This window comes from Suricata suricatta, chromosome 2 (genome assembly GCF_006229205.1).
Source record: "Suricata suricatta isolate VVHF042 chromosome 2, meerkat_22Aug2017_6uvM2_HiC, whole genome shotgun sequence".
NCBI lineage: Eukaryota > Metazoa > Chordata > Mammalia > Carnivora > Herpestidae > Suricata > Suricata suricatta.
In genome coordinates this window covers 45,052,976-45,125,064 of record NC_043701.1, presented here as the reverse complement: position 1 = coordinate 45,125,064, position 72,089 = coordinate 45,052,976, and the positions used below count along the sequence as shown (strand labels likewise).

Below are 72,089 nucleotides of genomic sequence, written 5' to 3'. Positions count from 1 at the left end.
CCAATAAAATATTTTTAAACGTTTTAAGTGGAGAAGGTCTACATAAAGCATGCCGATTATATACAAAGTGTTGATTCACACGAAAATACATACGGTCACATGACCAACATGTGCATGAATATTTAAGTTCCCATCAAAAGGCTGCCTTCTGAGAACATTATGTTCATAATTCAAAAGTAAAACTTTGCAGCGGCGCCTGGGTGGCTCAGTGGGTTGGGCCTCCAACCTGGCCTGAGATCATGATTTTCCAGTTGGTAAGCTGGGCCCCCAGACGGCTCTGTGCTGACAGCTCAGAGCCTGGAGCCTGCTTGGGGTTCTGTGTCTCCCTCTCTCTCTGCCCTTTCCCCACACATACTCTGTCTCTCAAAAATGAATAAATGTTAAAAAAAAAAAAAAAGTAAAACTTTGCAAATGGAGAATTGGTGGGATACAAAGTGCAACTTGTAAGGACCAACATGAAGACAATAAGATCCTAATTCTTTCAGTTTACCCTTATATTAACCTCTGGTAGAAAATTTTAAAATTCTCTTTTCTTGGATTCTGATATTTATCCTCCATGGCTTATAAACTCTCGTATTTCTCATATACTGCTTCTCTGGCTGCATTCTGAGTAACTTTTTCATTTCTGTCTTTCCATGCACCGATTATTTTGCAGATATTTTGCAGAAGTGTGCAGACCTCACAGTGGCTGGGAACCCCTTGGCTCTTTAACCCATCTGTGGAAGGCAGAATACTGCAGGTCCCCTGCCCCATACTGTCCATGTCCTACACTTGGAAACTGTGACTATAAAAAGCAGAATTAAGGTAGCAGATGGAATTTAGGCTGCTAATCAGCTAACCCTGAGCTAGGAAATTATGGTGGATTATCTAGGTGAGGCAGCATACTCATAGGGGTCCACAAAAATGGAAGAGGGAGGCAGAAAAAGGAGACGTAGAGAGATGGTAACCAGAGAAGGATTTGCCTGTGGCTGGCTTTGAAGATGGGGGAATAGGCTCCTGAGTCAAGGACGATGGTGGTTTCTAGAAGCTGTGAAGGCAACAAAATGGATTCTCCCACTGAGCCTCTAAAGGAACAGTCTTGCTGACACTTCGATTTTGGCACAATGAGACCCATTTCAGACTTCTGACCTCCAGACTAAAAAAATAAATTTGTGTTGTTTTAAGCCACTAAAACTGTGGTAACTTGTTCCAGCAGCAATAGAAGACCAATAAACCATTCACTTAAGTTCTTAATTTTAACAGCATATTTACTTTCTAAACATTATGTTTCTGTTCCTAGAATTCTTGGTCAGTTTTTAAACTTTTTATTTTTTTAACATTTATTCATTTTTGAGAGACAGAGCCTGAGCAGGGGAGGGGCAGAGAGCGAGGGAGACGCATAATCTGAAACAGGCTTCAGGCTCCAAGTTGTCAGCACAGAGCCCAATTACAGGGCTTGAACTCATGAACCCTGGGATCATGACCTAAGCAGAAGTCAGATGCTTGACAGACTGAGCCACCTAGGCACCCCTCTTGTTTTTAATAGTCTCCTGTTCTTTGCTAATTCCATCAATTTTTTTCTCCTTCCTTCCCTCTCTCTCTTTCCTTCCTTCCTTCCTTCCTTTTCCCTCCCTCCACCCTCCCTCCCTCCCTCCTTCCTTCCTTCCTTTCTTTCTCTCTCTCTCTCTCTCTCTCTCTTTCTCTCTCTCTCTCTTTCTCTCTCTCTTTCTCTTTCTTTCTCTCTTTCTCTTTTCTTTCTCTCTTTCGAAAGAGAGTGGTGGGTTAGGCAGAGGGAAAGAGTCCCAAGCAGGCTCCATGCTCAGCACAGAACCTGATGTGGTTCTCCATCGCTCAACTGTGAGATCTGAGATCATGACCTGGGCAGAGATCAGAAGTTGGGTACTTAACTGACTGAACCACCCAGGTGCCCCAAATGTCAATCTTTAAAAAAATACATAGTTGTTGGGCATCTGGGTGGCTCAGTCAGTTGAGCGTCCAACTTCGGCTCAGGTCATCTCATGGTTGACAAGTTTGGGCCATGTGTTGGGCTCTGTGCTGACAGCTCAGAGCCTGAAGCCGCTTTGGATTTTGTGTCTCCCTCTCTCTCTGCCCCTTCCCACTCATGCTCTGTCTCCCTCTGTCTCAACAATAAATATAAACATTAAAAAAATAAAAATACTTTGCTGGTTTTTGTTTGTTTTTCATTAAACTCTTTGAGATAATTAAAAATTCACATGCGGCTAGAAGAAATAAGGCAGAGAGATCCATTTACCCTTAACCCAATTTCTCCCAGTGGTAGTATATTCCCGAATTACAGTGCAAGATCACAACCAGGGCATTGGCACTGATGCAGTCAAGATACAGAATGTTTCCATCGTTACAATGCCTCATGTTGCCCTTTTATACCACACCACTTCCTCTTTAGCCACTGGCAACCACTAATGTGTTCTCCATTCTATAATTTGTCATTTCAAGCATGTTGTATAAATAAAAGCATACAGCATGTAACATTTGGGGACTGGTTTTGTTTACTCAGGGCAAGTGTCTGGAGATTAATTGCATGTATCAATAGTTCTTTCCCTTCTATCTTTGGGTAGAATTCCATTGTACCATCACACAGATTACTGCACTTTGTTTAACCATTCACATGCTGAATGACAATCTGGGTTATTTCCAGTTTGGGGCTATTCAGAAGAAAGCTGCTATAGACATTGACACATAAGTTTACATGTGAACATAATGCCCAAGAGTGCAGCTCTTGGGTTGTAGGATAGTTACACGTTTAGTTTCTTAAGAAACTGCCAAATTGTTTTCCAGAGTGCCTGTATCATTTTACATTCCCAGCAGCAATGTATAAATGATCTAGGTCATAGCATCCTCATCAGCATTTAATGCTGTCACAATATTTTATTTCAGCCATTCTGATACATGTGCAGTGATAGTGATAGTTTATTGTGGTTTTAATGTGCTAATAATGCTGGACATTTTTTCATGTCTTTTCTGCCATCTGTATCTCCTCTTGGGTGAAATGTCTCTTCATATCTCTTGTTGATTTTCTGAGTGGATTGTTTGCTTTTTTTACTATTGAATTTTGAGAGTTCTTTATATATTCTCGATACTAGTCCTTTGTTAAATATGTGGTTTGCAAACAGTGGCTTCCGTTCCTATCCTGTCTTTCCTTTCTTTTAATAGCATCTTTCACAGAGCAAAGGGTTTTAGATTTTATGAAGTCCAATTTATCAAATTTTCCTTGTATGAATCATGCCTTTTATATTAAGTCTAAGAACTCTTTGACAAGCCCTAGATTTCAAAGACTTTTCTCCTTTTTCCCCATAAAAGTTTTATAGGTTTATATCACATTTTAAGCCCATGATCTATTTCAAGTTAAATTTTGTATGAGACTTGAGTTAAGGTCCTCTTTCTTTCTTTCCTTCTTTCTTTCCCTCATTGTCAGCCTGTAGATGTCCAGATGCTGTTCCAGCACCATTTGTTAAAGGTAATTTTCCCTTTGTTCTTCCACTGAATCACCTTTGCACCTTTGTGTGGGTCTGTTTCTGGGTTCTGGGTTCTGTTCCTCTGATCTATGTGTCTATACCTTTGCCAGTACCATATAGTTTTGAAATTGGGTAGATTCTTCCCATTTTATTCTTCTTTTTCAAAATTACTTTACCGAGGCTAGTTCCTTTGACTTTTAACATAAAATTTTCTTTTCTTTTCTTTTCTTTTTAATTTTAGAGAGTGGGGAGGGACAGAGGGAGAGAGGGTCTCAAGCAGGCTCCATGCCCATCACAGAGCCTGACACAGGGCTTGACCCCACGACAATGAAATCATGGACCTGAGCCAAAATCCAGAGTCAGACACTTAATTTACTGAGCCAGATGCTTCATAAAAAATTTTGGAAAAATAATCTGGCTGGTACCTTTATGGGAAATGTTTTATAAATTTATTTTTGAAAGACAGAGAGAGACAGCATGAGCAGGGGAGGGTCAGAGAGAGGGAGATACAGAATCTGAAGCAGGCCCCAGGCTCTGAGCTAGCTGTCAGCACAGAGCCCAATGCAGGGCTTGAACCCATGAACCATGAGATCATGACCTGAGCCGAAGCTAGATCCTTAACCAACTGAGCCACTCAGGCGCCCCTATGGGAAGTGTTTTAAACTTGTACCAGAGAGAATTAACATCTTTACTGTGTTGAGCCTTCCAATCCATGAATACGGTATGTCACTCCATTTATTTAGATCTTTGATTTCTTTCATCAGTGTTTTATTGTCTTCAGCATATGAGGCTTACATATGCTTTGTAAGATTTATACTTAGGTATTTCATTTAAAAAAAGCAATTGTATATGTTGCAGGGAGGAATGTAAAACAGTTCAGCCAATGTGGGAAATAGTTTGGTGGTTCCTCAAAAAGTTAAACACAGAATTACATATGATCCAGCAATTCCACTCCCAGGAATAAACCCCAAAAAACTGAAAAGAGATACTCAAGTTCCTGGAAAATTGTGGACTAAGTGAGATCCTAAGCTCACCTTGTCCCATGGACACACCCAGATAACAGCCACGTCAGTGCATCCCAGCCAGAAAATGACTTGAAGACCAGGAGAACAGACATTCCACAGTTAATTGTAGAGATGATGCATCAAAAAGGATAGGAGGGGCAGAGATGGGGTTAAGAACCAAAGTCCCAGGGAAATTAACCATAAATAGGAGGGATACCACAAGCATGAAGAAGGGAAAGAAGCAGACTCTACCTCAGGTACCTTAGATATGGGGGACTTGCACTTAGAAGATGAGTCCCCATAATATTTGGCTTTGAAAACTAGGGGTGCTTAACTTCATGAGTTTTTATAACCAGACGGGCTTAATTCCAAGTACTTTAAAAATCAACATGCTGGAGGGTGATAGGAAACAGGAGCACTCATTTTTAAAGAGACAGCATAACAAAGAACCCCAATGAGACACTGCATAGAGACAGCAATTTGAAAAGCACCTGGAGTGTGCCTGAAGGAGGTTGGTTTACTAATCCCAGAATGTGTGCTGGGGGAGCAGGGATCTTCAGGAGACTTCTCTAAGAACCAAAGAACTAGCAGAAACCATTTCTCTCCCCTTCCCTTTAGTCTAGATAGCCAGACACCAGCAGGAAGCAGCGCCAACACTCTCCAACTACCTTGCTCACACCACATGACCCATCCCCACATTCTCCTGCAGATCTGCCCCATCCAACCTGCCCCAGTGGGTAGGAGTCTCTCCAAAGCAGCTCCTGCTACATCTCATCCTGAAAGCAGCCCTGCTAGACCACTGTCACTCTAAAGTGACTCCTGCCCAGGGAGAAGGGAAGATAACAACATACACCAGAACACTCACAATCCCAGCAGCCCAACATTATAACTGGCAGTATAGAGAGAGTGCCCTGCTGATCAGTGCATCTGCAGCTCCAGCAGGCATCTGGCCTGATGCCAGGCCCACCCACCAACAAAAGCCTCTGGTGGGAGGAGGTGAGAAGAGCACCACACAGTTCAGGGCTACTGCAGCCCCAGAAAATGGGCTGGACAGGCATCTGGTCTGATTATTGCCACCAACCTGCTATAAGCCCATGACAATCTCAGAACAGTGATCAAACCTGGCCCACAAAAGACAAAGTGAGCCATTGCAGCCAACTGGACTGAAGGCAAACAAGGCTCAGCCACAATGGTAGAGCACACAAAAGCCACACAGGAAACAGCCTGAAGTGCTTGGTTCTGGTGCAGAGGAGACATTGTGCTATAGGGCACTACAGGAACTCTTCTTCATAAGGTCACGACTTTTAAGATCAGGAGATGTCATTGACTTTCCTAACATGAAAACAAACATGGGAGTTAGACAAAATGAAGATACAGAGGAACATGTCCCAAAGGAAAAAGACAAAACCACAGCAAAAGAGCTAAATGAAATGGAGATAAGCAATATGCCTGATTAAGGATTCAAAGTAATGGTCATAAAGATACTTTTTGGACTTGGGGCTCCTGGGTGGCTAAGTTGGTTAAGCGTCAACTTTGGCTCAGGTCATGATCATATGGTTCGTGGGTTCAAGCCCTGCATTGGGTTTTGTGCTGACAACTCAGAGGTTGGAGCCTGCTTTAGATTCTGTCTCCCACTCTCTGCCCCTACACACCCCCAACACTCTGTCTCCCAAAAATGAATAAAAAAATATTTTTAAAAAGACACTTACTGGACTTGAGAAAAGAGTGGAGAAACTCAGTGAGACCCTCAACAAAGAGATAAAAAATATTAAAACCAATTGGAGATGAAGAACTCAATAACTGAAATTAAAAACATACAAGATTGAATCAATAGTAGAGGAAGCAGAAGAATGGATCAGCAACCAGGAGGACAAAGTAATGGAAAATAATCAAGATGAAAAGCAAAAACAAAAAAGAATAATAAAAAGTGACAATAGGTTAAGGGAATTCAGAGACATCATCAAGTGTAATAACATTCCCATTATAGGGGTCCCAGAAGGAGAAGAGAGAGAAAAGGAGGCAGAAAATTTATGTGAATACATAATAGCTAAAAATTTTCCAACAAAATCAATCCAACAAGGCCCTCCCCAAAAAACGCAATAATGAAAATGGCAAAATGTAGTGATTAAGAGAAAATTGTAAAGGCAGGAAAACAGTTATATACAAGAGGAACCCCATAAGTCTATCAGCCAACTTTTCAGCATAAGTTTTGCAGGCCAGAAGGAAGTGACATGACATATTCAAAGTGCTTGGCACTGATAGCAAGGTTATCATTCAGGATATAAGGAGAGAAAAAGAGTTTCCCAGAAAAATAAAAGTAAAAGGAATTCATCACCACTAAATCAGCCATACAAGAAACATTAAATGGAATTCTATTTTTTAAAAGTTTATTTATTTTAATTTTTAAAAAATGTTTTTATTTATTTTTGAGAGAGAGAGAGACAGACAGCATGAGCAGGGGAGGGTCAGAGAGAGAAGGAGTCACAGGATCCGAAGACAGGCTCCAGGCTCTGAGCTAGTGGTCATCACAGAGCCTGATGCAGGGCTCAAACCCACGAACTGTGAGATCATGACCTGAGCTGAAGTTGGACACTTAACCAACTGTGCCACCCAGGTGCCCCTAAAAGTTTATTTATTTATTTTGAGATAGAGATTGAGAGCAAATTTTTAAAAATAATCTCTATACTCAACCTGGGGCTCAAACTCACTACCCTGAGATCAAGGGTTGCATACTCTACTGACTGAGCCACCAGGCACCCCTAAATGAATTCTTTGGAAAGAAAAGGCCATAATGAGGAGTAAGAAAATCATGAAAGGAAAGCATTCCACAGGAAACTACATACATAATAAAAGTAGTAGGTCAATCATGTATAAAACCACTACAGAGGTAAAAGGACAAAAGCAATAAAATCAATTATATCTATAAAAATTAGTCAAGGGATTCACAGAATAAAAGGCTATAAAGTGTGGTATCACATACATAAAATGGGTGAGGGGAGTAAAAATTCAGTTCTTTTAGAATATGTTCAATTTTCAGTGACCATCAACTTAATATACACTGCTATATATATAAGATGTTATATATGATCCTAATGGTAACTACAAATCAAAGAAATAAAGAAATCCAAGCACATCACTAAAAAAAGCCATCAAACCACAAGTGAAGAGAGCAAGAATAGAAAAGAATAAAGAAGAACTGTAAAAATGACCATAAGACAAGTAACAAAATGGCAACCAATACATACCTATTAATAACTACTTTGAATATAAATGGACTAAATGCTCCAATCAAAGACATAGGGTGATGGAATGGATAAAAATGTAAGGCCCATCTATATCCTGCCTATAAGAGACTTGCTTCAAACCTAGAGAGACATACAGTTTGAAAGTGAAGGGATGGAGGGGCACCTGGGTGGCTCAGTCGGTTAAGTGTCTGACTGGCTCAGGCCATGGTCTCATGGTTGGTGAGTTTGAGCCCTATATCAGGCTCTGCACTATCGGTCAGTGCAGACTCCTTGGGATTCTTTCTCTCCTCTCTCTGTCCCTTCCTGCTCTCTCTCAATCTCTCTCTCTCTCTCTCTCAAAAATAAATAAATAAATAAACATTTAGGAAAAAAGAAGAAAGTGAAGGGATGGCAAAATATTTACCATGCAGATGGAAGTGAAAAGAAAGCTGGGTTAGCAATATTTACATCGGACAAAACAAAGCCTGTAACAAAAGACAAAGAAGGAGTGATAAAGGGAACAATCCCTAAGAGAATACAATTGTAAATATTTATGCACTCAACATGAAGCACCTAAATACATAAAACAGCTATTAGCAGACATAAAGGAAGAAACTGACCATAATACAATAACACTAAGGGACCTTAACACCCTAGTTACACCAACAGATAGGTTATCCGGATAGAAAATCAACAAGGAAACAGTGGCTTTGAATGGCATTTTAGACCACATGGACCTAACAGATACTTTCAGAACATTCCATCCCAAAATAGCAGAATACACATTCTTTTCAAGTGTACCTGGAACATTCTCCAGAATAGATCACTTTTTAACAAATCTCAATAAATTTTAAAAGATCGAAATCATATCATACATCTTTTCCGACCACAATGATATTTAACTAGAAATCAATCACAAGGGGCCACCTGAGTGGCTCAGTCTACTAAACGTCTGACTTTTTTTTTTATGTTTTTTATTTATTTTTGAGAGACAGAGAGAGACAGCATGAGCAGGGAGGGTCAGAGAGAGAGGGAGATACAGAATCTGAAGCAGGCTCCAGGCTGTGAGCTAGCTGTCAGCACAGAGCCTGACGCGGGGCTTGAAACCACAAACTGTGAGATCATGACCTGAGCCAAAGCCAGACACTTAACCGACTGAGCCACCCAGGTGCCCCTAAACGTCTGACTCTTGATCTTAGCTCAGGTCTTGAACTCAGGATTGTGATCGAACTCTGTTTTAGGCTCCACAGTGGGCATGAAGCCTACTTTTTAAAAAATCAATCACAATAAAAATGCTGGAAAGAACACAAATACATGGAGACTAAATAACATGCTACTAAATAGTCAATCAAGAAATCAAAGAGGAAATAAAAAAGTCATGGAGACAAATGAAAGTAAGAAGATGACGATCCAAAATCTTTGAGATGCAGCAAAAGCTAAGAAGGAAGACTACAGCAATACAGGCCTACATCAAGAAGCAAGAAAAATATCATATAAACAACCTAACCTTATACCTAAAGGAGTTAGAAAAATAAGAATAAACAAGGCCCAAACTCATTAGAATGAAGGAAATAATAAAGATTAAAGCAGAAATAAATGAAATAAAGATTAAAAAAAAATAGAATAGACCAATGAAACCAGGAGCTGGTTCTTTGTGTTGTTGTTTTTAAGTAAGTTCTAGGCTCATTGTGGGGTTTGAACACATGACCCTGAGATCAAGAGTCGCATGCTCTCCTGACTGAGCCTGCCAGGCATCCCAGGAACTGGTTCTTTAAAAGATCAACAAAATTGATAAGCCTTTAGCCAGACTCATCAAAAAGAAGAGAGAGGAATCAAATAAATAAAATCAGAAATAAAGGAGGAGAAATAACAACCAGCACCACAGAAGTATATTTATTTATTACTTACAATATTCTCTTACAAAGGATTATAAGAGAATATTATTAAAAAATTATATGCCAATAAGTTAGACAACCTAGATGAAATGGATCAGTTCCTAGAAACATATAACCTTCCAAAACTGATTCAGGAGGAAATAGATAGTTTGAACAGACCAATTATTAGTAATGAAATTGAATCAGTAATCAAAAAACTCCCAAAACACAAAAGTCCAGAACCAGGTGGCTTCTCAGATGAATTCTACCAAATATTTTAAGAGGAGTGAAAACCAATTATTCTCAAACTGTTCCAAAACATAGAGAAGGAAGGAAAACTCCTATATTCATTCTATAAGGTCAGCATTACCCTGATACCAAAACCACATAGATATTACAAAAAAAGAAAACTACAGCAAATATCCCTAATGAACATATGTACAAAAATCCTCAACAAATATTAGCAAATGGAATCCAACAATATACTAAAAATATCATTTGCCATAATCAAGTGGGATTTCTTCGAGGGATGCAGGACTAGTTCAATATTTACAAACTAAAAGATGTGATATATCCCATTAACAAGAGAAAGGATAAAACCATATGATCATCTCAATAGATGCAGAAAAAGCATTTGACACAGTACGACATCCATTCATGATAAAAGCTCTCAACAAAGTAGGGTTAGAGGGAATGTACCTCAATCTAATAAAGGCCATATATGAAAATCCCATAGCAAACATCACACTCAATGGTGAAAACTAAGAGTTTTTCTCTAAGATCAGGAACATGACAAGGATGTCCAGTCTCACCACTTTTATTCAACTTAGAAATGGAAGTCCAAGCTACAGTAATAGGACAAAAATAAATAAATAAATAAAAGCCACCCAAATTCATGACGCCACTGTTTACAAATGAGATGATACTATACATACAGGAAACCCAAAGACTCTACTAAAAAAAAACTACTCAAACTGACAAATGGATTCAGTCAAGTTGCAAAAAACAAAATAAATATGCAAAAGTCAGTTGCCTTTCTATGCCCTGAAAATGAAGCAGCAGAAAGTGAAACTAAGAAAGTAATCCCAATTACAATTGCACCAAAATGACAAGAAGAATAAACCTAACCAAAGAGATGAAAGAACTATACTCTAAAAACTATAAAACATTGATGAAAGAAAGTGAACATGACACAAATAAATGGAAAGACATTCCATGCTCATGGATTGAAAGAACATATATTGTTAAAATGTCCATACTACCCAGAGCAAAATATACATTTAATGCAATCCCTATCAAAATAACAACAGCCTCCTTCACAGAACTAGAATAAATAATTCTAAAATTTGTATGAAACCACAAAAGACCCCAAATACCCAAAGCAATCTTTATAAAGAAAAGCAAAGCTGGGGGCATCACAATTCCAGACTTCAAGTTATATTACAAACTGATAGTAATCAAAACTGTATGGTACTGGCATAAAAACTCTTGATTTCAGTTTAGCATTGTGGGATAGAGCCCTGCATTGAGCTTGCTTAAGATTCTCTCTCCCCCTCAGTGTCTCTCCCCTGCTCATGCTAAATAAATAAATAAATAAACAAACAAACAAATAAATAAATAAATAAATGGAGTAGAGCAGAAAACCCAGAAATAAACCATAATTAGATGGCCAGTTAATCTTTGACAAAGAAGGCATAAATATACAATGGGAAAAAGTCCCTTCAACAAATGGTATTGGGAAAACTGGAGAGCTACATGCAAAAGAATGAAACTGGGCGATTCTTTCATCATAAACAAAAATGAAGTCAAATGGGTTAAAGACCTTAATGTGAGACCTGAAACCTAAAAGTCCTAGAAGAGAGCACAGGCAGTAATTTCCCTGACATTGGTCATAGCAACATCTTTCTAGATATGTCTCCTGAGACAAAGGAAATAAAAGCAAAAATAAACTATTGGGACTACATAAAAATAAAAAGTTCCTGCATAGTGAAGGAAACAATCAACAAAACTAAAAGGCAACCTATTGAATGGGAGAATATATTTGCAAATTACATATTCAATAATGGGCTAGTATCGAAAATATATAAAGAACTGATATAACTCAATACCTCTAAAACCCAAATAATCCAATTTAAAAAATGGACAGAAGACATGAACAGAAGTTTCTCCAAAGAAGACATACAGACCCATGAAAAGATGCTCAACATCATGCTTCATCAGGGACATGCAAATCAAAACCACAATGAGATATCACCTCATACTTGTCAGAATGGCTAAAATCAACAACACAAGAAACAGGTATTAGTGAGGATGTGGAAAAAAAGCAACCTTACTACAACTTGTTGGGAATGCAAACTGGTGCAGCCACTGCAGAAAACAATATGAAGATTCCTCAAAAAGTGAAAAATAGACCTGCCCTACCCTATGCAATCACACTACTGGGTATGTACCCAAAGAATACAAAAACACTAATTTAAAGGGTTACATACAAATCCTGTGTTTATTGCAGCATCATTTATAATAGTCAAGATACTGAAGCAGCCCAAGTGTCCACTGATGGATGAATGGATAAAGATGTGGTACATATATACAATGAAATATTATTCAGCCGTAAAAAGAATGAAACCTTGCCATTTGCAACAATATGACTGTTGTTAAGCAAAATAAATCAGAAAGACAAATACTATATGATTTCACTTGTATGTGAAATTTAAAAAACAAAACAAATGAGCAACAAGAAAAGACAGAGAGAGAGAGAGAGAAAGAGAGCACTAAACCAAGAAACAGACCCTTAACTACAGAGAACAAACTGATGGTTACCAGAGGGGAGGTTGGAGAGGGGGATGGATTAAATAGGTCATGGAGATTAAGAAGTGCACATGCAATGAGCACCAGGTGATGTATGACATTTTTGAATCACTATATTGTACACCTGAAACTAATATAACACTGTATATTAACTAACTGGAATTAAAATAAAAGCTTAGGGGCACCTGGGTGGCTCAGTCAGTTAGGTGTCTGGCTTTGGCTCAGGTCATGATCTCATGGTTTGTGAATTCAAGTCCTGTGATGCAGCATGGAGCCTGCTTCGGATTTTCTGTCTCCTCCTCTCTCAGCCCCTTCCCTGCTCACACATTCTCTCTCAAAAATAAATAAGCATTAAAAAAAAAAAAGCTTTAAAAAAGAAAATAATCATGGGTACCTGGGTGGCTCAGTCAATTAAGCATCTGACTTGATTTTGGCTCAGGTTATGAGCTCATGGTTTATGAGATCAAGCTCCACATCAGGCTCTGTGCTGATAACATGGAGCCTGCTTGGGATTCTCTCTCTCCCTCTCTGCCCCTCTTCTGCTCTCTCTCTCTCTCTCTAAATAAATAAACATTAAAAAAAAAAAGAAAACAATCCCATTTACAATTGCACCAAAAGGATTGAAATACCATAGGAAAAAACATAACCAAGGAGGTGAAAGATTGTACTCCAAAAACTATAAAACACTGATGAAGAAATTGAAGATGACCCAAACAAATGGAAATACATTCCATGCTCATGGACTGGAAGAATAAATATTATTAAAATGTCCGTCCTATCCAAATCAATCTACAGACTTAATATATTCCCTACCAAAGTACCAACAGCATTTTTCACAGAAGTAGAATAAATAATTCTAAGATTTGTATGGAACCACGAAAGATCATGAATAGCCAAAGTAATCTTGAAAAGGAGGAACAAAACTGAAGGTATCACAGTCCCAGATTTCAAGATGTACTACAGAGTTGTAGTAGTCAAAACAGTATGGTACTGACACAAAAATGGATATGTCGATCCATGGAACAGAATAGAAAATCCAAATAAACCCACACTTCTATCATCAGTTATTCTATACAATGAGAATACAACAGGGAAGACATTATCTTCCACAAATGGCACTGGGGAAAATGGACAGCTATATGCATTTTTACACCATATGCAGAAATAAACTCAAAATGGATTAAAGACCTAGATGTGAGACCCAACACCATAAACTTCCTAGAAGATAACACAGGTAGTCCTTTCCTCATCCCTGGCTATCAAAACACAGGTAGTCATTTCTTCATCCCTCGCTATCAAAACATTTTTCTAAATATTTCTCCTAAGGCAAAGGAAACAAAAGCAAAATTAAACTACTAGGACCACAGCAAAATAAAAAGCTTTTGCACTGTGAAACAACAAAACAAAAAGCAACCTAATGAATGGCAGAAGATATTTGAAAATGATCTGTCTAATAAGAAGTTAATTTTCAAAACATATAAAGAACAGATACAACTCAGGGCACCTGGGTGGCTCAGTTGGTTAAGCGTCCAACTTCAACTCAGGTCATGATCTCATGGTTCATGAGTTAGAGCCCTGTATTGGGTTCTGTGCTGACAGCTCAGAGCCTGGAGCCTGCTTCGGATTCTGTGTCTCCCTCTCTCTCTCTCAGCCCCTCCCCTATTTGCACTTTGTCTATCTCTCTCAAAAATAAATAAATGTTAAAAAAATTTTTAAATAAATACAATTATCTATATGTTAAAAAAACGAATACAACTCAACACCAAAGAAATAAGTAATCTGATTAAAAAATAGGCAAAGGACTTCAAGAGACATGTTTCCAAAGAAGACAATGGCCAAGAGACACATCAAAAGATGCTCAACATCACTAATCATTAGGGAAATATAAATAAAACCACAATGAGATATAACTTTACCATTGTCAGAATGGCTAGAATCACAAAGATAAGAATTAAGAAGTGTTAGTGAGGATGTGGATAAAAGAGAGCCTTTGTGCACTGTTGGTGAGAACACAAATTGGTGCAGCCACTGTGGAAAACAGTATGGAGTTTTCTCAAAAAGTTAAAAACAGAATTACCATATGATCTAGTAATTCCACTACTTGGTATTTATGCAAAGGAAAAAAAAACACTAGTTCCAAAAGGTATACCCTGTGTTTATTTCAGCATTACTTATGATAGCCAAGATAGATAGATGATAGATACCTATATATATATATATATATATATATATACACACACATACGTACATACATATTATATATATAAATAATACAATGGAATATTACTCTGTCTGGTTTTGGTACCAGGGTAATACTAGCTTCAGAAAATGAATTGGTAAGGGTTATTGTAATGCACCCTGTTTCTGATAATTTTGCTTCAAAATCTACTCTATCTGATATTAATATAGCTACTCATTCTTTCTTTTGATTAATGTTTGTAGCATATACATATTTTAACCCATTACTTTCAAACTACTTATATTGTTATAGTTGAAGTGAGTTTCTTATAGACAGCATAAGGCTGGGTCATATTTTTAATCCACTCTGCCAATTTCTGTGTTTTAATTGGTGTATTGAGATTTATTTAATTATTAATATGTTCAGGTTTAAGTGTGCCATTTTATTTTTTTGTTTTCTGTTAGTTGGTTTTCATTTGTTTTCTTTTATATGACTTTCTGTAGGTTGCTTGAACATTTTTTTGAATTCCATTAAAATTTTTTTAATGTTTATTTTGAGAGAAATAGAGAGAGAGGATACGCACACAAGCAGGGTAGGAGCAGATAGGAGAGACAGAATTCCAAGCAGGCCCCGTACCATCAGCACAGAGCTTGATGTGGGGCTTGACCTCCGGAACCGTGAGATCATGACAGGGGAGGCAAGATCGAGTCAGAAGCTTAACCAACTGTGCAACCCAAGCACCCCATTGAATTTCATTTTTATTTATCTATAGTGTTTATCAGCTTGTAGAACTTGTTTTAGCTGTTTCTCTAGCTATTACTATATATGTATGTATGTGTGTATATACATATATAATTTTTCATTGTATATAATTTTTCAGTCTACTGGTGTCATTTTAGCAATTCAAATGAAGTGTAGAAACCTTACTTCCCTTTACTTCCCTATTTTAAATATTACTTCTACATATATTTAGATTCACAACATTAAATTTTTACTTCAACCATTATTTCAGAAACTCGAGAAGTCTATTGTATTTACTCATATTTTTGTTTACCATGTTACTTTTTTCCTTTCTGATGTTCCAGTTCCTTTTTAAAATTTCTTCCTTTCTCCTAGAAAACTTTCTTTAGCTATTCTTTTAGGTAGGTCTGCTAGCAACAAATGTTTCTAGTTTTCCTTCGTCGGAGAATGTCTTAATTTTCTCCTTTACTTGCACAAGCTATTTTCACTGGATTCTGATTTGACAGTTTTCTTTTAGCACTTGTGCTACTTCCTTTTGGCTTTCATAGTTTCTGATGAGAAATCTGGTGTCATTTGAATTGTTTCTTCTGTAGGTGAGGTGTCATCTCTCATTTGCTGCCCTCCAGAATTTTCGTAGTTCGTTTTTACAAGTTTGACTACAAAGTGTTTGGTGTGGATTTCTTTGGGCTTCTTGGAGTTCACTCAACTCCTCCTCCACCTCCTTCTAACGTGAACTACCGCTTAGTAAGCAGCGCTGTATATGAGACACTGTGCTGGGCGTCTTATGTACACTATTGCCAATTCCACCCACAAGCTTGGGAGTTAGGTGAGTTAGGTTAAACCACATGAAACTGTCATGGCTTCACTCAGCTTCTTGAATGTGTAGGTTTATGTCTTTTGCCAAATTTAGTGCATTTAAGACATTATTTCTGTGGGTACTTTTTCAGCCTCCCCTTTCTCCTGTCCTTTTTTTCTTTTTTCCTATTTTCTCCACTCCTTCTGAGACTCCCATGACACAAATGTTAGATCATCTATTATAGCCCCATAAGTCTTTGAAGCTATTTTTTTGGTCTGTTTTTTCTGTTAGTATAATTGCTATTGTTCTATCTTCCAGTTCAATGCTCCTTTCCTCTAACATAATTGTTTTGGGATCTACTGATGATCTTTCCTCATTTAGTTTAAGACCTTCCTGGTTCTTGGAATGAGTGATTTTCATTTAAAACCTTGACATTCTGGAAATTATAAGCCTCTGGATCGTATTGAGATCCACTTTACCTAGTTTAATCTGAAACCACTCTAGCAGCAGGCAAGGGTCATTGCCTTGATACTGCTAAATGGAGGTAGAAGTTCAGGTTGCCACTTAAGCCACTGTTGTCACCCAAGGGTGTACCTTGTTACTGCTGAGTAGAAGTGGGTGTTCCAATTCCCCAGTAAGCCTCCACTGGTACGTCACCACCTCCTAGAAGTAGGAATGCCTAATTACTGCCCACTATTTTGGACTTTACTAATATAATAGGGAAGGGTGGCATTTTTACCACTGGGTGGTGATAATGGAAGTCCTGACCTACCACTTGGCTCTGACACCACCCCAGGAGAGAGGGAGGCACCATGTTACTGCCAGATGGGCAGCTAAAGTCCAGGCCCCCTGCATGATCTCCACTAACACTATGGAGGGTGAGGGAAGAGGGAGGGCCTGGGATTGCTGGGTTGCTTCCTACTTAGCCCTTTCTGACACTACCCTGGTAGTTACAGTGGACAGCATCAGAGGGCCCCATTAGAGCCTGGTCAGGGTGTAAGTCTAGGCTCCCCTCTCTTGATTTTTTTCTGGCATGGGTAGAGATGGGGAGGATCCATAAATTTTCTTTGTGGTGTTTGGCTGGAGAACATTTATTCTCTGAAAGTTTTGTTTTGCTAGATTGTCTATTTCCTAATCCTTTGATTACAGAGTAGGTTTTTCTTGTTTTGCTTGTCTGAACTTGGTGATTTCAGATTGCTAGCTTCTTCATCTATAAGCTAGAGAAGGCCCAGTGCCAGGGACCTCAGGACTAGTCCTTCTCTCCCTCTTTTAGAGTCTCATTTTATTACTTGTGCTTGAGTAACAGAATAAGGAAGAGTATGTCTGCTCCATTTTTTCAGAAGTCAAAATCTCTATATACACTTACGCCTTTTATGATCAGTATTTCAAAACCCTGGGGATGTCGATGTTTTTTCTGTTCTCACTCACATCATTATTCTTATCTTAAATTTTTTTAGGTGGACATTCTCAGGACCTAAATTAGAATTGTTCTCTTCCGAGAGGATTTGCATTTGCCCCTGCTGGGAGTCACAAATCTTACAAATTAGGGACCATTTTAGTTCTCTTCAAGCATCCTAGTTTCATACAGAATTCTCAGGTTGCTTTCCTGTCCTGCAGCATGACTGCTCAAGGGTTAAAAGTCAAATTCCAGGGCTATTATTGGCATTTGTACCCAAAGATGTCGGGTACAGTGCTAGAAAACAGTTTACCTTCTTTCTTTTTGTGGGAAAGGGATTAGTATACCTTGAAAATTTCCCTTATTTTCTTGCAAGCCCAGAAATGCTTTTCAAACACCGTTATAGTTTATCCAGTTGTTTGTATTGTAGTTGAAGGGCCAAAATCACTGGTAGAAATGCAAATCCCTTGTTTATGACATTTGGTAGTATGACCTTGAAAACAACTAGAAAAGCAGTATTACTTATATTACCGGATTTTTGTCAAAAGGCCAGACATGAAGGTTTTATTGTTCGTGTTTTAAATTCCTTAATGAAAGGTGTCATTTTAGGTGGGTCAGATGGATTACTAGAGTAATATTCTATTCTCAAAACTGAGCCTTGCTCACTATGTTACCATAATTGAGTTCTGGGTACTGACAAACTTGGTTTTCTTGGGAGGAGTTAAGAACTGGAGAAAACTGGAATATTGAAAACAGTGAGGTGTAACAGCTATAAAACATGATCTAACCTGAAGTCTATGGTTCAGTTCCACTACAGCAGCTGTAGCTGAAAAGTTCTTTGGTTATTTTACCCAAGAAAACAAACCAAATCTTTATTTTACGTTCCTGCAGCTAGCTCACTTCATTCCAATAAGCTCACTGCACCCCAGAGATCTGATTTTATGATAACCAGTGCTGTTTTATTCATGACTCTTCTTTCCTCCATCTGTTCAATAAATAAATTTAAGAAGCCAAGAGTCAAATTGGAGCTTTCATAAAACATTTTCCCTCATAGTCTTGACTCCTCTACTTTAATATAGTTCCAAGGATGACTCTGTATAAACTTAATTCTTTAATAAGAACATTAGGGGTTTCTAATACTTACTATATAAGATGAAGAAACTGAGGCACAAGTTAAAAACAAAACAAAACAAAACAAAAAAAAACAATCAGTCTCCCAGCTAGAACATGGTGGAACTGTAAATTGATCCTAGGCTGTTTGGTACTAGAGTCTATGCAATAATCCTCTAGTATAAACTGTGTAGAGCCAACACCAGATCCAGTATGTGTGATGACATCAGCCTCTAACAAAGTAAAATATAGTACTTTAGTAGGGAATACAGGTTAAACCACAAATACATTTATTTCTCTAAGAACAGTATGCCATTTTTAAATTAAAAAAAAATTATCAGCTGTCTCTGCAGTTTGTTTGCTCTTATTAAGCTGATAAAAAAAGTCCCAGAGCAGAGCAATTCACAAGCACGATCATTAAGTTGCAAATCTCTCCTTTGTCACAGAGCAAGCATACACTCAAATCCAGAAAATAACTAAGTGTTCCCAGGAGTACCTACATCCATTTGTCATGCATTCCAGCGTCTGATGGCCCCCTTTTCAATCATCTAATCCCTAACCTAGTTTCTTTTTATAGTCTGAAAACAAGGAATCACCTTAGTAAGATATCCCTTCAGAGCACTATTGAAAATATATTAAATACAGAGATACCTCAGATCCCTGTTCTAAACGTTAAAAATATATTAGCACATACAGAAAATATCTGTAGATATATTCTATTATGTTCTAGTGAGGTTTCTTTTCTCTCCCTGTTTGATAATGTCTTCAATTTCTTCTGAGACTTCTCCTTTGTAGTCATTTGGTTCTATTGCATTTAACTTCTTTTGATACTCCAGTGGCAAACCATTTTCTTTTGCACCTAGGCAAATGACCTAAAAATGGTTAAATTAAAAACAAACCTTTTAGTTAGGAGCATGTATTTAATATACAGCTTCATGTGCAGTAGGAGGTATGAAATACTAGTTTTCAGATAACTCTAGAATAAATAATTATAGGACAAAAATACAGAGACAGAGACATTTTTCTCAAAGTGAACATGAATGTGCTAGGAGTTTTCAAAGCCCCAGGACACATCCTCATGGAATATCAATTTTACTCAATAACATGATTTAAGACATTTAAAATTTTTAAAAATTAAGTATAATTAACATACAGTGTTATATTAGTTTCAGATACATAATATGATTCAACAGTTCTTTACATTTCTCAGTGCTCATCATGATAAGTGTGCTCTTAATTCCCTTCGCCTACTTCATCCATCACCTCATCCACCTTCATTCTGGCAAGCACCAGTTTGTTCTCTGTGTTTAAGAATCTGGGTATTTTTTGTTTGTTCGTTTGTCTTGTTTCATAAATTCCACATATGAATGAACACATATGGTATTTGTCTTTCTGTCTGACTTATTTCACTTAGCATTATACCCTCTTGGTCCATCCACGTTATTCCAAATAGCAAGATCTCATTCTTTTTTAGGGCCGAGTAATATTCCATTGCATATATATATTGTTTACACACACACACACATGCATGCACACACATCACATATTATCCATAATTATTGACAGCTGATGGACATTTGGATAGCACCCATAATCTGGCTATTGTAAATAGTGCTGTGATAAACATAGGGTTGCATATATCTTTTCAAATGAATGTTTCCATTTCCTTTGGGCAAATACCCAGTAGTGAAATTACTGCATCGTATGATAGTTCTATTTTTAGTTTTTTGAGGAGCCTCCCCACACTGGTTTCCACAGTCACTACACCAATTTGCATTCCCACCAGCAGTGCATCAGGGTTCCTTTTCCTCCACATCCTCACTAACATTTGTTATTTGTTGTAGTTTTGATTCTAGTCATTCCAACTATTTTAAAATATCTTATGTTAAGACAAAAAGTTATTATATAAAATTGGCAATGTCTGTTAAGAAAAAACACCATTCTTCAAAAACATTTATAGTTTGGAACACTTGGGTGGCTCAGTCGGTTAAGCATCTGACTTCAGCTCAGGTCATGATCCCATGGTTTATGAGTCTGAGCCCTGCACCAGGCTCTGTGCTGACAACTCGGAGCATGAAGCCTGCTTTGGATTCTGTGTCTCCCTCTCTCTCTGCCCCTCCCCTGAGAGCTCATGCTCTCTCTCTCTCAAAAATAAATAAACATTAAATTTTTTTTTTAATTTATGGTTTGGAGGGAGCAGTTTTAGTTTAATCCTGGACTCGACTCTACAAGAGAATTACACAAGAGAATAAATGGCAACTATGTTCAGTGGCACTTCCTAGATCCGTACAAAGCTAACTCATCTAGGCTCCGTACCAGATGATTCCAGATTAGGCCCAGGAACTGGGCACTCCAGGTGCTATGTCCTCATTGGGCCTTCCAAAAGTACCTAATTTTGGATTTCTAAAAAGGGATTGTGGGGTTTCTATCCCACATTCTTTTTCTGTGCTTGTGGGAGTGGTTTCTCTGATTTTGAAAGGCAGTGTGTGACTTTTTTCCCTCCATCCAGGGAAGGAAACATTTCGGCAGCAGGAAATATATTTATTTCTCCATAAAAATAAATCTCGGTGCTATAAAATACTGTTTTGTAGAAGAAAAAAAATGATTACAAAAGCCTATGTATAGAATAAATCTAAAAATACACATATATGTGTTATTTTCTACTTTAGGAAAGAAAATATATGTCTAGAATTATGGCTCATGTATATTTCTAAAAGGTTTTTTTTTAAATAAATACGTTTTAGGAACATGGTTCTCACATTACAAATAAATCTGAACAGTTTTCTATTTGCATTTGCTTGTTACGTAAATAGCATATTTGCATTAAAAACATCCCGATTAAAATGAAGTGTTTATGTAGAATTTAAGAGACACAAAGTCTTTTGAAAACAAGATATTTTTTAGCTTAGCTCAGTGAAAATTAAAAAAGGAATTGCCAGAAGTCTTTATAAGTAGCTTACCTTTTTATATTGGGGAGACGGGGGAGCACTCTCATAATTTTTCATCTGATAACTTCGACAGGTTATTTCTTTTCCTTCTTGAGTATAAACATTAACTTCTATTGGGACATATGTTCCACTTTTAACTCCTTCTTGCCTGAAACCAGAACAGCTAAATTTTAACCATATGTGACTTAGCCAAGTTAGTTTACTGAATTAAAAATTTAACTGTCTATGAATGTATGTCCTCCCTATGTATTTGGGGATATAGAATATATTATAAATATTACCACATCAAAAGTAAACTTAGCATTTAAATTAGAAAGCCTCAGACTTACTTTTAATTGGTATACTTCTAACAGATCTCTATATTCTATCTGAAAACATGCTTGAATGTAGTTATTTTAATCTTTATACCCCTAAAGATTGTTCTCCAGGCTATAAAAAACAACTGTTCTGACAGCAAGAGACTATCCACCCAGAGAAAAATAAAGAGAATGGTTCACTCTCATTCACCAGTGACATAAAGTATGAAGCATATCATAATCTGTTCTTATCAAGTCCTACTCTATTTTGCCAGCTTTCTTTGTATACATGTTCTACCATACAACTCTTGAGAGCTCTAGTTCTAAGAAAGTATCAAAGCATTTCTAATATGTTGTCAGTTTTTAATTATTGTTACTTTTTTTACTGATTCAACTGCCACCCTAAAGAATTGTCTTTTAAAAATTGACTCTAATAGAAACTGAACTGCTTTGAAACGAATACAAAGAGGCAGTAATTACAAACATCTTTGTGCTTTTTCACAGAATGAAACTACAAAGAGATTTTTTTAATAAAAGATAAAAAGAACAAAAATAAGGACTTCCATTTTTTACAGAAGAGATTATAAACATCCTCCCCAAATCTCAATCAGAATGTAATCCCTGGGGCGCCTGGATGGCTCAGTTGGTTAAGTGTCCAACTCTTGATCTCAACTCAGGTCTTGACATCAGGGTCATGAGTTCAAGCCCCACACTGGGCTCTATGCTGGGCATGAGGCATACTTAAAAAGAAAAAGTGTGACCCTTCTAGGATTTTTTTTAAATATAAACTCTATGTCCAACATGGGGCTTGAATTCACAACCCTGAACAAGAATTACACGCTCTATGGACTGAGCCAGCCAAGCACCCCAAGGCTTTTCTTTTTAGGAAATGCATAATATACCTTTTATGTTAACTCTAAAGTGTAAAGAATGTAGTATATGGTTTGAAAAACCAACACATATATACACATCTTTGCATATAATCCACTTTCTGAATAGTTATTATTTAACTTATAATTAGAAGCCACCTACTCATCCAGAGAACTTAAATTGCTTTTGTTCATTTTCCATACTACTCCCCATACTTCATCGCCAGGACTTTGAAAAATGGTGGCTATACCTCCATGCCAAGTTTCACTTGTTTTGCCTTGGGAATTGCCAAAGTCAAGCTGAAAATCCTACAGAGGAAACCAAAAAGATATGATTAATGTTCATGTGAACCAAAACATCCCTTCTCAAAAATCAAAAATTACCTTGAACTCCACGCAATGAAAACATAAACTTTGAGTTCCTTCTGTGTATAAGAAACTGTAAAAAATATAAAGATAAACAAGGACCCAGAACTCAAGGACTTTATTTTTTCATATTCTTCTTTAAAAATAAAATAAATGCTGAATATATTATATGTATACATATCTTACCATAAACAGGTTTAAAAAGGTTTAAAAAATTCTGCAATCCCAATGCCTTCAAACAACTATTTTCATTTTTGAAGATTACACCCCAGTCTACCTACACATACATAGATTTTTAACTTAGAGGCAACCATAGTACACATAATTGTTGAAGATGCGTAGCTACGTAGGGGCTATATAACCTTTTCTCCTCTTTTATGAAGGTAGAGAGAACCCTAATAGCATCATATATCACTACGTTTGCCCTCAAGAAACTGGCATTTGAGGGTGATTTGTATACTTATTAATTTAAAATTCATGAATTCTACTATTATATCTATAATAATCATAAGGGCAGCTAACACTAGAACATTACTAGATTACATATACTGTGCTATGAGCTTTACATGGACTCTCATTTTTATTCTGCCAACAACTTTATCTTTCTCACTTAACAGCAAGAAAAATTGTAGTGTATCAAGCAACTTGTCTAAGGTCTCACAACTAATAAGTAATGGAGTCAGGCTTCTAGTTTTGCTTCTTCCCTCTTAGGGATGGGTAAACAGAGGAGATAATTCTTGGGAAGATTAAAAACACTTCCCTGGCTGTTTAGTGTAGGAAACTTTCTTTCCATCTTTCCAGAGCTTAGTTTCCTTAATAATAAAAAAAAAAAAAGTTGCACTAGATACTAACTCTAGGGTTAATAATTTATCTTTGTCACCTTTATTTTCTTAAAAACGTCAGACACTCAGGAGAAAGGCTGGTTTGAGTACCTTCAGTTGGTGCGCTGGATGTTCTAGGACCAAGTGGCCCTTGTAGGACATCAGGAGAGCTGACAACAGGTTACAACCACACTAGGTACTGCCTATTACCAAATCCAACAGACAATCTTCATTCCTCCTCTTGCTCCACTTTCCTGCTGCTTCTGACATAGTCAACCACCCCGTCTTGATCTGCCTCTTCCTAACTTTCAGACTCTTCCCTGATCTCAATTCCCTTTGCTAAGTCCTCCTCCATACCTGGTCTTTAGATGGTAGAGTTTCTGGGGCTCAGTTTAGGCTCCTTTCTCTGCTCATCAGCAATTTGCTCAAGATGATCTATCCCCTCCAATGACTTTAAATACCATCCAGTATTCCACTCCACTTTTAAGCCCGGATCTGTCTTCTAAACTTCAAAAGTGCTTAGAACACAGTGAATAATAAATGCTCACTAATATTTTTCTGCTCGTTTGGGTGTATAAGAAGCTTCTCAAACTCAGTATGTTTAAACTGAGCTTAACTTTCCCTTCCAAACTGATGCTCCTCTTCTTTTTACAAGCACCACCATCATCTACCCTATTGCACCAAAAACCTTGGTCACCCCAGTTACCTCTTCCTCCCTTCAAGATCAGTCATTCAAGGCTTAACACTGTTATCTCCTAAATATCTCCCAAACCCATCTACCCTCTAGGCCACCGAGATAACTCCAGTTCAAAGTGCCATTATCTTTAGCATGAATTACTTCTAAATCTTTCTACCTGGGCTTCCCCCATTCACTGTTGTCCCCCCTTCCAGTCCATTTTCTATAGCAACCAGAATGAGCTCAAAGTTGTGAATCTGATCTCTCATTTGCTGAAATTCTGCAAACAGGGCTTTTCATAGCTCTCAAGATAAAAACCAGTCTTCTGTGGTCCTGTGACATGTGGCCCTTCCTCTCTAGTCATCATCCTCTATCCTCCTCACACACTCAACTCCAGCCATAGTGGCTGGAAGACCTAGCGTCTTCTTTCAGGAGGAATTTGTACACACTGTTCCTTCTATTTTCTTAGCCTCCCCCTGTCCAATCATCCAGGTCTCAGCTTAAAAGTCATACTTTCAGGAAGGGCATTACAGAGCCCTTAGGTCAAAACCCCACTCCAATAGCACCTAGTACATCTCCTTTTTTCTTTTTTAAAGGCTTTGTTTGTTTTTAAAGATCAGTTTTAGGTTCACAGCAAAACTAAGAGGGAGGTACAACCTGTCTCCTTTTTTAAACTCACCATATCTGTAACTGAATAATCATTTGCCTGATAGCTCTTCCATTTGCCCCAACTATAAGCATCTGAACTTCTTTTCCACATTTAGGCAATTCCCTACCTTAGGAGTCGGGGTTGGGGGATGGGTAGAAAGTTCTATAGCCGACCTCCCATTTTTGAAGCTTCAGATGCCAAAAGTTGGTTCTCCCAGCTCTGCTTGTAGTCAGGGCATGGGCACGTGGCCAAGAGTAAGCCAGCGGGACACCCATGAGGGACTCTGTCTGAATCAGAAGCTGGTGTTGCGCCTAAGGTCGATGGACACTACACCCTGGGGGTGGTGGCCACATCTAGGTTTTCAGAACGGTAGAGGTGTGGTGATGGCAGCCCAGGCAAGGTCCAGAGCAGGTGGTGTCAGTGATGCACGTTGCAGCGTCCATGTTTACCACGTTCAGCGGTGGTACACGGCGGCCTCCCGGGCTGGTTCTGTCTGTGATGCTGACTGTGGTGTGGTCGCTGTGCCTTCCATTATGCCTCCCTGTGTGTGTGTGTGTGTGTCCATGCAGGCAGGCTTCTAAGTTGGCTCTGCAACTCAAAGTGGGGCTTGAACTCACCACTCTGGGATCAAGAGTTGCATGCCCCACCTGCTGAGTCAGCCAGCGCCCCTCTGCCTGCCAGGGCCATCAGCTCTGTAGTCCTACCTTCCTGGTCATTCCGCGAGCCCTCCAACAGCCTTTCCACACATTCTTTTTCTGCTTAAATCAGCCACTTTCTGTTGCTTGCAACTAAGAACCCTGACAACACCATAGGCCTTGCTTGTCTAATTCAGCAATGTCAAAAGGTTTCGCACAGGGTTTTTTGTTTGTTTGCTTTTGTTTGTTTGTTTGTTTGTAATCAATCACCTTTGTGTCTGCAGGGAAGACTATCTCCCAAATGAATCTACCAAGGTGGGTCATGGTGCATCCAGACGCTGGACTTAGCTGGCATCACCCCACACTATGGATAAGACGCGGTGCCAGCTTTCAGGACCTCTCCGATTAGGGGCGAAAAGACCGTGAATGGAGTTTTACAAACAGCAGGTGACAAGTCCTGCCGCGAAGGTGCGGGAGGGAACGGAAAGCAACGGATTCCCTGCCTTGGGGTCGGAGAAGGCGTCTCAGAGGCACCAAGCAAGCGAATGGATCCTGGGAGCGTGCCCCTTCAGCTGGAAGGCACGAGAGGGGCGGCCGGACCTAGGCAGAACGGGCAGCCTATGGGAAAGTCAGGAGGAGGCTCTAGGGGACCCAGGCAGGCTTGCCCAGGAGGGTAGAAACCAGACGGCGAAGAGAGCCCGGACCTACTCTTCATCAGCAAGAGGTGGATTCCAGGCCCTGAGAAAGCGACTCCTCGAAATCCTGCCCCCTCGTCCGCGGGGTGGGCACGACGCCGCAGGGGCCGCGGGCAGCACTGACCTGCAGGCGGGCCACGCAGCAGAACTCAGCTGAGGGGTTTCGGAGGTGGATCCGCTCAGTCAGCAGATTGCTACCGTAGGCGAAGTACAGAAAACTCTCCCCCTCCTGGCCCCGGAGGTCCTCACAGCCCGAGTTCGCCATGTTCCAACCGGACACCTGCACAGCAGCGGTGTCGGAGGTAAGAGTGTAGGAAGAGGACTGCAAGCTTCCCAACTTCTGTGGCTAAAGCGCCGGCGACTCTAGAGTTAAGGGAAACGCGGGAAGCGTGGGTCGGGAAGAGTCGGATGCGACCACTCTTCTGATTGGCTGCCGGTCACAAATGTTGAGTCACCCCCTCTGATTGGCCAAGCCCACCGCCTCCTCTCCATTCTCCAGTTAGGATTCTGAAATGCTCAGTCCTGAGGCGACCGGGAGACGACTTTTCATTGGACATGGTCCTCTGTTGTCCCGCCCCAGTGCTTCTGGGGATCCAATCAGGATCCCTCCGATTGGTGAGTGCGCGGGCGCTATGTGGAGGTTGGTCAGGTCTGGTGCGTTTAGTTTTCGGGGTCGTATCGCGAGCGTCCCAGCTTGTTTTTTCAGCTTCAGGTGACGCAAGTGTGGTTTCCTGGCTGTGGGTGCTTTTTGGGAAGCTCTGGGCACCCCTGAAGCGAAACAGCTGCCCTGGCCGCACCCCCGACGGTTCCTTCGCCTGGCAGCTCGCTTCCGTCCCGGCCTTCGGGTTTGGAGCAGTCGGTTACGACGGATCTGTTCCCTCCACAGGGTGGTTCCAGCTGTCCCAGCCTTGATCATCTGCGTGGACGCCCCTCCGAATGTCTGGGACTTCCTTACCCGACGGAAGTAGCGAGTCCGGTTCAAATCCCGATGCAGCCATTTAACTGGCCACGTACGCTTGGGCATCTCTCATCTGTTATCTCCTTTTAAAATAGAGATTTTAATATAAATTAGGATCACAGTTACATAACTTATGATCCCCCATACCATAGGGTTGGTTTAAGTACTTTAAGAATAGTTTTTTTAATGCTATGAGGCACAAAAGCTCCAGTGTGAAATAAGATATAAAAGTATGAGAACAATGAAATAAAATCTTGCATCCTTAAACTTTGAAATGAAAATATCCATTTGAACTCAGGGCAATGGCTATCCTTGGTACCCAGATTTTGATTTCTAAGTACCACTCTCCACTAAAAGGTACCGGGGATCATTGGAGAAATGGTTTATACCAAGTCAAAAGCTGGGAATGAATAGGAGCGCTTGGAACATCTTGTGACAAAAGTCTGAATGTATCCAAGAAAAATGAGGTACTTTCAAAAGGACATGGGAGCCAGCTTGAAGGAATGCCCACTGGCCCGAAGTAGAACAATATGAGTATCAAAAATAATGACTTCAATGGATTCAAAGTGTCAGATATAAAAGTCCCACCAGAAGAGTAAGCAAAATATAAAAAACAGTTTCTAAAAACCTTATTTGCCATCGTGCCTATTACAGCAACTCTTTACTCTGAAAAGTGGTAATTTAAGAAAACAAACATTTATCCTACCCTTCTAATGGCTGCTGTATTTGAGGGGTAACCAAATCGTTCCAGTTAATGAGGAAACACTTCTCTTTACAAAAGTATGCCAGCTAAATAATGTAGAATGAATGATAGAATGAGAAAATCATGATTTTGTAGCCCCTAATGAAATAACTGATTTATGCCAGGATCATCAATGAAAACATTTGGTGAAAGGGTGTTAAGGAACAGAATATTCACATAGGGCCAAGTTACCGCCCAAGGATTACTCGGTGTAGTCAGAAGAAAAACAATGACAATGAAGAAATCTGGTCCCTCCCACCATAACCTAGATCAATCTCATAATCACTAAAAGTGTACCAACCTGATATTATTATGTCTCTCCTGATGTGATACAATACGAAGCACCAGTATGGTCTGTGAAGTATTGTTTCCCAAACTCTTTCACTTCTATAATCAAGCATAAGCAGGAACTACAAGGATAGAAAAATAGAAATGATACCAAGAGAAAACAATCAGAAAAATCCTAACAAATGGTGGGACATCCTGCAGAACAAATGAACAAATGGCTGTTTCTTACATTAAGTCAGTGTAATTTAAAAAAGAGAAAAGGCAGGACTGAGGGCTGGCTGTTCTAGGTTAAAAGAAACTAAGAGACCTGATAACTACATGCAATGGCTTGTCCTTGGTTCTGGTTCGGTAAACCAGATATAAAAGATATTTTGGAGACAAAGAAATCTGAATACGAAGTAGGGGATGAGATGATATAATTGATTGCTTTTTTTTCTAATTAGGTATGATAATAGCCTTGTGTTATGTGGAAAGATCTCGTTTTAGATATACATATTAATGTATTTAGGCATAAAATGTTTGCTATCTGTATTTTAAAATAATTTAGAAAAATTGGGATATGGAAAGTGTTAAATGTTCAATTAACTGATGTGTATATGGATGTCCATTCTCTTATTCTAGCTATTCTTTTCTATATATTTGAACATTCTCATGTTAAAAAGTCAAAAAAGAAAAATGGTGATATTTTTGTGTGGTTTTTTAAATTTTTAATTTATTTTTGAGAGAGAGAGCATGAGCAGGATTTGGGGAGGGACAGATATAGAGGAGAACAGAAGATCTGAAGTAGGTTCAGCGCTGACAGTAGGGAACCCAATGTGGGGCTGGAACTCACAAACCATGAGATCACGACCTGAGCCGAAGCCAGACACTCAATCAGCTGAGCCACCCAGGCGCCCCCAAAAATGGTGATATTTGTAAAGCACTGGGCAGACAGTGAGCACTCAATAAGCAGTAACACTGTTGTTACATAACCGGAAAATAGTAAGGTTGATCCCCTCTCCCATCCCCCAAACATCAAGGTAGAACTTGAAACGTATACTTGGTAACTTCAGTAAGCAAGTTGCTCTCACTGGCAAGGTGGTGCTCTATTGCATCAGAATTTTCAAGGCCTCTGCTTTGGAGCACTCCCGCTTAAAATGTCCTGCATTTTAAATTGCTTTTAGACATTCTAAATATATTTGTTATCTAATTATTTTCTAAGGTCTTTGACTTTTTTCTCACCTTATATTTCTCACTAATTGCTTAATTTTATGGTTACTGATTTTTCTTAATACCTTTTTACAAAAATTTTCTGAAGCACCAATTATTTCCTCAAACACTGAAAAATCTTTCCTTACGCCCATTAAGCATTTTATTTAGCTTCCCCATGTAGATTGCTGTGTACTGACCCCTGTTGGCTGAGGTGGTGGATAGCAAGTGTTTTTTGTTTTTCCAACTTTAACCAAAGCTTGGTTAATAATATTCGTTAACATTCATTGAGCACTTATCAAATGCCAAGCACCAACCTAAACTCATATATATTAACTGATTTAATCCTAAAAATAGCCCTATGCAAAAAGTGCTAATATTACTCTCATTTTACAGTTGAGGAAGCTGAGGTAGGTTAACTAACTTGCCCCAGGCTCTAACTAGCAACAACTGGCACATAGTTTAACAGCCAGGCACTCTGATTCTAGAGTCGTTACTGGATACTGCTTCCCAAACTTCTCAAACTGAAAAGCTCAGGTGGCCTAAAAAAAACTGGTTATTAACCCACTTTCAAGTACAATCTCTACCTTATCTATAAAGATTATGAAATAATAATTCTGGCTTTCAATCACTTGTAATGAGTTAACGTGGTCAGATTTATCTCAAGTGCCATTATTCAATCAAGTGGTCTTTGAAGTTTTTTATTGTTATTAAGATTGTTGAACACACACACAATGTATATGGTATACTACCTACAAAATGACAATTTAAAAATAACTGTCATGTTAATGCAAAGCATACATTTAGGGTCAAGTTAATTATAAATAATAGTGGATAAAATCCATATTTCAAATAATCCTCTTGCAAATTTCCATTTTTTGGCTGACCTTATTGGATCTTATTAGATCATCTTTATTTTTATATCATAATGTAGGTGGTAAAGCGCTTATACCAGAAGTCAGAAATGTGAGCTTGGTACCTTTCTATTTTACTTGTGCTTGCAATTTTAGTAAGAGCTTTAGTCCAGTTTTTTACAGAAATCGTTTTTTGTGAGAATTAGTTCTCTGTGAATCCACTAAGCAAACACCAGTGAGTTGCAGTAAGTCACAAGATACAGAAAGTGAATGAATGAGGGCCAGTACCACCACCACCCCTTCCTCGGAAAGACCCTCCCACCCATCCAACAGGATACCGCATCTCTTATGAGACATGATGACTGTTTGAGTCTGAGGTCTAGTGTCAGAGTAAAGCTAAATACTTATATTAGGATATAACCACATATACTAAATGGAGTAAAATACAGTAAATCAAAATTATAATATTTTAGCTCACAAAATAGATTTTTGTTTTCATACTTCAGTAGATTAACTTGCTCACCCACTTTGAATAACTGATTTTAGCATTATCATTTTATTTATTTATTTAAAAATTTTTTTAATGTTTATTTATTTTTGAGACAGAGAGACACAGAGTGTGAGCAGGGGAGGGGCAGAGACAGAGAGGGAAACCCAGAATCTGAAGCAGGCTCCAGGCTCTGAGCCATCAGCACAGAGCCTGATGCAGGGCTCAAACCCACAAACTATGAGATCGTGACCTGAGCTGAAGTCAGCCGCTTAACCGACTGAGCCACCCAGGTGCCCGAATTTATTTATTTTTGAGAGAGAAAATGTGAGTGTGAGCAGGGAAGGGGCAGAGAGAGAGCAAGAAAGAATCTCACATAGGCTTCACACGATCTCATGACCGCAAGATCATGACCTGAGCCTAAATCAAGAGTTGGACACCCAGCTGACTGAGCCACCCACATGCCCCTATCATTTATTTATTTATTTACTTATTTATTTTAGAGAGAGAGCATGACTGGAAGAGAGGGGTAGAGGGAGAGAGAAAAAGAATCTTAAGCAGGCTCCACTCTCAGTGTGGAGTCTGACTCGGAGCTAGATCCCAGGATCTTGGGATCATGACCTCAAGAGTCAGACACTCAACTGACTGAGCCACCCAGGCGCCTCTAGCATTATCATTTTAAAAACAACACTTCAAGGTAAAACATTTGCATGTCATGGCACGTTTGAAGAGTTGTATAGTAAGGCTATGTGTCTCCTGAGTAAGGTCAAGCTGGCTGCTTAGGCAAGGCCATTCAGGGCAGTAGCACTATCGCGGGACAGATAGGACTGGTTCTCATGAATCCATTTCTTAGCTCTGTGGATTGGAAAATTCTGTCTTGGGTCTGGGAGCAGATACACACTAACTAGACTTACAAGAGATAGATGTACACATCAGAATGCCAGTTAGTTGATATTCAATGAGAGCTGTAACAAATAAACCAGATTTGTGAGTTCACTGATCAATGCATTTTCTTCACAATAAATTCACATGAGAAGGCTCCAGACACAAGTTTATCATGTTAGGAACTACAGTTCAGGTGGTTAAAGAGGAAGGAATAAGAGGAGTGACAGGAGATGAGGCTGAGAGACAGGCAAGGGCCAGCTCATGCAGCACCCCGAAGGCCATGTTAAGGAATCTGGATTTTATTCTAAGAAATGAAAGGCTATTTGGGTGTTTGGGCAGAGATACGATCTGATTTACTTTTCAATAGGATAATTCTAGCTGCTGAGTGGAGAATCGATTCTAAGGGGATAAAGACGCTATTTAAGAGACACATAAAGAAGCTGTTGCAGAAGTTTTGACAAGAGTGGATGGTGGCCTTGGACTAGGGTAGTGGGAGTGAAGCAAGAGAGAAGAGAATTGTTTTGGGGTCCTATTTATGGTAGAGAAGATTGGACCTGCTGAAGATTGGAGGGGTCATTCCATGCCTACCAAACAACTTTGCAATTCTAGTCTGTCTCCTTAGTAGAGTCTCCTTCTAGAAGGAAGCCCTGAGCAAAGATCATAGGGATGTGATTTTTCCTGCTAATTCCAGTGTTCCTTCTTGAGAATTTGAACTTGAGTCTGGGCAGGTTAAGTGACTCACTGGGCGCTGAGACTGTAGCTTGTGATGCTCTGAGCTGGTGTTCGCCACGTTTGCACAGATGGAATGGGAAGAGGAGGAAGGTGACCTGAGTGACAGAAAAGAAAGCAGACCACACCTAAGGAGAGAATGGAGCTAGAGAAACTCAAGTCCTGAGCTCACTGAAGTGTCTGGCTCCAGTTGTTACCAGACCCAGCTGCATTTCTCACTTCGTTTTTCCCATGATAGTCTCATAAGCCTGTTTTTCCACACTGGTAATTAAAGGATTCTATTAAATGCACATAGGTTATGAGGAATACAGCATATTTAATCCCACCACAATTTTAATTTATTTTATTTTACTTTATTTTATTTTATTTGAGAGAGAGCATGAGAGGGGGAGAGGGGGGCAGAGGGAAAGTGAGAATCCAAGCAGGCTCCATGCTCAGTGTGGAGCCTGACATGGGGCTCAATCCTATGACCCTGGAAGATGCTTAATCAACTGAGCCACCCAGGCGTGCCCCCCACAACAATTTTTTAGAGTGTGTCTTGAAGATTTTTAGCTCCCAAAGTATTTTGCTATGCCTGTATTATTTTAAATATATATTAGTGACCTCAAGTATGGAGAAGTCATTAATCCTATGTGGTACCAGGTTACGCAGGCAGTATGAAATAAATATGAACCTCCAACAACTGCAAGGATGTGGAATAAGCAGTTATGGAGAGAGAAATTGTATTTGCTGCCTAAAACCTGACATGAGTTACCTTTGACTCATCGCTTTCTTTCAAACCCTATATCCTATCAGTCAGTAAGATCTGCTGCCATCTGCTGTCCTCTGCATTCTCACACTTACCACCCTCTCCCTGGTGGCTTTATCTCACACCTGGATTACGGCCACAGCTGCCTAGCTGTTTCCCTGACTCTGCTTTTCTCTGGAGATGGAGTAAGGAGGGGGGATCACATGAGGGCAGCACCGAAAGGGTTTGGAGAATGGTTAAGTTGTTCAATTTCAGTAGAGCAGTAGGTTCATATTAGGGAGTGGGAGTTTAGTTTGGAAGGAGACTAGCATGATTTATGGGAGGGTCTTGAATTTTGCACTAAAAAGCTCAGACTATTTGGTGGTCAATGGGGAGACATTTTTGACTTTTGAGCAGAGATGGGCCCTCCTGCACCTTTGGGAACTCATTTTTGTGGCTGTGTGGAGGATGGCCTGGGAGGGAGTAGGACAGAGAGATGGTTGAGGGCTGGACACAAGTTCATTGCAATAGGCCAGGTCATAAAAGTCAGAGCTAGGGCAGCAATTACAGACTGGAAATGAAGGGATGGAAAGGAGTGAAGACCTATTCTTTTAATTTGCTTTTATCATATCAGTCCTTTGTGCAGAAACCTTGTGAGGCTGTCTGTTGTCTATTTATCAAGTTCAAGCTCTTGTGCAAGCTTTTTGTTATCTGATTCCATTCTGCATGGCCAGGCTGATTTCTCAGCTTATGGCAAACCCTTTGGAGGCAGGGACCACACCTTATATTTTTGTACACCTACAGTGCTTATTACCACAGCATAGATGAATAATAAATATATGTTGATTAATCAAGCTAGAGTAAAAATCTCCCTTAGCCTTCACACAGGCTCCCAAAGCCTTTTTTCTCTATGATTTTTTTCCAGCTTTCCTTGACTTACTGGGAGGCATTTATCCTTTACCTCTGATTTAAGATTTAAAAATGTATACTGATGCTTTAGCATACAGGATTCTGCATACATTTTATTAGCCATAGTGGTATTTATATCTCCTCTCAACTTATGGCCACATGACTGGGAAGCATGCCAGAATATATTAAACCAGAAATGTTCCAAAGGATAAAAAGAGTAAAATTCTGGTAGGGAATAATTTCTCAAGATGTTTGATAGAGAATCTGTATTCTCGTTTTGAGATTAGCCCTGGAAAGTAGTTCCAATATAGTTTTTGTAGTGCTTAGTTACATGGTCTTTGTTATCTCTATATTTCTATGTATTTATATCTATAACCATACACTTTGGAAAGGCACATGCCAAGCTGCTAACAGTGCTTTACCTGTGGGAAGGGAAATAGAGTTGGAAGGGTGGGGAATAGGAAAGAAGCTTTCATTGTTTTCATTCTGTATTCTTCAGTATTTTTTGCATGTCTGAGCATGTATTCTTGTATTACTTTTACTATGTTAAGATACATTATTAAATTCATATCCTATGGAATTTTAAGTCTGTATCTAGTGATCTAGTGTCAGGAGGGTAAAAAGAAGGGTGATGACTAAATTAATTGCTCAAAATGAATACAGATGCAGCAAACACATTCCCAAGTAGGTCTGCCTTTCGACACATCATATAATTAGGCCAGAGTAGGTCAGTCTTGCTCTGTGGAAGGATACAACCCCATTCTGAGAGGCCCGCAGCTGCAGAATCTCAGTGGGTCTATCGGGATGTGCCCTCTGCCCTGCGAGATGCCAGTGGACACAAGACCCTGAATGTTTCCCCAGTCTGGTTTAGGAGAAGGCCACACATATAGTTTAGGACAATGGCCTGCTACATCCTACTGCCAACCTTAAGTCACCCCAGAAACATCTGGAAATATAGCAATTCAGCTATCTCCATGTCATTTACCATAGCTACATTAGATCGAAATAAACCAATTCCAAAATTTATTACCATTCATGTTAAAGTCTGACAAACTGCGTCATAACTAATATATTTATCTCTTCATTTTATATGTCCATGTTATTTGTAACACTTTAAGTTCAACTGAAATTAAAATGTAAAGGAAGAATATTGCTGCGTGTTTCTATGACAATAATAGCAGTAATATAAGCAATAACACTTTAGAATATAGATTTACTTAAGTGAGAATCCCAACATTTCCCTTGGTGATAGACCTCATTCTCTTCTCCTAGATATTTAAACTCAGTAAATTCTAACTATCATGTATAATAATTAGAGGAGAGCCAAGGTTTTCCCAATGTCCCCATAGGAAGCATGACTTTGGAATGAGGCCTCGTTTAAGCATTTGGAAGCATTTACAGAAAGTGAGAACTGTGCTTAATTAATGTGCTTGGATTTCATGTTTTCAGTCTATTCAACAATATTTAGTCAACAATTAACACTTCTCAGAGACATATACTCCAGTGAAGCGTTTTACTTGACTATAAAACAACTCTGGATGTTTGGAAATCTTTCCAGAATAGCTGATCTAGTGCTGGTGTCAACCTTTTTTCTTCTTCATTATTTTCTGCTTTCACACGAATACAACACATCCCAATAATAGAGCTCCCAAAAGGCATCTCTACTTTTTGTCTTTGTTAAATGCTTATTGGCTGAGAAGACAACAGAAACTCTAGATAGCTGAGTAACAGAAACTCAGATGGCTCACTGAAAATGACAGTCATTCATGGGGGAAATAGGTATGTTTTGTGTGTAGAGAAGAAACTTGCTTCAGTAAGTCATTCTCTAAGCTTCCTGAGGATAGTGCATTTTATATGCATCTTTTTTAGGTGCCTTAAGAGCTATGTCTCAAGCTAGCCAGATCATATGAGTTTTATTAGCATTCATATACTTTAGAATTTTATTTCCATGAGCCAACAATTCTACTCTTAGCTATATGCCCAAACAAACTGAAAACAGGTACTCAAACAAGTACTTGTGCGTGAATATTCAGAGCAGCACTATGCACAACAGCCGAAAGGTGGAAATAACCCAAAGTCGATTAGCTGACGAATGAATAAATAAAAGGTGGGCTATCCATACAATGGAGTATTATTCTGCCATAAAAAGGAATGAAGTACTGATACATGCTACAATATGGATAAACCAAAAGAAAAAATTATGGTAACTGAAAGAAGCCAGATATAAAAGGTCACAGATAGTATGACTCCATCTATATGAAATATCCAGAACTGATAAACCTATAGAAACAGAAAACTGACTGGTGGTTACTAGGGGCTGAGGGGAGGTGGGGTACAGGGTTTTATTTTAGGGGGTGATGACAAAATCTTGGAACTGGAAAAAGGTGGTGGTTGCCCAACATTGTGAATGTACAACATGACACTTGGTTGTTCACTTTGACGTGGTTAATTTCAGGTTATGTGACTTTCACCTTAATAATAATTAAAAAGGCCAAAAAAACCTTTGTTTCCCAGAGTTTCTCATTAGTAGTGTGAGAAATAATAGCAGGATATTGGTGGACAACTTGGGTATCAAGTTACTCTGATTTGTTTTTTTAAAATAGTTTATTGCCAAGTTGGTTTCCATATAACACCCAGTGCTCTTCCCCACAGGTGCCCCCCACGATGACCATCACCTTCCAAGTTACTCTGATTTGAAGTGAGGGTGAGGAGTTTTACCGATTGGACATGTCTCCCAGACAGGTCACTCCCGTTCCCATATACACTCTGCTGGAAAAATGTGACGCCCTTACTATTCGTCAAGGGATGATAGCAGAACCTTTGCCTCTGGTAGGTGTTTGGTGGATGTTGTGGGAAGGGAAGATCAGTCATTACTAACATGCTGCTCCTTCCCTGGCATTTTCTTATAGTCTTCGGTGCTCCATTAATAAGAGGGAGATGTTCAAAAATAACAATTCTACTTGATCAGCAATATTTCTCAAGGTATGATTCTTGGGAGACATTTGCCCCACTAGATGGTCTTCCATCCAAAAACCACTCTGTAGTCAAATGAGCTGGAAAACAGTGTATTTTGTATTTCCTCTTAGAGATTCACCATATCTATTACCACCTGAAGGAATTGGAGAATGGCTGTAGTGAAGAAAATTGGTGAGCCGTTTGTCTTGACTTTCCCAAGCCTTTTTGGTCATAGTACTCCTTTGATGTGGAAATTACTCAGAGTGTGGAAAATGCTGTTCTGTATTGATAGGCTAACCTTGATTTGTTTAGAATGACTGTTCAGTTCTTGAAGAATCATATTAAACAAAACCCTAAATTATCTAGAAAATGAAAGACAAGCAGTGGTGTGTTAGCTAGAAAGGGAGGATTCTGGGGCACCTGGGTGCCTCAGTCAGTTAAGTGTCTGACTTCGGCTCAGGTCATGATCTCATGGTTCGTGGGTTCGAGCCCCACATCGGGCTCTGTGCTGACAGCTCAGAGCCTGGAGCCTGCTCCAGATTCTGTGTCTCCCTCTCTCTCTGACCCTCCCCTGCTGGTGCTGTCTCTCTCTGTCTCTCAAAAATAAATAAAAAACATAAAAAAAGAAAAAAAATTTTTAAAAAAGAAAGGGAGGATTCTGAAGCCTTGTACCATTATGGTTTCCCACTGCCTGACTTGGGTGATAACGTTTTATTACAGATTGACCCATTGAAATGTTGCATGGCTTTGTTGGCTAAATACCTGATAACCAGAAACTACAGAGTTATGTGTAAAAGTAGCCATCAGCCATCAATTTCTATTCAATTCAATAATGGTTGCAAGCTGGTGAAAATAATGTGATTGCAAGGCTGAGAGTAAAAGTGATAGAGTCCAAAATTATCAAACTGGAAAAGGATCTGGTTCCTTGGCTCTATTTCCTACTCTTATTTTGTTCCTTCTTAGTTCCTTTAAGATTGTCAGGAACTTTACAGGCATAATAAACAGGTTAGACAACTTCATGGAAATGTACCTAATGACTATTGGTAACAGTGGCAGATCTTGTTAGGCCAGTGGCTTCTTGAAACAAAATGCTTGAGCTTACTCATTAAAACATTTTAGTAAGTGTCAGTATTGATTCATGTTTCCTGCTGCAAATTAGAGTCCTTTCTAAATTCCCATTTGGAGGAATCTGTTGGCTTAGCAAATTCTACTCCCTGGCGTAATACGATTTTCCAACCTGTGGTGCAATTAAGAATTTTTTCAATGTATATAATCACTAATGAATTGATAATGACAAATTAGATTTGCTGCATTTGGCTGTTGCAAGTTCTGCCTAACTGGCTTAGTGTGTTCGATAGCTGATGTTCTCCAAAGTGAGCAAGTAACAGTGGGGTGGCACGGAGCAGGGGTGTCTCCTCGGTTCTCAGCCAGGTGTCAGGATGGTTTGGAAGTGACAGGGAGACCATTTTAAAGAAGAATGTCTTCCATCTGGCTCAGAAATTAAGATATTTCTCAGGAAGAAACTTAGAATACATCTTTTTTTCCCCCCTGAATCAATTTCATCCACTCTGTCAAAATTAATCGCTTTTGTAGAATTGTTTTGAATCTTACTTGCCAACCTATCACTACCTAGGGAACAAAAGCAAAAATAAACTCTAATGACTGAAACCCAGCAAAATATTGGTTGATATTTATATTAGCGAAGTAGGATTGGACTGGAGTGAAAGAATCCTGCTAAAAATAAGCCCTGGGGCACCTAGGGGGCACAGTGGGTTAAGCATCCAACTCTTGGCTTCAACTGAGGTCATCATCTCATGGTTCGTGGTTTCAAGCTCTGCAGCTTGGGATTCTCTCTTCCTGCCTCTCCCCAACTCATGCTCTCTCTCTCTCTCACTCTCTCAAAAGAAATAAATAAACTTTAAAAAAAAAAGCCATGCACATAGTTTCATTCTGCTTGCAAAGGCTTCGTACTTTCCTGGAAAACTCTTATTTGTTCTCTAGGTCAAACTAATGTTGTCCCCTATATCACACCATCCCTAACTTCTACCCAGATACAGTCTTCAATGCTTATAGTACTTGACTGATTCTTTTACTCTTACACTAAAACCATTTTAATTATTCGTTGACATGCTTCCTTCCCCTTCTAGACTAGATGCCCACAGAGGGCAAGAATCATTATTCATTTAGCATATATTTATAGAGAGCTTATTTGGTCCAGCAGGCCGTTTTGCTACCCATAAAACCACAACATTCATCTTTATTCCCAACACTTAGCACCTGTCTGTCTCATTACTGAGTAGGCACTTAGCAATGAGTTGCTAAATAATTAAATAACTGAATGAGTGAAAGGATGAATGAATGAATGAATTGACTCAATTGTATACGGTAGAAAAGGCACCATTTTTTGCTGGTTAAGTTTTAGTTTCCCAATTTGCAAACAGTGCAGAGAGAAGTCAAGCTCCAGAATCTAGCATTCTGCAAGGAGACCAGTGATTCAATTCCTAGTGGACCTCAGAGGTTTAAAGACACCAGGGATATCAAGTGGTATGCCTTTAGGAGGAAGCACTCCTAGCCAGGTACTTCTATGTGCTATATCTGTTTTGAGATAAGATGGAAGGCTGGTTAGGGGCCCTGGGGTGGCTCAATCAGTTAAGTGGCCGACTTTGGCTCAGGTCATAATCTCCCAGTCTGTGAGTTCAAGCCCCACATCAAGATATGTGCTAACAGCTCAGAGCCTGGAGTCTGCTTTGGATTCTGTGTCTCCTTCTCTCTCTGCCCCCACCCCCACCCTCAGCTTGTGCTCTGTTTCTGCTTTCTCTCAAAAATAAATAAATGTTAAAAAAAAAAAAAGATGGAAGGCTGGTTAAATCAGGAGAATCCCTAGGGCTCCCCTGCAAATAGCCAGAGTTGAGAGAATGAGAGAGGTAGGGACACTGGACTAAGGAGGAAAGAATGAGACACACAATATACTTAGAAGACTCTGAGTTTCCCCCTCACTGCAATATGCTTGTTGCGGAATACGTTAATGCTTGTTGATTTTCTCTTACAATACTTCTCTCCGATATTCTCTCTCTTCATAAATAATATGCTAGGCCTTATATAGCTGCTGCAAATCATTTTTGACAGCAGGGAGTATTTTTTCAAGAGCCTGAGCCATTCAGAGCCTTGAACTTGTTCATCAGCAGTTTGCCCACACGGCAGTCTCTGGGGCTGGCCCAGACAGCCTACAATGCCTCTAAATTTCACACTTGAGATGAAAGGTCATTATGTGGAGTCTGATCTAGTTTCAGTAGCAAGTGTGATTTCCGTGGTTGGGTTTGGCATAAAGGAAGACAAGCACGAAAGGAACCCATCAATCTTACATGTGTTCCTAGTTAATTTCCCTTCTGGTTTCTGCACGGCTTTCAGCCTCCTGCCAGTCTTGTCAAGCTACTGTATGCTCGGGAAGTAGCACCCTTCATATTTTCATTTACAGAGAGAAAACAGACCATCAGCCATCTAGTTTCTCTCCTTTTCTGCATCAGGCATGTCTTCACCTGTCACTCTCCAGTTTCCTTCTGAGTCAGAAAAAGAGGTGGTAACAAACTGCCCTGTAACAATGGTTATGTAGAGCTTAAAAGCACAAACATTATCTCAGTTTCCATGAGTCAGGAATTTAGAGGCAGCTTAGTGGGGAGGCTCTGGCTTAGGTCTTTGATGAGGTTGCATCACACTATCAGCCGTGGCTGCATTCATCTGGAAGCTTGACTGGGGCCAGAGGACGAACTTCCCAGACGAATCATTCACATGGCTGTTAGCAGAAGGCCTCAGTCCCTGGCCCCATGGGCCACATGCTTGGGTGGAGGTTTTCCGGACATTTCAGCCAGATTCTCCCAGACCGAGAGATCCAAGATAATGAGCATGAGAAACCCCGCAATGCCTTTTATAACTCCCTCTCAAACGTTGCATTATCACCACTTCTACCGCATTTTATTAGAGTGATTAAGTGTCACCTACATTTAGAGGAGGAATTAGCCTTTTTTTTTTTTTTATGAAGCTTGGGCACAAAGACTTTGGAGTCTTTTTTTTTTATGCTTTATTTATTTTTGATACAGAGAGAGACAGAGCATGAGAGGAGGAGGGGCAGAGAGAGAAGGAGACACAGAACCGGAAGCAGGCTCCAGGCTCTGAGCTAGGTGTCAGCACAGAGCCCGACGGGGCTCGAACCCACGAACGTGAGATCTGACCTGAGCCGAAGCCGGAGGCTTAACCTTCTAAGCCACCCAGGCGCCCCAGCCTTTTTTTTTTTTTTTAAGGGAGGGTATGAAAGAATTTGTGGCCATTATTTTAGAACCACCTGTTTTAGAAGAGTGATCTCTCTTCCTTTTCAGGGTTAATTCATCTACCTGTGAGCTTGATTCTATCATTTCCCATCTAGACTTGGCTGATCAGTTATGCTCTCTCTCAATCTCTTAGTAGTAGATCCCATTTGTGGAGCAATTGATTTGTCCTAGTTACTATGCCAAGCACTTTATGTAGATACTCTCAATTAATACATACAACCAGGGGCACCTGGGTGGCTCAATTGGTTAAGCGTTCAATTTCAGCTCAGGTTATGATCTCGTGGTTTGTGAGTTCCAGCCCCACATTGGTCTCTGTGTTGGCAGCTCAGAGCCTGGAGCCTGCTTCAGATTTTGTGTCTCCCTCTCTTTCTGTCTCTCCCCTGCTTATGCTGTGTGTGTGTGTCTCTCTCTTAAAAATAAACATTAAAAAAATTTAAAAAATACATACAACTGCATGAGGTTCAGTGCTGATTACTCCACTTTATATATATATATATACATATATATGTATATATATATATATAAAAGATTTATCTATTTATTTTGAGAGAGAGAGAGAGAGAGAGAGAGAGAGAGAGAGAGAGAGAGAGAGAAAGCATGTACAAGTGGGGGGTGGGCAGAGAGAGAGGGAGAGAGAAAGAATCCCAAACAGGCTCCACACTGTCAGTGTGGCTTGAAGTAATGAACCATGAAATCATGACCTGAGCCAAAGTTGGACGCTTAACTGACTGAGCTACCCAGGTGCCCCTGATTACCCCACTTTTACAAATGAGGAGATCTAAGCTCAGAAGGATTAAGTGAGATGTCCAATGTCAGATGGCTAGTAAGTAGAAAATTACCATTTAAGTCCAGTTCAGACATTCTCCATAGCTGCGCTTCCCTCCACTAATTTATTCTACACTGCCTTGCATGGACCTCATTATTATTATTATTTGTTCATTTGTTTGTTGTTTGTTTTTAGAGAGACACAATGAGCAGCAGAGGGACAGAGGGAGAGACAGAATCTCAAGCAGGCCCATGCTCAGCATGGAAATTGACATGGGGCTCAATCCCACAACCCTGGGATCATGATCTGAGCCAAAACCAAGAGTTTCCTCAACCAACTGAGCCACCCAGGGGCCCTTACATTGACCTTAAATCTCTACCCCTCTATCAGCTTAGCTGATATCTCCTAAGTTTTCAAAGAGGCTCCATTCTTCCTCATACAAACATTACTTTCCTTGAAACCCTGGTGCATCTCCAGCTACGTCATATCTTCCCATCATCACAAATTTTTAAAAATAGTGGTCGGCATGCTGTCTCTACTTCCACACCTCCCATTTGCCCCAGCTCACTGCCATCAGCTCTGTGCTTACCAATTTCATGAAAGGGGTTTCTCTAAGTAAGGCCAATGTCTTCCATATTTCCAAATCCAGTGCTTGGTTCTCAGCTCACATTCTGCCATATTTCATCAATTTGATTATGCACAATTTTCACATTTCTGAAATCAGGATGTCTTAAAATCAATGGTACTTTGTATTTGGTAAATTCAATTCTTTGCCTTTCTTTACATTTCATAGCATGCCTGTCCACTTCTGGAAGCTCTCTGTCCCTGTGCCATAGACATCCCTGTGAATAGGCTTCACTCCTTCCCCCTGATAGCTCTATGCAGTTTTCCTTATTGATTCCTCTTCCTCAGACAAACCCTTAGATGATGGAATAGATGATTTGGTGGCAATTCACTCTTTTTCCTTCTGCACTGTGGGTAATCTACTTTAAAATATCTTCCATACCACTTTCATGTTACTAACTTCTAATTTCTCCTCCAACCTCCATCTTTCCTTTTAATTAATTACTTATTTCCTGCATGTCTCATTAGTACTACAAACTCTGCATGTGCTAATCCCTAACCCCTTTCCAGACTATCTGCCCTGCTTTTATTGCCTTTCTGGGATGTTGACATCACCACTGTCAAAGCATATCTCACAGACATTTAGTCTGAAGCACAGCTGACCTTACTCATATATAGGGGGATCTAGTCATATACAGATTGTCACCAAAGACGCAAAATATGAACCCTTAATCGATGGGACAATGACAAAGCTTTTTGTTTTGTTTTGAACTTCAGCATGCTAATTGACAAATATCAAGGAGGCACTTTGTACCCAAGCAGACTGCATTATTATCAGCATAGACAATTTCAGCTATTTGTGATTTTTTTTCCCCTGGAAATCCTGTGATTTCAGGTAGAAAGTATATTTATTTTTGGCATTGGCTGCTGACCTCCTTTCTTTGGTATCTATGCCATCGTTAATCTAGGACTGCCCCATTTCTCTCATTATAATCACTCACTCCCTTCTTGTGGTCAAACCCAGACCCAGGACTGTGGTTGTCCATGAAGACTTTAGTGTCATTCTGATGCAGTGTCATCCACTAGTTGCTGCCTTGAGATAACAGATCATAGTAACATTTGAGTAGCTGGCTAATCAGACAATGGAGGAACTCACAAAGTATGAAAACAACCACAAGTATAATAAAAAACATTTGGAACCCCATTTGCATCCAAGTTTCCTAGTTGGCCTAGAACAAGCTAGGAGAGTAAGTCTCATATCTTTTTTTTGTTTGTTTGTTTCTATCCCTCATATCCCTTGAATTCCTTTGAGGCTTACATAGGTTTCAGTAACAGCAGCTAGTGGTTAAGAGGCCAAGGGTTCAGTTAAGACATATAGATATATTAGGGGGGTCTTATTAAAGGGGCCTAAAGCCACTGGCAAATCCATCCATTGGAAAAATTGGCAGGCACTGCAATTGTCTGAGATTGGTGATTTAGGAAGTTCAAACACTTTATAAGAAAGAAGACAGCTGAGAGAAAGGCAAACAGGACTATGGCAGTCATTTTACAATCTCATTTTCTGACCCACACAAAGGAAAGTATATAAGTAATAAAAGGAGGAAACAAATAACAAAATATAAATCCTAACCACAGATCATAATCTGAAAGTCTTAGGTAGAAATTGTTTACATTTCATATCATCATTTTGATTCATACATCTTGGAATAGCTCTCAATTTCCAGAGCTGTGTGCTTCTAAAAGTTTTTACTAAGCCTCAAGGTTATATATCTCTAGTGGGACCGGATGTTCAGGTTGTAGATCCCTTAGCATGCTTCCACTGGGAATCATGAATCCATGAGTATATCCCCTAGAGTTCAAGAGCAATGTTGGCAGTCCAAAGTCTGCAATGTGACCTTTCCAAGGCTAATGTCTTGGTGTCCTTCTCACTATACCCTGTTTCCTGGTTTTATATCATGTAGGAATGTGTTTGATGTTGTCACTTTCGAAGTGCAGCTTGCACCTGTTGGGCTTGTGACTGAGTACGTATTAGTCTTGACAATATTTGATAAGATTGGATATAACAAGGTAAAGTCTGTTGGAGAAGGAGTAAATTTGAGCCTCATTGGTCTTCTTCTTTGTCATCTTCTTTTTTTTTTTTTTAAGGAAACTATGCCCAACGTAGGGCTTGAACTCAAAATCCTGAGATCAAGAGTCACATGCTCTACTGACTGAGCCAGCCAGGTACCCCCTCACTGGTCTTCTTATATGGATTTCCTATGGTTAGGGCTTCAGAGTTTGTGGTGCAAATCACATTACCATTAGGGCAATGAGTAGACCTTTAGGCCAAGGAAGGTTAGGCTCTTCTACAATTTGGACAGTTTTGATTTACAAATATCATTAGTTAGTTTTGCCCTTCTAGAACTTTAGGGATAAAATTGACAACAGTTTCTGTTTCATGTGAAGATTCTACATAGTTCCTAAAGAATAGAAACTGTAGTGGCGCCTGGGTGGCTCAGTCGGCTGAGTGTCCAACTTCGTCTCAGGTCATGAGCTCATGGTCGGTAAGTTCGAGTACCATCTCGGGCTCTGTGCTGACAGCTCAGAGCCTGGAGCCTGCTTTGCATTCTCTCTTTCTCTCTCTCTGCTCCTCCCCCGCTCATGCTCTGTTCTCTCTTTCTCTCAAAAATAAATAAACGTTAAAGAAAAAAAAAAAGAATAGAAACTGTAAGCTCCTCCTTCCAGGTAGACAAAACAAAATCCCAAGTTTGTTTTCTTAAATCAGGTAAAGCATTATCCTTTTAGCAGAAGAAAGCTTTTGTTCCAATAAGAAGAACTGTAAGAAAAGTCTGTTACTGAAACACATTTAAAATCTTAGCTTTTGGGCAATAGCATGAATCCACTTGTAAATGTTTAAATGAATCTTGAGGTGGGATTCTGAGCTTTGCCCTTTCCTTATAGTTTTTCCTGGATTTTGGTACTTACAGATAAAGGAAGTTTTAGTCACCTATTGGGCCTCAGGTAGAACTTCCCAACCATATTTTTGTATTTTGGATCTTTTCATCCTGTGCATCACAGAGGCTTCCCCGTAGCCAATGTAATGAAGGTTTGCAGGTGTACTTGGGAGCTGGCAGGTGACCATCGTGGGAAGTCTGAAACCCAATGCTCTGCATGAGAGTTTAAGTAGATGTATTTACTACCTTTTTCCCTCCTGTAGGGGTAGATCATTATAGTCAAATAAATCCTTCTGGATTGATGAAATCCTACTAAGTAACTCTCCTTGTAATAACAATTGTGAGAAAATCAGTGAGGGCTGTTTGTTTTACATAGTAGATGTCTACAGCACTTCCTTTAGCTTCTTCAGTATTATTAGTATGCATTTATAGTAGTATTCTTAACAGCATTTTAAAAATAATATTTCTTTCAGGTGTTGTCTCTAGTTAATTTTTTAATTATTTTTTAAAAAAAATTTTATGCTCTTTATTTTTGAGAGACAGAGAGAGACAGTGGGAATAGGGGAGGGTCAGAGAGAGAGGGAGATACAGAATGTGAAGCAGGCTCCAGGCTCTGAGCTAGCTGTCAGCAGAGCCTGATGTGGGGCTCAAACCCACAAACCGTGAGATCATGACCTGAGCCGAAGCCAGACGCTTAACCGACTGAGGCACCCAGGCGCCCCTAATTTTTTTATTTTTTAAATTTATTTTTTAGAGAGAGTGTGTGGGTGGGAGGGGCGGGGGGGGGTAGAATCTTAAGCAGGCTCCATGTTTAGTGCAGAGCCCAGTGTAGGGCTTGATCCCATGACCCCAGGATAATGACCTGAACTGAAATGAAGAGTTGGATGCTTAATGGATTGAACCATCCAGGCACCCTTCTAGTTAGTTATTAACTCATTTTCTATTTTTGATTCAGGTGCCCAAGAGAGTTAGAAAATCCATTTGCTTTCAAAACATGCCAAGATCTTGAACGATCCAAAGACATATCTACTCTCAGAGTGGGGTTTTGAGTTCTTACATCTTTAAAAAGACGGCATGTTCTTGTTAAGAGGCAGAGAGTTCTGAAGTTACAGTTTATGCAGCACAGAATGTACATTGATTATTTAAAAAATAAGAACCATGAAGAGATAACACATCAGTATTGGCCAAGGGAATATCAGTCAGGACAGGAAATGCTAAGAGTTTGAAGAGCTGTTCAGAAGTCATGTGGTTCACTTTTATTAAGAGGGGGATTTGTTAGATTGGTTTCTTAGGTTGGATGACTGAGATTGGAGTGATGTTTGACAATTACATGGAAAATGGACAAAGAAAAAAATGTCACATGTGAAATGCAAATAACTATTGTGCATTGTTTGAAGCAATTAGGTTTGAATGGCAAATTTTATGAGGGTGGTGGGTTTGCAGCCAGAATAATTCCTACTGCAGTTTAACTGTCTCAGCCACAGCAAGAAACAAGGTATGAAAACCTATCCAAGATAGGCCATAGGCTTGTGACGTGTTTTTAGCTTTTGCATAGCACTTTCAAAGCACAACTTGCAGGGCACTTGGGTGGCTCAATTTGTTAAGCATAGATTCTTGGTTTCACCTCAGGTCATGATCTCATGGTTCATGAGTTCAAGCCTCACATGGGGCTCTGAGCTGATGGTATGGAGCCTGCTTAGGATTCTCTCTCTCTCTTTCTCTCTCTCTCTCTTCCTCTCTGCCTCTCCTGCTATCTTTCTCTCTCTCTCTCTCTCTCTCAAAATAATAAACTTTTTTTAAAAAACCACAAGTTGCCTTTTCAGTAGAAACAATGCAAAGGCTGCAGCTGCTCTGGAAAAGTGTGGAGGTTCTTCAAAAAATTAAAAGTAGAACTCCCTATAACCCAGCAGTAGCACTGCTAGGAATTTACCCCAGGGATACAGGAGTGCTGATGCATAGGGGCACATGTACGCCAATGTTTATAGCAGCACTTTCAACAATAGCCAAATCATGGAAAAAGCCTAAATGTCCATCAACTGACAAATGGATTGAGAAGATGTGGTTTATATATACAATGGAATACTACTAAGCAACGAGGAAGAATGGAATCTGGCCATTTGCAGCAATGTGGATGGAATTGGAGGGTATTATGATAAGTGAAATAAGTCAGTCCGAGAAAGACAGATACCATATGTTTTCACTCATATATGGATCTTGAGAAACTTAACAGAAGACCACGGGGAGGGGGAGGGGCAAAGTTACAGAGAGGAAGGGAGGCAAACCATGAGACTCTTAAATACTGAGACCAAACAGGGTTGATGGGGGTGGGGAAGAGGGGGAAGTGGGTGATGGGCATTGAGGAGAGCGTTTGTTGGGATGAGCACTTGGTGTTGTATGGAAACCAATTTGACAATAAATTATATTAAAAAAAAAAAGAAACAGTGCAAAGGACTTAGTATGATCAGGTTGCCTAAAGTCAGGAGTTGCTCTAATGTGTGCTTAGGAAAGGAAAAGGCCTATTTAACATCTGACTCCCAGGAGAGGGGCTCTGGAACATGTTTCAGGTAGCTCTTCTAGTGATTCAGCTAAGAGAAATATGGAAAAGCCAAACATGTCTAATTATCTCTAGGATCTCTCCTTAAAAAGGTAAAGACCTGAAGTAGCCACCTGAAGAGTTTCAAGATTGCAAAAGGTATCTTAACCGTTTTGCCATCTTGAGTTAGAGCTTGAATATGGGAAATGACATAAAAGAGTTATCAGATGTGAGCATACATAAGAGCATAAATAATGGGTGCCTAAAAGTAGGAAAAGTTATGACAATCTTTGTCAGATGGACAATTTAAAATAAAAACAGTAAAAAGCAATAATAATTCTTAAGAATCCTTACTTTCTCAGAAGTGAAGAATTTTTGTTTCAAAATGGCTCCAAAGCAATGTAAAAGCAAAATAAAGGATATTCAAAGACCATCCTTTTCTGAACTATTTTTTATCGTTCACAAACTTTTTTTGTTTATTAATTCACATGACTTTATATGTATGTATTTAGACATATAGTTAAGCGATAAATTTATAGCTTTAGAAGATAAAACATATGCGATATTGAATTTAACATCTTTGTTTAAAAATTTTTTTTAACACTTATTTATTTTTGAGAGAGACAGAGTGCAAGCAGAAGAGGGGCACAGAGAGGGGAAGACACAGAATCCGAAGCAGGCTCCAGGCTCTGAGCTGCCAGCACAGAGTCCAACATGGGGCTCAAACTCACGAAGCGGGGAAACCATGACCTGAGCTGAAGTCAGCCACTTAACTGACTGAGCCACCCAGGTGCCCCTGAATTTACCATCTTAATAAAACTACAGCAATTTCCTTGAAAACCCAGTAAAACATATCCATCACCTTACATATTTGTATCTCTTTGCAAATACTATTTAAGCACTCATTTTATTACAGTTTTTAACCAAAGAAACTTAACTTTTGTTCCCTCTCAGGTGCAGAGAAAACTGGGAGGGGAAGTAGCTGAGCACTATCTGCTACCCTCAAGGACCTTAGCAGACCAGCACCCTACAAGGACGCCTGGTTGTGTACTGCAAACACACATTCCACATTCATTCATTCTGCACATCTTTAGTGTGGAAAATGATATCATGCACGCTAATATGACCCAAATGCATCAGTACATCACTTACTAATCTACTGATAGTCACTCTCTGAAGAATAAAAGTAGGAGGTGATGGCAGATATATTACAACTATGTTTGTTTTTATAGTCTTGACTTTTTGGAATTTTGATCTACTAAGAAATTGGGCATCCAAAAGTTATTTATTAATTAACTCAATTAGCCCAAGTTCTCAAAGTCAATTTAGGATCTTGGTATTATGATTTAAGCTGAGACTATAAAATGATGCAATCACTGTTGACATCAAAAATATTGTCAGGGAAATGACATTATAAATTTTATGTAGAAGTGGAGTAATTTACTCTAGGTTTTACCACTGTTTTGAATTTTTTAAAATAAATCTTTTAAAAAGATATAATTATAACTTAGTATAGTTGGACATATGCATTGCTTAGCATTTTTATATCATTAAATAATTAGTCATCTAAGCTTATTTGAAGGGCAAGGCTAGTAAGAGATTTAGTAATTTCAGATTAGTAAGACTTTGTAAAAAATGGAATTACCATGTCATCCAGTAATTTCACTACTGGATATTTATTCAGAGAAAATTGAAATACGAATTTGAAAAGATATATGCTCCCCTATGTTTACTGCAGCGTTTGCAACAGTCAAGATATAGAAGCCGCACAAGTGTCCGTCAATAGATGAACAAATTCCATATACAATGGAGTATTACTCAGCCATAAAAAGAATGAAATCTTGCCATTTGCAAAAATATGGATGTTGAAATTTCTAGAATTCCACAATATCTGTTATTTGATATGTAAGTTTACCATAACCATTTTTTAAAATAAAGAAGGATCCTTATGTTTAAAAAAAAAAAAAAGAAACATTAAAAAAAATATATGGATAGACTTGAAGGGTATTTTGCTAAGTGAAATAGGTCAGGCAGAGAAAAATAAATACCCTATGGTTCACTCACATGTTGAATTTATGAAACAAAACAAACAAAGAAAAAAGAGACAAGCCAAAACCAGACTCTGAAATACAGAGAACAAACTGATGGTTGCCAGAGGGGAGGTTAGTGGGGAGATGGGTGAACTAGATAAAGGGGATTAAGAGCATAATTATCAAAAGGGATGAACAATGAGTAATGTACAGAATTACTGAATCATTATATTATATATCTGAAACTAATATAACATGGTATGTCAATTATACTTCAATAAAAAAGATGATTAGTTTCTATAAGTTGATCAAAATATTGATCACCTTCAATTTTAAGGTGTTTTATAATGCAATTTATTAATTTTCTCTGGATGTAGGCAAAAATACACCAATCCATTTGTTTAGAAATTACTTATACTCTGTATTCATTAGACTTCTCCAGAGAAACAAACCAATATATAGAGAGACTTACTATAAGGAATTGGCTTACACTGTTACAGAGGCCGGCAAGTCCAAATCTTCGGTGTGGGCCAGAAGGCTTGAGACCCAGGAGAGTTGATGGTGCAGATGAAATCCAAAAACACTCTGGTGAATTCCTTCTTGCTCAGGGAGGCTGTTCTTTTGCTCTATTCAGTTCTTCAACTGAATGGAAAAGGCCCACCCACATTTGGGAGAATAATCCAGATTTAAATATTAATTCATCCCCAACCCCCTTAAATTGACACATAATGAATCATCACATACCCATACACTGAAAATACCTTAACAAATTGTCAGGAAAGCTAGGTAACTGTGGTGGAGTTTAGAGATGTATTTCTCTCTATTTTGTTATATGGCATTTTCTCTATCCTTGTTGACTTAGAATGAGTTGAACTAAGGGTTCAGCTTTAAGATTAACACCTTGTTGTTGGCTCGGAAGATTTCCCTTCTATCTTGATATTGCTCATTTGGATATATTTCTATTGAACTTCCCTGTTTCTTTCCATAGAGAGTGGAAGAAGAAAAAGCCTGGTACTCAGAACCTTTATGATTTCTCAGGATGTCATGAAGCTCTGACAAGCCAGAAGCAATCATTCCTATTCCATCTGCATTCCCAAAACACACATTCAGATATTTTTAATTTGCTAATAATTAGCATTCGTTTTCAAGTCTTCCATTGTTTCTGTTGTTTCTTTGTATACATTTCCCCTCCCTTTGATAGAAGATATGCCTGTTTGAATTAGATATACCCTATGGTGTTCACAAACGACAGGGAAATCTTGTGGCTAATTAATTTCCAATAATTAACAACAAAAAGAAAGCTGTCTGACGGAACTTCTGGAATTCTGGTGTGAGTGGCCAAAACAATTTGGAGGGGCACCTGGGTGGCTCGGTCGGTCAAGCATCTGGCTTCTGTTCAGGTCACGATCTCACGGTTCATGGGTTTGAGCCTGGTGTTGGGCTCTGTACTGTCAGATCAGAGCCTGGAGCCTGCTTCGGATTCTGTGTCTCCCTCTCTCTCTGACCCTCCCCTGCTTGCACTGTCTCTCTCTTTCTTTCAAAAATAAATAAAAAAACATTAAGAAAATATAAAAAAAAACAATTTGGAAGAAAAAGAATAAAATCGGAAGGTTCACATGTCCCAATTTCAGAACTTACTATGAAGCAATAAGACAGTGTGCTGGTGGCAAAAAGAAAACATACAGGTTAATAAATTGAGGGACCAGAAACAAGCCCTTGTATTTATAGTTAGTTGATTTTCAGCAAGGGTACAAGATAATTCAGTGGGGGAAAGAATAGGCTTTTCAGCAAATGGTGCTGGGACAACTCGATATCCACCTGCCAAAGAATGAAGCTGAACTCTTCTCACATCACACACAAACGTCACTTTGGTCATATACCCAAACGTAAGGCCTAAAACTATAAAATTCTTAGAAACATAGAAATAAGCTTTTATTATCTTGGGGTAGGCAAAGTCCGCTTTTTTTTTTAATGTTTTTTATTTATTTTGATACAGAGAGAGACAGAGCATGAGAGGGGGAGGGGCAGAGAGAGAAGGAGACTCAGAACCAGAAGCAGGCTCCAGGCTCTGCGCTAGCTGTCAGCACAGAGCCTGACGCGGGGCTGGAACCCACGAACGTGAGATCTGACCTGAGCCAAAGTCGGAGGCTTAACCAACTGAGCCACCCAGGCGCCCCGGCAAAGTCCTCTTAAATGTGACATCCAAAGCACAAGTGAAAAAAAAATAAATGAGACTTCATCAAAATTAAAAACTTCCGTGTTTCAAAGGACACCATCAAGAAAGTGGAAAGAAAATCCACAGAATGGGAGAAACTACTTGCTAGTCATATACCTGATCAACATAGGTAGTCATCAGAGAAACGTCAAATACAATGAGATACCACTTCATACTACTAGGATATTATAATCAGAAAGACAGTAATAGGTGTTGGGGAGGACACGCAGAAATTGGAACCCTCATACAATTGCCCATGGAAATGTACATGGTGCAGCCACTTTGGAGAACAGTTTGGCAGTCCCTCAAAAAAGTAAAACACAGAGTTACCATATGAGCCAGCAATTCCACTCCTTGGCATCTTCCCAAGAGAAATGAAAACATATGTTCACACAAACATTTGTATATAAATGTTCATAGCATCATTATTCATAACAGCCCCGAAGTGGAAACAACCCAAATGTGTAGCAACTGGTGAATGAATAAACAAAATGTGGTATATCCATACAATGGAATGTTATTTGGTTATAAAAAAAAATAAAGTATTGATAGGTGTTACAATATGAATAAAACCTGAAAACACTGTTAAGGGAAAGAAATCAGGCACAAAATACAACATATTATTTGATTCCATTTGTATGAAATGTCCAGAATAGGCCAATCTATATAGAGAGAAAGTAGGTTAATGGTTGCCTAGGACTTGCGGTGGGGGAGGGGGCACAGCTATTGGGGAAAAAAGGGACTGGCTGCAAATGAGTGTGGGGTTTCTCTTTGGGGTGATAAATTGTGTTCAAAATTGTGATAGCTGCACAACTCTGTGGCTACACTAAAACTTACGATATTTTATGCTTTAAAGGAATCAATTTCATGATATGTGAATTACCTCTCAATAGAGCTGCTTAAAAAGATTTCCACAAATACGGGGCACCTGGTGGCTCAGTTGGGTAAGTGTTCAATGTCTGATCTCTTGATCTCAGCTCAGGTCTTGATCTCAGGCTCGTGAATTCAAGCCTTGTGTTGGGCTCTGGACTGGGTATGAAGCCTACTTAAAAAAAATGACTTCCACAAATGCAAAAGAAATATAATTATGAAGACTGTTTACAAAAAGAAAATATTTTCTTAGTGTTTCCTTCCTTTGCAAGGAGAGACAAGACTTTCTTCACTTATAGAGAAGTGGCAAAGGTAAACATAGAGCATAAGACAAAGAACACAAAGGATTCTATCAATAGTCAAAAAGTACAAAAAATCAGCACTGTTAGATATGACATAACTGAATTTTCAAATTTACAGTTGAGATGGCAAGAGCCTGATTAAACCCTTGTCTTGTGACCTCAAGCCATGCATACTGGCTTCCCAAATGTTAGAAGCTTCAAGAAAAGCAGGAACAAAAAAAGACAGAGACACTGGGCTTCCCGTCTTTGCCACTTAACAGAGATCAGATAATCAAGGCCTAACAACCAGCTTTTTGTCCACTGATGGAAAAAAAAGAGCAGCTGCTTGTGTAGGCAGTACTGTTCAGGACCCAGTTTTAGCATGCAAAACTAACAAACTTTTTTTTTTTCCTTAAGTTTATTTATTTTTGAGAGGGGCAGGTCAGAGATGGAGATAGAATCCCAAGCAGGCTCCACACTGTCAGCACAGAGACCAATGTGGGGGGCTTAAACCCACGAACCATGAGATCATGACCTGAGCCAAAATCAAGAGTTGGACACCCAACTGACGGAGCTACGTAGATGAGTCACAAATCTTTTCTTTTTCTTATTTTTTAAAATGTTTATTTATTTTTGAGAGAGAGAGAAGGAGAGAGAGAGAGAGAGAGAGACAGAGCATAAGCAGGTAAGGGGCAGACAGAAAGGGAGACACAGGATCCAAAGCAGGCCCCAGGGTCTGAGCTGTCAGCACAGAGTCCGACGAGGGACTCCAACTCATGAACCACGAAATCATGACCTGAGTCAAAGTCAGACGCTTAACTGACTGAGTCACCCAGGTTCCCCCGAGTCACAAACCTTGATAGCCACTGAAAGAGACCCACCAGAGGAGCTGAGAAAAGACAATTCAGAATTCAAGGTGTTTGGAAGAGATGCCATATCTAGCACTAAAGTGCGCTGATCTCAATGGAGTCTCCAGAAATAACTATCAAAGAATAATTCTGAGACATTTATCACAGCTGATATTTACTCATGTATGCAGGAGACCAATCAAGCACAGACCATCATAGAATAAAAGCAGGGCACGGTTTATAAATGCAAACACCACACAGTATATAAAACAGTGAGACTTCCCTTTTGCCTTTCGGCAAGCTGACTGCCTGAAAACTACCAAGGAGAGTGGTTTGCCCCAGGGAAGCAGAAGGGAATTTCAGTGATTTACAGATTTTCAGAGAAGCCTTGTGATTTTGTCTATGGAGTGCATATGGTGTGCTCTCCTCTGTGTAATGGCCCCTGGTGCCCTTCCCTGGGCATGTCCACCGGAAACCAGGACTAAACCTGTCAATTATAATTCCTTACCATGAATCCAGTTGTCTAACCTAAAAGACCAGCACCCCCGATTCTTTCTGTTTCATTCCCTTCTGACGTATGAGGTTCCCAAGTCCCACTAATTCTGCTTCTTTAATACCTAGTAAGCCCATTCTCTCCCTCCCTGATTCCCACTATTTGTCTGGTTCAGGTCCTTATAATCTCTGGTCTCTTAAACTGGGCGTCCCCATCCATCTGCCACATTGATGCCAAAATTATAATAAAACACAGATGTTTGACATTCCTCGGCTTAGCAGCCTGCATAGACTCCATGTTGCCACTAGAATGAAATCCAAATGACTTATAAAAATGGCAAACAATCTGGTCCCTGTGGACAGTAGCAGTTGCCTCTCCACCAGCTCTCCTCCACCCACCTGGCCTCCCCTGGATGCCATCACCTGAGCTGCTCTGCATTCTGTCACATCTCCCTCCACCTGGATGTTTTACAGGATCCTCTCAGCAAGGACAATCTCCACTCATCCTTCAAATGTTACCTCTCAAGTGAAGCCAGATTTGCCCGTCAAAGCAAGTCATTTCCTTACTTGTGTTCCCAAGGCACTTTGTACTTACTTCCATTCCTTTCCTTGGCACTTACCACATTGTAGTTAATTACTTGGCTGCTTTTCTCACACCCTGAGGCCAGTGGGCAGTGGCTGTCTCTCATCTTTGTGTCCTCCAGCACTTACCTTCTGCTTTGGCAGGAAAGTTCTTCTCAGTAAGTACTGGGAGAATGAATGTGTCATCCATCACAGAGACACAGATTAGCCAGTTTTTTTTTTTTTCAATGCCTGTATCTGCCCTGCAGGTGATAAAGACAGCCTACAGTCTGTTGGAGGTTAAGAGAAGTAAGTATGAATACAATAAACGGTACAGCAATCTAAAAGCCGTAGGAGAATCATAAACCAAAGCGTATGGGCTCAGGTGGGGGAGAATGATTCTCAGAGACAATTCTAAAGATTTCTAGTTAGAACTGATGGTAAGAGAAGGGCAGCAAAGAAGCTGTTCACAACTTCGATGCTAGGACATGTTGCCTGATTGACCTCATTTTCAATGGCAAAGTCTACTTCTGACATAAGAACTCAGGGATATTAGGGATTTCATCACAGGGCTGTGCTCTCTGGGAGTTCTCTATCTTACACAGTGTAACTGGAGTACTTCCGTCAGCCATCAAGAAGACCTTCCTCTTACATATTTGGGAAAGGGTTCTCACCGTGACTCCCAAGCAGGTCCATACTGTGGCGGTGGCTTCCCTGTTGTTACCTGCCTCTCCTCATTTTCAGCTTTGGTAGTGGCCACACCTGGAACTTCCGGACCACTGTCCCCCTTGATCCAACATTGCTATTGCCACATTGGCCTGAACAGAGGGGGAGCAAAGAAAGCTGACCTTCCCTTGGTTGCCCATGCTTTTGCACTCCTGCAACCCACCCTCCCTGGACTTTCAGGCTGAAACACTTCCAGGTTTGGTAGTGAGAGACTAACTATACAAACAGACAATGACCAGATCACATATACAAAGTGAACTCTAACCATGGGAGCCAACCTACTCTCTGTAAGTCAGAAGCATAGGAAGTCAGACCTCTATCTCTGCCCAGGAGTCCAAGAAGTCAACCAAGAACTCCTGTAACAATCAGACCCAAATGGTCAGCCCTTTATTAAAAACTGACAGCCTCGGGGTGCCTGGGTGGCTCAGATGGTTAAGCCTCCAATTTCAGCTCAGGTCAGATCTCACATTCGTGGGTTCGAGCCCCGCGTCAGGCTCTGTGCTGACAGCTAGCACAGAGCCTGGAGCCTGCTTCTGGTTCTGAGTCTCCTTCTCTCTCTGCCCCTCCCCCTCTCATGCTCTGTCTCTCTCTGTATCAAAAATAAATAAAACATAAAAAAAAAACACAACTGGCAGCCTCTCTAACTCTTGCCTCTATTTTTTTTCAGAGAAAGGAAATATGCACTCTTGACCAATGCCATAGAATACCCCACTTCTAGTTGGCCAGCCTGCAGCGTGCACACGCCAACAGCCTCCAATTAGGGCATGGCCGCAGCCTTCCCCTCTCTCCATGATGAAGCTTCCCCACCCCTCTGCCTGCTTCTGAGCCAAAATGTGTGTTGGTGGCTATAGCAAACTCTGAATAAATGATCTCATTTGGTTGATCTTTGTTGATTTTCACAGCAGAAAAAGTTTCTTAAAACTAGATGCTAAATATGGTTCCTAAAATCAAAAGGAGAAAATGTTAAATACTGTATAAGAGTCCTCTTGTGGGCTCGCTTTGAATTTCTCAAGTTTAAGCCTCCTCTTCGATTCTGTAGGCTGTACAGGGAGGCATGCACAGCCTGGGATCTGTCCCTCTTCCCTGAACAGCACAGTGGAACACAGCCATCCCTTTCCCTGAAGGTGAGTTTAGTTTAGAATCCTGTCACCAAAGAGCTGTTACAGAGGAGCTTAGGATGGGTACTGCTCTGGTCTCTCAGACCCTGGGAGCTCTCTCCCCCAGGGCAAGGTGATGTCACAGTGCTACCTTTCCCCTGTGATTGTCCAGCTCCCCAGAGGGTGACTCTAGGACAGAAGCCCACAAAGCAGCTCACGATAGACACTCCTCAGAGATAGCACAGCGGGGATCCATGTCAACGAAGAACACTCGACAGTGGCATACATGGAAATCATGTCCTCTTCCTTCTACCTTACTCTGCAAAGAAGTTTTACTTCCACTGTTCTCTTCCTTTTCTGTGGGCCCCGCCCCAGGTTGTCCCATCTACAATGGAGTCCTTGCTGGCTTCCCTCTGGACAGGTGAGTCCCTTACTCTGTACACCTGCACTGACCACACGGAGGAGCAGGAGCCTGTGAATTCTAATTCCAGTTAGTTTGAGTTCTTAGGCCTGGTGGGGTCTTCCCACAAGGCCAGATTAAGAAGAAAGGAAGATGATAAGATTTGCTCTCCCAGTATCCAGAGAAAGCCCCAGGGCTGGGGCAGGAGGAAGGCTGGGCCGGGTGGGGGCATTTTCTTGTCAAATGAGTGTACTAAGGTACAATTTGAACTATTTAAATATTCCTGCTTTAAAAATGTTTTTAAACTGTGGTAACATACAAATAAAATTACCATCCTCCTAACCATTTTTAAGCGTACAGTTCAGTGGTGTTTTTTTAAATTTATTATTATTATCTAATGTTTATTAGTTTTGAGAGACAGAAAGAGACAGAGTGTGGTGAGCAGGGGAGGGGCAGAGAGCAAGGGAGACACAGAATCTGAAGGTTTCAGGCTCTGAGCTGTTAGCACAAAGCCCGTCGTGGGGCTCAAATCCATGAACTGTGAGATCATGACCTAGCTAAAGTTGGGCTTTGGGGCGCCTGGGTGGCTCAGTTGGTTAAGCATCTGGCTTCCGGCTTCAGCTCAGGTCATGATCTCATGGTTCGTGGGTTCGAGCCCTGCGTCGGGCTCTGTACTGACAGCTAGCTCTAATTGTTAGAACTCTTTTCATCTTACAAAACTGAAACTCTATGCCCATCGAACAATTCCCACTCTCTCCTCCCTCCAGCCTGTGGCCGCCACCCTTCTTTCTGTCCCTATGGATTTGGCTACCCTAAGTCCCTCACGTAAGTGGAGTCATATAGCATTTGTCCTTTTGTGGTTGGTGTCCTCAAGCTTCATCTGTATCGTAGCATGTGTCAGAATCTCCTTCCTTTTTAAGGCTGAGTCGTATTCTATCAATGTACACATCACATTCTGCTTATCCATTCACCTGTCAGTGGACACTTAGGTTGTTTCTACCTTTTGGTTACTGTGAATAACGCTGCTCTGAAATACAGATGTTGCTTTTCTCTACCCCCTCGTTAGTGGCTCTGGTCTAGCCAGAGATACTGACAATACCCCAAGTAGGGTTATTAGCATGAAATTAATCAACGCTCAGCTTTTAAATTGAATTATTTTACTCTGAATTATTCCAAATTAATTATTCTGGCATCCATTTTGAAAGAAAGGTCTGAGGACAACGGATCTCCAAGTTTATGCTGAAACAAGAGATTTTCATAAAAAAACAGAACTTCTTGGCTTGGGCTGTACTGGGGAACTTCGAAAAAGTACCCAGTCCTACACCCTTCAGAGTCTGAAATAATTGATCTGCCCCTGCTAGAGTCACCTGAGAGCTTTTAGTTAGTTAGTTAGTTAAGTAGGTTTCATGCCCAGCATGGGGCTTGAAGTCATGACCACCAAGATCAAGACCTGAGCTGAGATCAGGAGTCAGATGCTTAACTGACTGAGCCACCCAGGCGCCCCTCACTTGAGAGTTTTTAAACAGCACCAATGCCCAAGCTTCACCTGAGACCCATTAAATTAGAACTTCTAGGAGTGAGGCTCAGACACTGATGTATTTTGCAGGTTTCCCAGGTAAGTTTACTGTTAGCAGGGATGGTGAGCCATTGGCATAGCTCATATCTCCACCCCCAGAAGGAATAAAGATGGGCCACCTGAATTGGAGTGGAGTAGGGAGAGGGCTGGGGCACACGCTTACATAAGGAGGGTCACCTTGGTGGGGTCCAGGTGGAGGGAAGCCATCCCCTGAACCTGTTCACACTTCTACAAATGGTCTTTTCATTAAATTCTCCTCACTTACCTTGTTTGCGTGAGTCTCTTCCTGCCAGATCCTGACTTATCTAGGTCCTCACCTAGATAAGGTTACTGGGTTAAGAACCTGGTTGCAGAAAGCAGAGATATTCCGTTTGCCATGAGCAGATGCTATAAGGCTACATCTGAACAGGACCTTTTTGAGACTGGCTGATTTCACTTAGCATGAGGTCCTTAAGGCTCGTCCTCATTACAGTAAGTGACAGGACTTTTTTTTTTTAAGGCTGAATAATATCCCATTGTATTCAAAATTTTTAAATGTGAAATTTAAATTCAGTGAAATGAAAAAAATCTTAAGTGCATATCCACTAAGTTTTGACATATGTAGAACCCCCAAGTCACCCCCAAATATTGATACCTTCCCAGCAAACCCTCACCCCTTCCTCCCAGAGGCAACTACCATTATTCTGATTTTCCAGTGTAGATTAAATTTGCTTTTCCTAGAACTTCATTTAAACCTAATAATCCTTAAGTGGTGGTTGTTGTTTTTTTTCATTAGATATGTGGCAGTTTGGAAAACAAAAGAATGAAAAATGCTAAATGAGAAGCGTCTGCTAATTGATTATCAATCAGAAATTCAGTTGGAAAGGAAAAACACGGGGGGTTCCTAATTTAGATTTAATTTAAATCAATAGGAAATCTTACCAGGTCATTCAAGTTCAATTTAAACACAACTTTTTGGCAAAATCTTTAAGGGTGTTAGTTACCTTCTCACATATCAGTTCAACGATTCACATGATTATACAGAAACAGTAATTTTCAAACTGTGCTCCTTAGAGCCCCTAGGGCTTTCAGATTTAAATCAAATCAGTGGAGAGGCACAAGGGAATCTTCAGAAACCTAGGATAGGGTTTAAAGCTAAAAAAGTTTGAAAGCCATTCATTGAATTTTAATAATTTTAATAATGCAAAAGAACTTAAACATTATAGCATCAAATGCTTTTCCTACTCAGAGAAGGAAAATGAGAACATGGGCCATTATGTACACAAAGCCACCACGCTTTCACCAGCAGAGCAAACCCAGGGGTCCCCTTTACTGTTGCCCAGGACCGGTTCACACAGACTCTAATTACCGTTAGTGAGGTCTGCAGGTGTAAAAGAGAAAAGGATGAAAGTCTGCCTGATCTGCATCGTCGCTGATTTACTTAAAGCTAATAATTTTAATAACAATTCCTAACAGTAGTGCCTGTGATGATCCACATTAGAGTACCCCACGAATTGAAGGACCTTCTGAGGGGTCCCCGGCAATGATTTTGAAACTTCTCTTTGGGTATGTATCATTTTCAGAAGCTGATGAAAGTTCTTGATCTTTTCTCCAGGAATAAAACACACATGTTCAGAAAAATTCCATTTTGTCTAATATTTCAGGAGGTATGCAGACTCCTTGAAGTCTGGCCTTGAACTGGAGATTATGTGCTTGTGTTCCACTGCATATATCTAGTCCCATAGACATCCTGCACAGGGCTTTTCATCTGCCTTTTTTAAGTAGGCTTGATGCCCAGCGTGGAGCCTGATGCAGGGCTTGAACTCATGACTGCAAGATTATGACCTTAGCTGATATCAAGAATCAGACGTTCAACCTACTGAGTCACTCAGGCTCCCCCTTCATCTGTCTTTGACAGAGGATCAAGATAACCAAAATGAGGGCATCTGGGTGGCTCAGTCGGTTAAGCGGCCGACTTCAGCTCAGGTCATGATCTCACACCTCATGGGTTCAAGCCTCGCCATCAGGCTCTGTGCTGACAGCTCAGATCCTGGAGCCTGCTTCTGATTCTGTGTGTGTGTCTCTCTCTCTCTGACCCTCCCCTGCTCATACTCTGTGTCTCTCTCTCCCTCAAAAATAAATAAATGTTAAAAAAATTTTTTAAGATAACCAAAACGTTTTGGGTTTTGACATACATCTCTTTATTTTAAACTTATTTTGTCTAATGAACAGAGAAGTAAAACAATGATCATAACCTCCCAAATTATGTTAGAAAAGGGAGTAACAAGGACAGGTGAGCCAGGTAATCAATGTAAGTGGGTGTTTGGGCAGGAGGGTGTTTTGCTGTCATTAATACTGCAATGGGGGCGCCTGGGTGGCTCAGTCGGTTGGGTGACCGGCTTCAGCTCAGGTCATGATCTCGCAGTTCGTGGGTTCGAGCCCCACATTGGGCTCTGTGCTGACCACTAGCTCAGAGCCTGGAGCCTGTCTTCAGATTCTATGTCTCCCTTTCTCTCTGACCCTCCCCTGCTTGTGCTGTCTCTGTCTCTCAAAAAAAAAAAAAATACTGCAATGATTGAGAGCCTCTCATCCTAGGCAGAGTGAAACAGACAAACCCAACAGATGGGACTTGTTTTGTTTTTTAAATGTTTTATTTTTATATTTCTATTTTAGAGAGAGAGCGAGAGCAGGGGAGAGGGGCAGAAGGAGAGAGAGAAAATTCTATACAGTTTCCATGCTCAGCACAGGGTCTGATGCAGGGCTCAATCTCATCATGCTGGGATCACAACCTGAGCTGAAATCAAGAGTTGGATGCCCCACTGACCAAGCCACCGAGGTACCCCTGTTTTTTGTTTTTAAAGTAATCTCAAGGGGTGCCTGGGTGGCTCAGGCGGTTGAGCTGAGTGTCTGACTTCAGCTCAGGTCATGATCTCACAGTCCTTGAGTTTGAGCCTCATGTCGGGCTCTGTGCTGACAGCTCAGAGCCTGGAGCCTGCTTCAGATTCTGTGTCTCCCTCTCTCTCTGTCCCTCCTCTACTAGTGTTCGCTCTCATTCTCTCTCAAAAATAAAATAAAACATAAACAAATTTTTAAAAAAGTAATCTCTATACCCAACGTGGGGCTCAAACTCACAACCCTAAATCAAGAGTCCTATGCTCTATCTATGAAATGAATCAGCCAGGTGCCTCTGGCATTTTTGATCTCTGCTCTGTTTATTAGATGCCAGTCAACCAACTCCTGAGAAGGACCTGGTAGATCTACTAAGTATTTAAGGTGTGTGAGCATCAGAAGTAATTTCATTATAACAAAGTATGGAAGAAAACCTTTTTTAGGATTATAGGAAAATATACATAATCTGAATTTCTTCAAGCCTTATCAGGCTATGAGGAAAGTTAGGGGGTGACATTAGCAGTTATAACTCTTGTCTTTACCTGCTAATGCAGGACTGCCAACATTTTGTAAATTTCTTTCCAAATAGTTCTCTTGCCAGGGAGGGACGGTTTCCGAGCTGGTCTTATGTTCTATACAACCAGTTCCACCAGGTGGCAGCATTTCATTTGCAGGCACAGCCTTTTCAATTCATGACGCCCTCCTGCCAGAGTGTGACAATGAATTCTTTTCTGCCCCTTGCATTATCATTAAAGAGTTCCCAAAGAAACCATGTTTTGTTTTGCTTTCATTTTTAGAGAGTACAGCTAGTTCAGCCCTTGTTTCTTCATAGGAACTGGGCATTAGTCCCCTGAAAGCCAGATCGGAGTGGCAGCCCTGGGGCTGTATTCAGAATTGCCTTGCTGCTCTAATGACAAAGGCTTGGCTGGTGCATCCTTCTGGTCCCTGGGCTGCTTGGGAATAAGGCAAGGTGAGTCTTGGATTCTTTCTACCTCTGCCAGTTCCTACCCGTGAAAATCTGGGCTTATTAACCTCAAAACCTGTTTCCTCATCAGTAAAATAATAGTATCTGCTTCAGAGGGCTAATGATGAAATGAGAGTCTAACACATGCAATGCATTTAATCAATATCAGTGTTCATTATAAGGACATATACTTACAAAAAAACATTAACTGATTATTTCTGCTGGTAGCATCAGAGACAATTTTTAATTTCTTCCTTGTTTTCCCAATTTTCTTTAATAAGCATGCATTGTTTTTATAATCAGGAAAAAAAGGCAATTGAAATATAATAGATTGTTGATCCCGGTTCCTGATGATGCAGAAACATTCAAATACTTTCTCTACTGCTCAATGAGCTCTGGAGGGCTGGGCGTAGGTCTTACCTATTTTGGCACCATTTAGCATGAAATACATCATTTGGCACCCAGTAGGTAGTCCATACTCATTTCCTGAACAAGAAAATCTCAATGGTAATTGCTTCAGGTTTTAATTTCTCTGTGTAATGAAATAGCTTTTTCTTCTCCATGAATTCCTTTTTCTTATGTAGGTCCAATTTGCAATCCTTTTATCAATTTAATTGAATCCTCCCCAAATTTAGTCCTCTCCAAATTCTCCCCATCAGAATTCCTCTTATATTGTGGAGTTGGCAGGTTTTCAGAAAGCATTTCACCTGGGCTCCACACGACTCATGCACACAGGGGATATGGATGAGACTGAGTTGAGATCGAATTTTTTTAGCAGCTAAATGAAGACGGACCCTGGTAACCTAGATTATATACAAATTATAAAAGGAAACTGACATTTCCAAAGACGTATCATATTTTAACTTGAAATCCATAGTGAAGAGAGTGGCTGGTAGCTTTTTACCCATGGTAAAGAGTATAGAGTTATTGATGATTAAGTTTGGCTGTTCCTATATTTGGTTTCTTTGATCTTAACTGAACAAATGAAATGGTCAGGTGGATCTCTAGAGAGGACAGGCTCAAGCATTGTACTGCACTGGCATTTCTTCTCTGAGAGCAAAAGCACAAAATATGACATTAGCCCTTGGCAGCTGATCTGTTTTAGTTCTTTCCTCACATTATTACACAGAAGACTCTCTCTCCAGGAATTAGAATCTGAAGGGAAGTCCAAAGTTGATTATGGCTGAGCCACCTCAGTTAAGGCCCCTGAGAGACATGGGAACTCCAGAAGGGCCCCCTCTATACAGAAGTTGGTATTTAATTCCTCCTTTGATCTTGTGATCTTTACTAGATTCTTCTTTGTTTAGGATGTTCAGACATTCAGACTGCTAACTGGGTCTTAAAAGGTTCTAGGCCAAGCGTGGGTCCAGAACCAGGAGATGGCCAGTGGGGTAAGATGTGGGGAAGGTGGTCCTATTGTTGATGGCTGCACTGGGCACAGAAGGCGGAAGGTGGAAGAAGGTGGAAGGAGAAAGGAAAGCTGGGTGCTTGCACACGTGGTCCAGGCTGGCTTCTGTCCTCTGTAACCTACGATTTCAGCTGACGTGAGGCCAAAGCAGGGCTGTGTTCCTTTTGGCCCCTGCTCCTGGCAGGAGTGGGGAGAAGCCCTTGCTCTCTCTGTCATGCTGTGGTCTCTCTCGTATGTGAGCATCAGGGCTTGAAGCAGAAGAGCTCTGTCTTCTGCTGCCTGCAGCAACCCTCTCCAGACTGCTCAAACCTCCTCCTTGTGAGGCTGACTGCAGGCACTCTGTATTTCTACCTTCTCTCTGCCGCCTAGGCACTGGGACATAAGCTTCCTCGCCCATCATTCAGGCAACAAATGAATAAATAAATGAAAATCAAATCATGACGTCTCCTTGGCAGAGGCCAGCATCTCTGGGTTGCCAGACTTGCCCAGACTTGCCTAAGCTGAGAGGTGAAGGTTGATCAGGCTCACGTGTAAAGCCTGGGTCATCAGGAAAATTCTGGCCAACAGGGAACATTGCTCTGACCCCTCCTACGTGACACTCCCGAAAAAAGCTGGTCCAGGAAAAACTCCACTTGTTCAAAGATGAATCATCAGAAAGGAAAATGCAAAGGATCTCTCCATGCATAGGAAAGGGACAGGAAAAGCGAGTGGTAGATGTGGAACCCTTGACAGGAAAAAGCTGCTGCAGAGCAGACAACAGCTATAACCAAACAGTTGTCAGGCATTTAAAAACTTAATGAGGGGACTGACTCTAAGAGTGCAGGGAAAAGATGGTAAGACGTCAGGGGGCAAAACATGCATTCAGGAAAAAAGGTGGAAAAAGGAAATAAAGAAAAACAGAAAATCGCCCAAGGGAGATAAAACAACAACAACACTGCTGAACAAATTAAGGACACAGACGGCAGGAATGGCAAAAATTCAGCAGAATAAAATGGAAGCAAAAGGGTTTAAAAGAACTAGGTAGGCAAAGAAGTCCAGTGACTATAAATCTATTGAGCACCTGCGGTGTGCCACGCATGGTTGCAGGCACGAAGGCCTAGACCAGCTGCATGGCCGACCTGCACCCTTAGGGCCCGTGAAACAAAACTGCAGTTTGTTTTCAGCTTCCCACACCCCCTACAGTGGAAAATGCAAAGGGCACCTAAGAAAGGGCCCCTTGACAAGTCCTATCATGGACTTGTCGTGTTCTCCATATACAGGCAAGTGGCGTTATCCGGCACTGGAAGGGTCTCCTCCGAACTTAACTTAAAAGACGTTTATCTCTTGTCACCTCCTCCTTAGCTGGGTTACTGTTATGGGGCAGTTGCGTAGCCCCCCCCAAACTCACAGGTTGAAACACTACTGCCCAATATAATGGCATTAGGAGAGAGGCCTTAAGGGGTATAATTAAGGTTAAATGAGGTCATTAGTGTGGGGCTCCGATCCAACAGAACTGGTGTCCTTATAAGAAGAGATGCCAGACTGCGGATGATACCAAAGGCCACGTGAGCACGTGGTGAGAGGCTGGTCCCCTATGAGCCAGGAAGAGGACTCTTATCAGAGCATGATTTGCCAGCATCTTGATCGTGGGCTTCTAGCCTCCAGAAGGGTGAGGAAGTGAATTTCTATCGGCATTTACTTGACCCAGGGTCTACACCTTAAAGGCCTGCAGTATTTTGAAATAGCAGCTCTAGCTGACTAACACAGTCACATTTGGTGAATGTGCCATGCCTAGCATGCGGTCATCTCTCCTTGGTGCCTCCTGAGTAATGATCAGGACAAAAAGGGTGATGAACTATGTAAGCCTACTTTGAAAATCTGGGATTCTACCCTGAGCATTCCTGGCCATGATGCACTTTTCTATGAGCAAAAGAGGGGCCTAACCATGGACCAAAAATGGTTTGTGCCGATTTTGTGCTGGTGGAGGGAGAGCAATAACCCCGGCATCTCAGGACGACAGGGGAAAGACGGACCCTGGAGGTGCTGAGCTGTGAGCGCAGGGGTACAATTATGTCATTCCTCATCCACTGAAATGCGATGCAGTCATGGGCTGCGTGGGTCGGGTGACAGCGATTGCTACAACCTGCCTTTCTGGGGGGGTTGTCATCCTTGTCTACACGCTATGGAAATAGGAAAATTCTCAAGATCATGGCCATGTCTGAAGTATTCCTCTGTGCCTGATGCTCTGATAGTACTCCCAAACATGCCTCCGAACATCCCCTCATACCCTTCAAACACCTCACCTGTTTCTACCGCCTGACTGATACAAATTCACCTGCTTCTCCTGATGCCCAAGTGGTCTTGGGTGAGGCTACGTATGGCAATCGGAGATCTGTTCATGTTCCCTAAGCAAACTGATGTAACTCTGATCCAAATCCAACTCAACAACAAAGCCCAAGCTCGAGGGACCTGTGCCCCTTTAAACTGTACCTTTGTGTGTGAAGCAGAAGGGACATAGAATGTCTCTCCAGTGGGTTCTGAATCTCAGTGGTGGGAAGGCCTTTCCCAGATTGGTTTCTTCCACAGGCATTCTGTTTCAGTGCTAACGTTAGTGCTAGCTACTGAATCCACTATGCCTGTACACTTTTTAATATCAGGGTAGGATCCACAGAAATAAAATTTATTATTTAAATCATTTTTCAGTGTATAATTCATTGGCATTAAGTACACTCACAATGTGGGGTGATCATCACCACTATCCACTTCCAGAACTTCTCCATCATTCCAAACTGAAACCCGATATCCATTAAGCAGGAAGTCCCCATTCCCTGTCCCCAGCCCTGGGTAACCTCCTACTTTCCGTCTCCATGAACCTGCCTTTTCCAAGTACCTCAAGTAAGTGAAGGCTACAGTATTTGTCCTTTTGTATCTTTCTTATTTCACTTAGCATACTATTTTCAAAGTGCACCCGTGTTATGGCATGTCAGAATTTTCTTCCTTTTATGGTGGAAGAATATTCTATAGTAGGTATACATCACATTTTGTTTATCCATTCATCTGTTCCTGTAGATTTTAGGGCTTTCATTACCCCTAGTATTAAGCCTCTGTTATCAGTTAATAATCATTTATATTCAACTCTATTAACACTGCGTAGTTTCTCTCTCCTGCCTAGAACCCTAACTGATACATTTGCGTTTGGAAGCTGCCTTTCTCTTATTTCACATGACCTTGATGGTTCCAAGCATAGAACTTACTCCTCTTTATCATAAGCCATACTGCCACACTATTGTATGATAATCCTATTATCATAGTGACAGGTCCTAGGACAGGCATATGACCCAACCAATGCCAATCAGAGTCATTGTCCAGGACCAATAGATGGATATGGGGGAAATGTCTTTCCATATGGTTTGCCACACTGAGGTTCATACGGACACATTCCCAGACACGTGTAAAGGGCTAATCTCGTGGTAGGAGAAACTGAGACCAACATGCAAAGAGAAAGAGGGATGGAAAGGAGAGATGGAGAGGTTTCTAATATATCCAGAGGCAGTGCAGCCTGAGAAGAAGGTCGGAATTTAAGGAAGTGAGGGAAGAAATAAGAAGAGTGAGAAAGGGCAGCCAGGACTGCAGAGGAGACATCAGGAGAAGGTAGTGTCATGCTATCGTGATCATTGTGGCATCAAGAGAGGAGTGTTTTAAGTTTATATTTATTTTTGAGAGAGGCAGAGTGAGTGGGGAAGGGGCAGAGAGAGCGAGAGAGAATCCCTAGCAGGCTCCGTGCTATCAGCACAGAGCTTGATGCAGGGCTGGAACTCACGAACTGTGAGACCATGACCTGAACCAAAATCAAGAGTTGGATGCTTAACTGACTGAGCCACTCAGGTGCCCCAAGAGAGGATTTTTTTAAAAGTTTATTTATTTACTTATTTTAGAGAGAGAGAGAGAGAGAGAGAGAGAGAGAGAGAGAGAGAACAACCAGTGGGGGAGGGACAGAGTGAGGGGGACAGAGGATCTGAGTGGGCTCTGTGCTGACAGCAGAAAGCCCGATGTGGGGCTCAAACTCATGAACCGTGAGATCATGACCTGAGCCGAAGTCAGACACCTAACCAACTGAGCCACCCAGGCACCACCCCTCCAAAAAAGGATTTTTTAAAAGAAGGGAGGGGGTAAGAAAATAATGGGCTGGAAAATGGCCCTAGCCATTTGGGCACTAGCCTGTGGCTGACCAGAGTGAGAGCAATGGCAGCAGAGTGCTCTGCTCTAGCACCTGTGCGCCTCTCTCTGTCCGTCTCCGGCACCCTCAAGAGCCCTGGGCTCGGGCCATGCTTGCTGTTCCCCAAAGATGCCCCAGCACGCAAGCTGCTCCAGTGCATGTTCTTGAACAACTCTGACTGACTCTGCAAAATTCAAGTCAAGCTCAGTTCTTCAGGGAAGCCCAGCAGATCAGTTCCTGAATCCCAGGGAGCAGGTGCTCCGGCAGCACCTGGATGTCCTTCCCTTGCATTAGCATGCTGCTGGCCGTGCACATCTGTCTCCCCTGCCAGCCTGTGGAACTCCTTTAAGGCAGGGGCTTCTGTTTATACATCTTTGCATTCCAAGGGCTCTGCCAAGGGCCTGGCCTTGAAAGGAGCTTACCGCACACTAATAATGGGTCAGCCCCTGCAGGGATGCACTCACCAGTTCTCCTGCTACAGGGCCACGGGATCTGGTTGCCATGGTGCTGAGAGCATGATGCCCCCACCTGCTGTTTCCAGGAGGAACAAATCACAGGGAGCTGAATGCATGTTGGCACCTGGCCAGCAGGACGGATGCTGGGCCAATCCTGCCGTGGCAGACAGTTTTCCAGCTAAAGAGACCTCTTCACCCTTTTCTTCCAGGCAGGTAAACTGTTGAGTAACATCAAAGAGTTTCCTTTCTTCCATATCTGGAAGATTTAAAGGGCTCCTCTTTTGCCAGTATCCTTCTGTGCTCTCACGCTAGTTTTCTCTCCTCTCCTCCTGCCTCCAACACTGTCCTTTCTGTCTCCTTGTCTGAGGCTAAGACAGAGCCTTCCAAACTAAAGCCTATCGGCCAGATGCTCAGAGAGCCTCAGTCTTTTTCTAAGGGCCTTGAATGGATTGGGTGAGGTGTACCCACATTATGGAGGTTTACTTTACTGACCTACTGACTGAAGTGTTAACCTCATCTAAAAACTCCTTTATCGCAACATCCAGATGTGTTGCCCAAGTATCTGAGTACTGTGGCCTAGCCAAGGTGACACATAAAATTAGCCCATCACAGCGCATGACCCAGTTCTTGTCAATGAGACGTCACAAGTTGTTGCCTGTGGCTTCTGGGAGGGCTCCTAAGAAGGGACGCAGCTGTGCTGGCCCACGTCCTGGTCCCTTTTCCTCATCCTTTCTGCCTACGAAGTGGGCCTAATGCTCGACACTTCATCAACCATCGGAGGAGTGAGCTGCTATATCTTCAAGCCTTGAACCTGTCCTGGATTTCTCATCTTTGTGCTTCTTTTTAGATGGCAGGAAAATAGAGCACTGCATACAGTTCTATATCTGTTTTTCAGGTCTCTGTGAATTGCAGTTAAATGCAACTCCTTATACACCAGCCTCTGCTTCTTGGCCATTCAAGGTTGTTTCATGCCTTTGCCTGGCCTCCAGGCCCCTACTGACCCTGTGAGTCATCTTGCTGTCCCCTTAATACATGTTCTGTCATATGGGCTAGCTTGAATGGAGTCTTGTTTATAACCAAGAACCCCCCCCAATATAAGGCAGATGCTAGGTGGGAGGGACTGAGGAATTAGGGGTGTGAGGCCAAAGGCAAACAACCATTCCTCTTGAAAGTTAGTAAGGTATGGGGCGCCTGGGTGGCACAGTGGATTAAGTGTCCGACTTCAGCTCAGGTCATGATCTCACGGTTTGGGAGTTTGAGCCCCACATCGAGCTCTGTGCTGACAGCTCAGAGCCTGAAGCCTGCTTTGGATTCTGTGTGTGTGTGTCTCTCTCTCTCTTCCCCTACCCCACTCATGATCTGTCTCTCAAAAATAAATAAACATAAAAAAAAGAAAAGAGAAAGTAAGGCTGGATCATAGAGTGCATGTGGAGTGAGGCTGGGAGGCAGGCCTTGGTGAGACTGGCCTCACTCCACATGCACTTTATCCTGAAAACAGAGGGGTTGGTGGGTAGTCTCTGTGTAGGTCACATGATCACACTTCTAAATCAGGCATCTCCCTGCAAGTGTAGCAAGGAGAAAAGATGGCTGGGAGTCAGTCTAGACAGTCTGAAGACCGAGAAACTTGCTGTAGAGATCCAGATAAGAGACAATGGAGCAGTCAGGAAAGGAGAAACAAACTTTAGAAAGACTGAGAGATAAATAAAACAGGCAAGAACTGTATTTGACAGGTAAAGGAGAGAAAGAGGTCAAGTTCAGAAGCAAAAATTCTGGCTCGAGTGCCCAGATGGACACCATCCTTTCCTCTGGCAGGCAGCTTATCACCCTCACACCATACCCTGGGACCTGCAGAAGTGTTGGTGGACACAGAACCTGTCATCTCCTGAAATCATAACAGCTACAGTCTTTCAGGTGGTCTTAGGCTGCATCATCACTGGTAGTGAGTTCTGAACCAGGAGGGTGATGCTCTTGGCCCCTTGACTCTGGTTAGAACATACACCAGGTAGATCATGTCTAATCTTGGTCCCTAACTACAAGGTGGAGCTTCGCAACTGGAACTGTCTAGGTAAGGGGGTCATCAGGAAACCACACCAATGAGGAAGTTCTAAGGGATCCGGGACTAGACAATTTTTAAGAGTATAATGCTCCTGTGTGCAAAAGTTTAAAGGCAGAAGGTACAGAGTTTTCCTCGTGGCCCTTGAGTACACAGCAAGGACTGGTGGACGGAAGCTGTAGGGAGGCATATTTTTGTCCAACGTAAAGAACCTTCCCTGGATTAAGTTGCCCCGTGTGGACAGGAAGCCCAGGGTGGGAATGAACAGCCCATCTGAGAGGTACCTGGGAGGAGGCTGAGGGGTTCCTCCTCCCAATCCACCCCAAGGAAGTACGGAGCAGGGACCACAGCTCAAAGAGCCACAGGAGCCAGGGGAGGCTTTAGTGGGAGCAGTCCAGCTAGCAGAGCACAGATTCGAAATTAAAACCAACAGCAGCAACAAACGCTGTGCAGTCCCACAAACCCTGCTGCAGAGGGGGCATGGGGCCAACGCACAACTTCTGCCATGGAAGGTCAGGGGCAGAGTGTGCTGGGGCTGGTCTCACAAAGCACCCTGAACTGGGTGGCTCCAACAGCAGAAATTTATGGTCTCACAGGCGTTGGCGGGGCCGTGCTCCTTCCGAAACCTCGAAGGGAGTCTCTTCCGGCTT

General features: G+C 40.9%; 1 protein-coding gene and 2 long non-coding RNA genes across 4 annotated transcripts; 2 read left to right on the top strand and 1 right to left on the bottom strand.

The window, feature by feature from the left end:
• Nucleotides 1-18,872: 18,872 nt before the first annotated feature.
• Nucleotides 18,873-27,034, bottom strand: GGCT (gamma-glutamylcyclotransferase). 2 transcript variants are annotated; one of them, XM_029925627.1, is made up of 4 exons: nt 26,685-27,034; nt 22,882-23,027; nt 21,566-21,701; nt 18,873-19,477 (listed from the first exon to the last, which is right to left on the bottom strand). In XM_029925627.1, the coding sequence occupies exons 1-4, from the start codon at nt 26,823-26,825 to the stop codon at nt 19,325-19,327; spliced, it is 576 nt and encodes a 191-aa protein (XP_029781487.1). In that variant the 5' UTR covers nt 26,826-27,034; the 3' UTR covers nt 18,873-19,324. The 2 variants fall into 2 exon arrangements, with proteins under 2 accessions (XP_029781487.1, XP_029781497.1); XM_029925637.1 differs by lacking the exon at nt 26,685-27,034 and adding an exon at nt 25,404-26,133.
• A 160-nt stretch (nt 27,035-27,194) lies between these two features.
• LOC115280639 lies at nt 27,195-37,146 on the top strand. Its single transcript, XR_003903864.1, has 3 exons — nt 27,195-27,272; nt 27,447-27,570; nt 36,980-37,146. It is a non-coding gene; the product is annotated as an uncharacterized LOC115280639 (long non-coding RNA).
• Nucleotides 37,147-37,235: 89 nt separating this feature from the next.
• On the top strand, nt 37,236-50,299 carry LOC115280632. Its single transcript, XR_003903863.1, has 4 exons — nt 37,236-37,309; nt 37,414-37,474; nt 49,355-49,593; nt 50,139-50,299. It is a non-coding gene; the product is annotated as an uncharacterized LOC115280632 (long non-coding RNA).
• The last annotated feature ends 21,790 nt before the right edge of the window (nt 50,300-72,089 follow it).

Bases quoted from the DNA above. Each gene is read 5' to 3' on its own strand.
- GGCT (XM_029925627.1), bottom strand. From the start codon at position 26,825: ATGGCGAACTCGGGCTGTGAGGACCTCCGGGGCCAGGAGGGGGAGAGT. The intron at 23,028-26,684 runs GTCAGTGCTGCC...TTTCCTCTGTAG, and splicing joins GCTGCGTGGCCCGCCTGCAG to GATTTTCAGCTTGACTTTGG. The intron at 19,478-21,565 runs GTAAGCTACTTA...AACCATTTTTAG, and splicing joins CGTCTCCCCAATATAAAAAG to GTCATTTGCCTAGGTGCAAA.